The sequence below is a fragment of the Mycena indigotica genome (assembly GCF_014461135.1).
Source record: "Mycena indigotica strain 171206Taipei chromosome Unknown Mind.scaff0010, whole genome shotgun sequence".
In the NCBI taxonomy this organism is placed as follows: Eukaryota; Fungi; Basidiomycota; class Agaricomycetes; order Agaricales; family Mycenaceae; genus Mycena; species Mycena indigotica.
Genome location: NW_023503009.1, coordinates 2,900,301 through 2,969,877, shown reverse-complemented (window position 1 = coordinate 2,969,877; position 69,577 = coordinate 2,900,301). Strand labels below are relative to the sequence as shown.

General features: G+C 52.0%; 9 protein-coding genes across 9 annotated transcripts; 6 read left to right on the top strand and 3 right to left on the bottom strand.

Moving 5' to 3' along the window:
- Window positions 1-713: 713 nt before the first annotated feature.
- Window positions 714-2,794, bottom strand: MIND_01141600 (Cytochrome P450; the record flags this gene model as incomplete). The annotated part of the gene is made up of 12 exons (XM_037367954.1): window positions 714-1,018; window positions 1,072-1,194; window positions 1,245-1,311; window positions 1,361-1,473; window positions 1,518-1,554; window positions 1,611-1,794; window positions 1,839-2,008; window positions 2,056-2,158; window positions 2,211-2,297; window positions 2,345-2,498; window positions 2,554-2,674; window positions 2,720-2,794. The coding sequence occupies 12 exons, from the start codon at window positions 2,792-2,794 to the stop codon at window positions 714-716; spliced, it is 1,539 nt and encodes a 512-aa protein (XP_037215786.1).
- A 16,625-nt stretch (window positions 2,795-19,419) lies between these two features.
- On the top strand, window positions 19,420-21,775 carry MIND_01141500 (uncharacterized protein; the record flags this gene model as incomplete). Its single annotated transcript, XM_037367953.1, has 4 exons — window positions 19,420-19,572; window positions 19,623-20,329; window positions 21,073-21,468; window positions 21,520-21,775. The coding sequence occupies 4 exons, from the start codon at window positions 19,420-19,422 to the stop codon at window positions 21,773-21,775; spliced, it is 1,512 nt and encodes a 503-aa protein (XP_037215785.1).
- Window positions 21,776-42,056: 20,281 nt separating this feature from the next.
- On the top strand, window positions 42,057-46,531 carry MIND_01141300 (SPX domain-containing protein; the record flags this gene model as incomplete). The annotated part of the gene is made up of 16 exons (XM_037367951.1): window positions 42,057-42,612; window positions 42,657-42,742; window positions 42,787-42,990; window positions 43,032-43,134; window positions 43,341-43,353; window positions 43,400-43,542; window positions 43,597-43,698; window positions 43,755-44,484; window positions 44,530-44,687; window positions 44,731-44,965; window positions 45,015-45,216; window positions 45,264-45,371; window positions 45,438-45,508; window positions 45,555-45,629; window positions 45,685-46,181; window positions 46,232-46,531. The coding sequence occupies exons 1-16, from the start codon at window positions 42,580-42,582 to the stop codon at window positions 46,529-46,531; spliced, it is 3,060 nt and encodes a 1,019-aa protein (XP_037215783.1). The 5' UTR covers window positions 42,057-42,579.
- On the bottom strand, window positions 45,011-45,450 carry MIND_01141400 (uncharacterized protein; the record flags this gene model as incomplete). The annotated part of the gene is made up of 2 exons (XM_037367952.1): window positions 45,011-45,248; window positions 45,296-45,450. 2 exons carry the CDS (start codon window positions 45,448-45,450, stop codon window positions 45,011-45,013), a joined length of 393 nt encoding a protein of 130 aa, XP_037215784.1.
- Window positions 46,532-46,845: 314 nt separating the features above from the next.
- On the top strand, window positions 46,846-49,293 carry MIND_01141200 (AAA-ATPase-like domain-containing protein; the record flags this gene model as incomplete). Its single annotated transcript, XM_037367950.1, has 11 exons — window positions 46,846-46,879; window positions 46,933-46,940; window positions 46,993-47,178; window positions 47,225-47,686; window positions 47,744-48,282; window positions 48,323-48,410; window positions 48,467-48,478; window positions 48,535-48,640; window positions 48,710-48,743; window positions 48,792-49,119; window positions 49,168-49,293. 11 exons carry the CDS (start codon window positions 46,846-46,848, stop codon window positions 49,291-49,293), a joined length of 1,923 nt encoding a protein of 640 aa, XP_037215782.1.
- Window positions 49,294-50,975: 1,682 nt separating this feature from the next.
- Window positions 50,976-53,722, top strand: MIND_01141100 (Copper P-type ATPase; the record flags this gene model as incomplete). Its single annotated transcript, XM_037367949.1, has 13 exons — window positions 50,976-51,257; window positions 51,315-51,456; window positions 51,503-51,540; window positions 51,594-51,798; window positions 51,843-51,999; window positions 52,052-52,140; window positions 52,400-52,597; window positions 52,648-52,759; window positions 52,815-52,877; window positions 52,928-53,006; window positions 53,057-53,131; window positions 53,414-53,646; window positions 53,698-53,722. The coding sequence occupies 13 exons, from the start codon at window positions 50,976-50,978 to the stop codon at window positions 53,720-53,722; spliced, it is 1,698 nt and encodes a 565-aa protein (XP_037215781.1).
- A 5,754-nt stretch (window positions 53,723-59,476) lies between these two features.
- On the top strand, window positions 59,477-61,697 carry MIND_01141000 (uncharacterized protein; the record flags this gene model as incomplete). Its single annotated transcript, XM_037367948.1, has 4 exons — window positions 59,477-59,956; window positions 60,010-60,351; window positions 60,392-61,527; window positions 61,577-61,697. The coding sequence occupies 4 exons, from the start codon at window positions 59,477-59,479 to the stop codon at window positions 61,695-61,697; spliced, it is 2,079 nt and encodes a 692-aa protein (XP_037215780.1).
- Window positions 61,698-62,582: 885 nt separating this feature from the next.
- On the bottom strand, window positions 62,583-64,727 carry MIND_01140900 (ATP-dependent DNA helicase RecQ; the record flags this gene model as incomplete). Its single annotated transcript, XM_037367947.1, has 4 exons — window positions 62,583-63,175; window positions 63,223-63,673; window positions 63,717-64,355; window positions 64,407-64,727. The coding sequence occupies 4 exons, from the start codon at window positions 64,725-64,727 to the stop codon at window positions 62,583-62,585; spliced, it is 2,004 nt and encodes a 667-aa protein (XP_037215779.1).
- Window positions 64,728-66,921: 2,194 nt separating this feature from the next.
- MIND_01140800 (Alpha-type protein kinase domain-containing protein) lies at window positions 66,922-67,849 on the top strand (the record flags this gene model as incomplete). Its single annotated transcript, XM_037367946.1, has 4 exons — window positions 66,922-66,945; window positions 66,994-67,198; window positions 67,249-67,591; window positions 67,639-67,849. The coding sequence occupies 4 exons, from the start codon at window positions 66,922-66,924 to the stop codon at window positions 67,847-67,849; spliced, it is 783 nt and encodes a 260-aa protein (XP_037215778.1).
- Between the last annotated feature and the right edge of the window lie 1,728 nt (window positions 67,850-69,577).

Sequence of the window (69,577 nt, the reverse complement as noted above, 5' to 3'; positions counted from 1 at the left end):
TAATATGGAAATGGCTGATATATAAGTTGATAACAGCAATCTTCTTTTTGATGACTATTGCAACACTCTTTCGCAATGCTAGCTTCCAACTTGCTGACTTCAAGTCACTTAAACGAATTTCTCCTCTTTTTATTTCATTCATCAGAGATGGACTGATCTTCTACTTTTTGTAAGTTGCCATATCAAGGTTGTTTGATGACTCATCATGATTTAATTATCATAGCATTTTTGGTAATTTTTTTTCTGTCAATAGGAAAACAAAATGATGGCAACTTTAGCAATTCTGCTCACTGACATGTTCATGAACCTGCTCTACAAAAATTCTTTTGCTAACTTCCTTGGAGGGTAAGACAAATGCCACAGATCCAGGGATAACTTGAGAATACTGACCCAAATGTTAGATGGCTTATTGCTATTTACTCAATTGCGGTGGGTCTCTTCTCTCACTCAAATTGCAAAATCCTTCTCAACGAGTGGCTATAGGCCACGCGCCTCATTCTCAACTTGCGCAAGACCTCGCAGCTTCCACTCGAAGAGTCTGTTATGTTGCACACTCTCAGCCACAGCAATGATCGTGAACGTGAACATCATATCCCTGCGAGTGTGGGCTCCATTGTCTTCGCAGAGTTCTAATATATATACGAACAAATTTTGAAGCGACACGTATACAGCTACAAGTACGAGCGATGTACTTATTTCTATGTTTTAGTAGTTCAGTCCCGTTTCGTGATTTTGACTGGGACTTCTCCCACCCCGAACGCGGTACCAAACATGCTCGCGCCGCTTAGAATACGATCCAGAGCAGTTTGATGCGTCTCCCCCGCGTGCAAGACTGTTTCAACTTGCCAGTCTCGAAGAAAGTGGGCGAGAAATGTCACTGCCTCGGTCTGAGCAAAACGACGTCCCACGCATGAGCGCGGGCCCGCTCCAAACATAATGACATCTTCCTTCAAGTCGGGGGAGAGCCAGCGCGCAGGGTTGAATGATTCTGGTGCGGGGAAGTCGTGTGGGTTATGACCTGAACAAAGTGAGTCAGCCAGGACGTCGCAATAAGAAGGTAACGAGACGGACAGACTGCCATGATATCGATCATGACGCGGGAGCCTTTGCGAATGATGATATCTTGTTCGGTTGGAAGCATGGTGCGCAAAACGATATCTTCGGGTACATCGCGAGGCAGATTGATTGTCGCGGCTACGTTCCATGTCAGACCACCACCAGCTGGAACAAACGTGGTCACTTACGAACAAGGCGATGGGCTTCGTGCATACAAGCAAGCAGATATTTGAGGCCAGAAACATTCCGCAAGGTCTACAAAAGATAAGGCTTGGTAAGTCATATGTGGAATATCTGTAAGCACTATTTCTTCTCTCGAGGGAACTTCTCTCAAGATTTCTTCGTATGCAGTCTGTTGCTGGTCTGGGTGAAGACCCAGAAACACCAAGGTCGACATCAACGCGCTGCTTGTGGTTTCTGTGTCTGTCAATCGAGGAAATGTAGACGATAATGCACTGCACCATTGCCCGCGAAGAGAAGCGACATCATGTCCCCCGTCTGCAGACAGTTTAGTGGTAGGAAAGACCACGACGTAGTTAGTATCATGTGCTCACCACTTCGGCCGGCGTCAGTGTGTACCGCGAAGCTTCCTCGGTGGACGACACTAGCTTCGTGAAGAGATCTGTGATTTCGCTGTCTCCGAGCTCCTTGAGCGTCGAATACTGAACCTGCCTTCCTGCGGCGAGGGATGCTATCAGCGTGAGCACTGTCGTCCAAGACTCGTCAATTTCTCTGAGCCTGATCGAAGTCAGCCATATTGAATAGCCAGGGAAACATCCAACCGTTGTACAGGCAGCCGCCAGACCCAGTTCGGAAAGATAAGACGATGAATAAGGGTCGTGGAAGCAATTGAGAGAGCACGGTCGAAAATTGCTACTTCATCGTTCGCTGTGCTCGGCTTCCAATCGACAGACATTCCAAACCCACAGCGACAGATCATAACGAGGGTGAACTACACATCGATAAGATAACCCGTAAATGTCGATAGGAAAAACCTACCCTCAACAATAAGGAATGTAAATCTGTGACAACTCCGTTCGGTGTCAGGTCTTTACACATTTTCTGATAGACTAAAGCAGACTCATCCACAACACGCGAGAGCCTGCCGAGATGAACATCACCGCGTTGAAAGTCAAGAATAAACCGAGGCGCACATATTGGATGAGATGGCGGGAGCAACCACACGACGATGTCGTTTCCAGTCCTCACCGTTGGCCGAAGCAATGCTACTGCCCCAGACTCTGTAAATGGAGCGTGAGTTGAAGAAAATCTTAATATAAATACTGACGCCTCCGTGGTAAAATCGCTGGGTTTGACGAGATGGGTCTTGCCCTCATTGCCCCATATCTGCCTAGCCATACCCACTGATGCCGCAATATACATGCTATTACCCGCCAAGATGGGTATGATGGTAGTGAGATCATAGGTATGGTTGAAATGAGCTTCAAGTTGAAATTATCAGCATCACGAGGTCTTTTTTAGGCCGGACGGACTGACCATGTTTTCGTTGAATCCATGGCCACATGAAACCCATGTGCCACCAATTTGCTGGAATCGCATTTCCGGGAAGCGAATGAGGGTCGAGTAGTGGACGGTATCCTTTCACATAACCATGGAACTGAGATGGTATTAGCAAACAGAGGTGGTAAGATGACGAACTTACGCTGAGCTGCTTCAGGAAACGTACGAGACGGTAGGCAAAAAACAACGTGCCAATGCAAAGAGGCAAAGGCAACATGGTGTGTAGAGGTGGTGGTTCGATGTTAACAGCAGTTCCGCGTTTGTTCGTGTGAATGGAATGGAAGCGGTGATGCGCAGGTCGAAGGTTATTTTGGTCGCAGATCACTAGGAAAGCGAACACACAATGCTACACAATGCCAGTGAACAAAGTTCAAGTATATCATCATGATGATTGCAAGGTTACCATTGTACAAACCTCGTCAAACTCCGAATCATTCAAACAACATCGCCGGATACCGCGACGGGCCATTGTTCAAAGGAAAGTCGCTTAATTCTTTATTGCGCAAATAGACGTCTAGTTCTTGAAGATGTCAAATTTGAAGATTAATGCTATTTTCTGCGTAAGCCAGCATCTCCGATTCATTTGAAGTTTGAACTGTCGACAGCGGAATGCGCTAGGACGGCCACAGCTTCGGTGGACGGTCAGAGAAGAAAACACGAGGATGGAAACAGCTACACACGATGCATGCAGCTTGGATGCAGTCTTGACAGACAGACATTGGCTATGGGCTACGCAAGGGGCCAACACGTCGGGGCGTGACTAGTTTCAGAAATTTCTGTGACCGCCGTTAAGGACCCGTGCGAGTCCCTATTGAGGTAGGATACCGAAATCCGGACAAATTTTTGAAATCTTTGATGGAGGTCTGACCAAAATCCGGACAGAATTTCAGCCAAAACCGGACATCTTTGATCTAAAATCCGGACAAGACCATAGACAATGTCTGAGGTTGAGACCCATGCCAATGTTGTGCAATGCCCGTGGGCATATGCCCGTGGGCATATACCCGTGGGCATATCCTGCAGGATAAACCATCCTGCAGGACAGGTCAAGGATCCTGTAGGATAGGTTAGGTATCCTGTAGGATAGGTTCCTACAGGATACCTAACCTATCCTACAGGATCCACCATTCTGCGGGACAGGTTAGGTATCCTGTAGGATATGATACCTGACATATCCTATAGGATAACAACTTACAGGACAACTTATTTATCCTACAGGATCAAGAGTCCTACAGGAGACATTTTATCATTCTATAGGATGGGTTATTCTGTAGGAGAAATCAAGTAAAATATTCTACAGGGTATCAAGGCTGATCACGCTTATCAAATCTCCCTCCTCAGCCCTTCAGGACTCTTTCTACTATCCTGTAGTAATTCCCAAGAGTGATGAGTTACTGTAACGCATACTGAGTTTCCTCTTATGAGTATGGAACCCAGTACCCAACTCCCACAACTTGGTTCCACCTGTCCCTTATGCTCTCGAGGCACTATTCTATTCAGCCAAAGGTCATCAGGAAGAAGCCATCCGGATAATAAAAACCATTACTACGTTAAAGTAGGTGTTCTACTATTATACAAAGGAGCATGATTTATACAACATAGTGCTCGAACAACTACTATAATTATGGAGGTGGCAAACTACCCAATTGGCTTAACCCAACTGCTCTGGCATCCAAATGTGAAGGCTTTTGGTGGGTATCTCCTGACCAACATTCAAAAGTGCGTAATACTATAAGTACAATTCCTTTTCTCATTTAGATCTCTAGCCTATTGGTGTTGTCCGCTGTCAGGGTCCTCACTGTGAAGCCAAGTCAGATAGGAATGGCACTTGCACACATTGGCTGTGCAAGATATGTTGTGTTGGCTACGCAAAAGCTTATGGAGTTGCCCACTGCTGTTCTCTGGCAGGCCACCGTTCTTTCTTCTCATATACTGAGACTGTGTCTGGTATGTGATTATCTTCTTTCTTTGTTATCTGACATAGTAGAAGCGACACCATCACCTTCTTATACTTCTGGTCCATCAAACATGCTTCCTACCCCTATAGCTTCTATTTCTAGAGCTGAAACTCAACTCTCCTCTCCTATAATAGCTCAACCTACCAGGCCCTCATCTATATCTGCCCCTACCCCGGATGCCCACACTATACCCCGAACCCTACCAATGCACAGTCATAATCTCTCACCATATTGGCGCAGCAGTCTACCTCCTGGTTTTCTTGCAAATTCTCTAATACCAACTAAGGGCAAGATGGAGCTGGAGCATGATTTTAACAAGAGGATAGAAGTTGCATGGTGCAAGGTCTATATCTGATGTTACACTACAAATTCGTTCTCAACATTTTACAGGAAATAAATGATGCACCTATCTTCTGTACAACTGCTGCTCCAAAGCTACCATTATTCATACCAGCTGATTCAGACTCCATTCGACGGCTCTCTGGTTTTGACTCAGCCCAACTTGCTGCTTATTGTGTTGTCACACGTGACGTCTGGGCAGGACGTGATATCCCCCTGACTGGAATATCTGCAGGACAGAAGGTTATTCTAGGTCCCTTTGAATTTGCCGGAAAACCCTATAATATGGGGGCCAAGCTTCTAGATTTCCAGACCACCCCAACAATCAGTCGTCGACCCCGCTCGGAATCTATAGCAAATGACCTACCTTTACCAAGGAAAAAGATTAAAACTGAACCGTCCATATTATGTTTCTTCAGTATTACTTGAGCTGCTCATTAAGCTTGAAATTCTAGGGAGGTTATTAATCTTATAAGCTCAGATGAAGAAGATCAGGATGTTTTTGGCAAGAAATCAGTTCCTCGCTCTGCTTCCCATAGGTAAATATTTCCATTTCTTTTTGATGCTCTTGCTGAAAGCATACATATAGTTCATTTCCTGCACGTTACACCATTGATGTTCATACCAATTTCCTGCTCTACATGGAGAAGAGCAAGACCATGAAGCGGGCAAAAGCTATGAAAGAGGTCTTTGGAGCTGTCATACCTGATACCTCTTGGTATCGACACTTTAATCTTTGGAGTGTGAGAGACAGTGTCCCAGAGGTAAAGGCACTCTTTGACAGTAGCATGGGAGCAGGGCAAACTATGAGAGGAGTGTGGCAGTCTAATGTTTATTCTGCTGGAAAGAGTTATGTACCGAAACCCCGTCATTAGTCAGCAGATACTCTTCCTGTAGGATAATTTTAGAATCCTATAGGATTGATTTAAGCTACAGGAGATTTTCACGTCTCCCTGTTACTTGGTCACTACTGTGACTTCACAAACCAACCACCAGCATGTCTCTGCCTACAAATGCTACAATAACTCTGAGCAAGGATGTCCTGTGAGTACTAAATCATAGCGTATATCCTTCTACTTACTACCTGACAGTATGGCTATGCCTTTAGAATACCTTATAACTCTCTCTATTGAGAGTGGCGCCAAACCTTCAAGAAAACGTGAAGACAAGGATACCAAAAAACTCCGCCTTGCACAAGAACTGGCTGACAAGACTATAACTTACAACTATAGTCTTCTGATAGCCCACGAATATCATAAGATGGGGGAGGTTGAAAAGATTCTATCACAGTCGGTGGGCCGTGGCATCATTGCAATGCCTCAGGCTCCAGTGAGTTCCTTTGTTATTTTTATTTAAGCCACCATTCTCAACGCCTCTCCAGATAGCCCAGGAGGAGGAGGAAGATAAGAAAGACGAAACTATGGTGAGGGTGTATTTAATTCTATTATTATTTTCTCTTATAACTGCTTCAGAATCCACTCAAGCGGCACCATACAGTAGGAAATTACACATGGTTTTTTGGTTTTGGAAAGAAAAAAATTAATATTGGAATAGGCCACCTCTCAAGACTCAACGAACTCTAGCTCACCTCCCCATCAGCGGCCATTCAGGCCAGAGAACAGTATTCATGGAGATGAGAAACTGGATGAGGAGGTATGTGTTGAAAAGGTTTATACTCAAAATCTTATTAGCGTTTCAGCCCAAGAAATTAGTTTTTCTGGGAGGTAAACAATTTTATTATTTCAACTTTTACTTTGTTGAAGTTTCTGTAGTCGACATTCATTACCAGATAGCTGAAAAAGATGGCATTGGTCGGACTATTGTATTTCAGCTGCCGCCCCGCAAAATGGAGCCCAACTGGGTTCCAACCAATGCCGACGTCATTCATATAACCTGGGAGTTTGCACTTGCAGGATTCAAGAATATTATGAGTCAGGAAAAGGGTGAATTCGTGGGTCAGTCCCTAGGTTTTGCATTAGTGTGTCTAGTCTCTGATGTTTATATAGGAACTATCACGCTTTACGAGGCGTATATAATGGGTGAATTACTCCAGAATGATACTCAAAACCTTGCTTCAAATCTAGGCCGCATTCAAGGGTTTGCGGACAAGTATAGTGTTCTCTGCCCTCCTACTTGTACTAGGCGTGAAACTCCAGAGGATCCACTTGCAACATTTGATCCGGTTTCCAAGGTTGCCTCCCTGGCCCGTTATGGAGATCAGAGCTGGCATGTTGTCGAAAACTATCCCCGCGTTATAGCTAGCATCAGTGCCGACCCCTCCGTGACTCATGACAATGTCTACACCTATTCCGCCACTGTCGAGCTGCTTGTTATGCCCAACATTCAAAGCCTCCTTCCTCTCCAATCCTACCACTCGACATATCTATTGAAGAAGAAGAAGAGACTACGCCTGCCGCTGCCTCCTCTCGTAAACGCGGACGCGGATGCTATGATTTGCCCACTCGGGAGAAAGATGCACAGACCTATCTATATGCAGAAGGTCTTATTAATCTCCATTTTGGGGATAATCTGCTATGGAAGAAGATGAAGGGAAAGGGTGATGTGCCGGGCGAAAAGGACAAGGCTCCATCAGCAACTCTGTCTGAATGCCTTTACTTGGGACATATGTTATATGTTGCCCAACTTCTGGTTCAAGATAATAGGCCCGGTCAACGATGTTTGTTATTTATTCTTCTGATACCCTTTAGGCTAACTATCAATACAGACAAGAGTTTTGCTGGAGCAATCTGGCAATATGTAATGAAGCGTCAATCCGAGTGGCAAAAAACCCTGCGAGATGTGGGCTTGATTGTTGAAAAGGAGATTCAAAAATAACTGGCAAAACAGCTTGAAGACGCAGAAGAAAATGGCACCCTAGACATCCAATCCCCCTACGACATTGACGAGTTTGTGTTGGACCATGAGGAGACGCTGAGGGAGATTCTCAATGCAGGTGATGGTGACCAAGCCGCACGCTCCAAGCAGGCACTCAAGGCAGATGGTAAGGCCACCATCTCTGCAGAGAACGTGAAGAATGCCTTGATTAAGGAGTTTCACAAGCCTACAGAGGAGGAAGCCAACGAGGTTGCAAAAAAAGTTTTAGATGGTGACGATTCAGAATAAAGTATTGATTGTCTAGGTAGTATGATTCAACTCATTCTGCTTTTTACTCGTCTACATAGTCACTATCATAAGGGTCATCAACTGGTAGGTAGCCATAAACCATAACCTGGTAGTAACGTTCTTTAGCTAGCACTAAATCCTCCTCCCAAGTTCTTGTGCATTCTGAACATATATCTTGGCCAAGTGCAGCAACCACAGCAGACAGTCGACGGTCTGGAGGCCCAAGTTGCAACAGTTCCGACTGCTCCTTGCATAAGGGACAAGTGAACATCACATATGTATGATGTGTGTCACCCAAACGCATTGCCTTCCGGTATGAGCTCTGTAGATACTCGGACAGGCAGGGGGTACACAATAGACAGTTGCGACATTCAGGACTAAGAAATATTGAGTTAGATATCCAGTGATATATAGCCATGCACCAAGCTGAGATAGGCATTCTTGCAGCCTCATAACAGATACAGCATTCCATTGCCTCCCGCACTAGGTATTGTTAAAAACTTATGTTAATCCAAGTGTCAACTAACCTGCAGCCAATATTGTTTGATCTTTTGAGGTTGTGAGTGAGCCTTTCTCTTTAGACTGGCTAGAAAGCTCTGAGGAAACCACTGGCTGGGGCAAAAGTTCAGGTGAAATCGACGGTGAATCGTCGGTGATGGTGGAGATGCCTCATTATCTGGCCAAAAGTCTTCCCAGTTGATTTGTATAGTATTTTGGGAAGCCTTAGCCTGGCGGATCCTCTCTTGAGCAGCTTTACTGAACATCTGAGGGGTAGCCATGCAAGCAGAGGTAGAGTCGACAGAAATTTGGTGGCACTTGTGACAACCAAGTGACACTTCACTGATCCTACAGGATCAGTCACGTCACCTGAGAGTAACATCAGTCACACCTCACTTCTCAAATGAACCTACCTCTGGGCGAGCACCGTGCTGAGCTTATGGAACCTGGTCCTAAAGCCAAGAAGGAGGAGCCTAGGTGTGTATACTACCTATTCTTGCCCCTCCACCCTGCTCACAAACATTTAGCGAGCCCGTGCTTCTGTTGCGGAGGAGCCTTAGAAAAAGGACACTCCCTCAAAAGCCTGCCCCCCACCCACCAAAACCTAAGAAGGTCAAGAAGCCAGCCCTCGCCCCTTATAAGCAGCCTTTACCCCCAAAGAAATCTCCGGCTTTCAGAGCATTGTGCCGAGCTTTGGCCCACAGAGGCTATTCCCAAACCGCCATTGGTCAGACCCTCAGCATTGACCAGGGGGATGTGTCCCGTGCTGTCAACAATGTGGCAGGATACAGTAAGGTAGTGATAAATGGCAAGCGCAAACCCAGATACCATCTGCCCATGAGGGATTACCGAGCACTAGATTTTGAATTGTTGGAAAATGTTTTGGGTATGTGGTGCTTTTTTAGGATTTATAATACTGACTACTATACAGGAGTGTCGCCAGGCCACGCAAGAATGTCGCCGGAAGCATAGAGGATTCACAACATAGAGGATTCACAAACATCATATTATATAGCTTTGAATAATTGTCCAGCTTGCTTTGAAAATCATTAGAGCTCTTATTTGCTTAAGATATGCTTAAGATATGCGTGTCTATTAAGGGAAAATCCATTGTACATTTGCCTATCTACATACATGCAAAGTACACAAGCATCAACCAGCGGGCAAGGGGATGAGGGCGCGTTGGGGCGGGGCGTTGGAGGCGCGCAGCAGGGCCGGGCAGCGGGCGGGTTGGGGGTGGGGGGTAGGCAGCGGCGGGGGGGCGACTGTGGTCGCGTGATCAGCGCGATGGCAGCCGCGCCGTCGGCGGGCGGGTAGCGGCAGGTTGGAGGCGGGTAGCGGGGCAATGGGCAACGGGCAACGGGTAGCGGGAGGCGGGTTGGAGGCGGGAGCGGGGCAACGGGCAACGGGTAGCGGGTAGCGGGAGGCGGGTTGGCGGCGGGGGGCGACTGTGGTCGCGTGATCAGCGCGATGGCAGCCACGGTCCTCGCGGTCGCCGTCGGCGGGTAGCGGCGGGTTGGAGGCGGGTAGCGGGGCAACGGGCAATGGGCAACGGGCAACGGGTAGCGGGTAGCGGGTAGCGGGTAGCGGGTTGGAGGCGGGGCAGCGGGCAGCGGGCAACAGAGGGCGGCCGTGGTGGCTTGATTAGCGCGTTGGGCGGGGCGTTGGGGCGTTGGGGCGTTGAGGCGGGCAGCGGGCAACGCGGGCAGCGACGGGTTGGAGGCGGGCAGCGGGTAGCGGGCAGGAGGGGCGAGGGGTGAGGGAACGCCGCCGGGCGAGCGTAGCGTGGCGGGCGAGCGTAGTCCTGGCCTGCGGTTGGGTGGCAATTGGGTGGTGGGAGTGGCTCGCCACGTCACGCGAGCCACGTGTGTGATCGGGAGCTATCGGGTCACACACCCGAGTCACTCGTCACACGCACTCTCTCTCCTCTCCCACTCGTTTCTTGGCCCCTCCCCGGAGGACTCAACAACGCGTCGCGTGGAGCACGAGCTCGACGTGATGTGACCGGGAGCCACCGGGTCACGCGCCCGGCACGCGCCCGGTTTACTTGCCCTTCCTGTTTGCCTGCCCATACTGTCAACAAACGCGTCGCGCTGAGCACGCGCTCCTCAACAAACGCGTTACAAATGCATTACACTGCCTGTGGCTATTTAAAGGGTGAGTTTTGTATTCTTTCAACTTGCTTTCCGTCGCCTCCTACTGCGTGGTACAGGGCTAGGAAAGCAGCGTGTGGACGTCGTCACCGCCTCCCCTGTTCTTTATCCCACAACCAACCCCTCCCTCCCCACCAACCTGGCCTTATCCGCGGCCACTTCGCCCACCATCGCCCACCACTCCCCGCGCTCGCCACTACCGCGCCACGCCCGCTTAACGCGCCGACCACGCGACCACACCCGCCCTCGTTCCCTCACCCTCGCTACTTGTCCGCGACCCGGGACCCGCGCCGACCCTCCACCGCTGCCCGCTGCCCGCTGCCCGCTGCCCGCTGCCCGCCACCCGCTGCCCGCCGCCCGCTGCCCGCCGCCCGCTGCCTGGTCGCCGCTTGCCTGGTCGCCGCTTGCCCGGTCGCCGCTTGCCCGGTCGCCGCTTGCCCGGTCGCCGCTGCACGCTGCACGCGTTGGGCGACCGGGCAAGCGGCACGCCCGCCCAACGCGCTCTGCTGCCCGGTCGTGTCACGCCCGCCACTACCGCGCTTGCGGCGCTTGCCAGCCCCACCAATAATAACACCACATGGAAGAGTAGCCAATTGGTCATGATGTGTATTATTTCTAGTGAGATCCAGTTTAAGTGCTGCTGGTGCTGCTGGTTTTCTATTGGCCCTATGCTCTGTTGAGAGAGAAGTTGGATTGTGGCGGGGTGTATGAGTTGGAACACCATCTTTAACTAGTCTTCTCTGAAGATCCATTAATGCAGGTTCAGAAGCCTTTCTATGCTCTTCCTCCTTTGCCCGGTGAGAGGGTTCAGTACAGGTAATATGACCCTCCTCCACCTGTGAGTTACAGTTATGGACCAGACATTTATTGTGCAGATGATAATGCTCTGAGCAAAACTGATCTTGCATTGAGCTTAATGGAATCTGACACTTGACAACCCTGCAGCAAGGATGACCAATAGTCACTCCATCTGTCACTACACCGCGAATAAACTCTATTGATCATCAACACTAATAAATGATGATGAGATAGGCTTACTCAGCTCCTGTGATTCCTCTTTCAGAATTTTAAAACAGCCATGACAAGCATGACTGTATTGTGGTTGTCCCGTTCCCGCCATCAGAATATTAAAAGTATGAAGAGAATCATCAAAGCGATGACTATGGTCCCCAGTGTGTGTCAGAGTAAGAGTCCTCTCTAGACGCTTGGCACGTCTCAGCAGAGCATAAAGCCAGAATGCATCTAGGACAGCACTCTGTAAAATATCTGTTGATAGTGTAGTGCTCATCATAACAGATGTTTGACCTAGATTGTCAGGGGAACCCCCGCTTCGGCCTCCTTCGGACCCTCCGAACGCATCCGAGGCGCATCCGACCGGCGCCCCCTCGGACGCTCCGACCCACCCCGACCATCGTCCACGGCCTCCTTCGCCCGCACAATCACCGATCCGTCAAGACCCTCCCAACGATCACCTTGGGACAGAGCCTGCGACGCCGCTCAGGCCTTCTGCGCTCTACGTCGGCAGTTACGGACGACCAGTATATAGTTGGCGCCCTAGCAGGCGGACCCTTAGAGTTTCTTCTCTTTGGATCCTCCCCTGCTAGGTCGGTCCCTCCGTGTATTTCCCGTAGCTTTTATTCACACTTTGGATCCTCCCCTGCTAGGCTTTCGTCGGAGTCTCCAGGGTTGCCCTTACAGCAGAAGAAACTCTCTACGGAATTAACCGGTCAAGATTGCCAGGTTTGGCGCTGATTCAGGCTCGGAGTACGAGTCCGTACCCCCCTCGTCACCGCCCCTGCCACCTGACCCCTCCTCCTCTGCTCTTGTCGTCTTTACGCCCGCTATGCCCACCGGAGCTGCTCCGGGACGCTGACGCGCGCATGGACGCACCTTGAGGCGAAACTAGACAACCTCACCAATATCCTCACCCACCTTGCTTCCCAGGCTTCCGCTGCCGCACCACCTCTGGCAGCTCCCGAACCGCCCTGGCATCTCCGGATGCCCCCGACGCGGATGCGTTATTTGGTGATATTACTGTCGCCTCAAAACTGGTCTTACGACCAAACCCTCCGTTTGCGTTTAACGGAGATCGCAAACGCGGCCGCGCCTTCCTATACGCGGTCAAGACTTACGCTCGGCTTGCCCCGGAGGCCTTTGTGGTCAACGGAGAGCCGAGCGAAGAAAAGGCCGTCCGCTACGCCATGTCCTATATGGCGGAGGGGCCTGCTCAGCAGTGGGCAGAGCGTCATGGGAGCAAAAACCCCTTCCCCTTCCCTCGGTGGAGCCAGTTCCTCTCCGAGTTTCGCCTTCGGTTCGTTGAGGAGAACGAGCAGGACCTTGCGCTTGCCAAATTGGAGAGCGCGGGTTATCACATGGGAACACGGGATGTCTACGGATACACCGACGACTTCGAGGACCTAATGGACCTCGCCGGATTCGAAGACGCGTTGGTTAAGGTGACCAAGTACCGCCACGGACTTGACCCCCTGATCAACAACGGCATCACGTCTTCGAACGACCCCCCAGACCTCCGTGACTATCTGGGCTGGCGCACTCGGGCTTTCCGCCAATACGAAGCCTTGGTGCGGGCGAAGCTCATCAAAGGGACCACCCCGCGGACGCCTTTGGGGGCTCCGCGTGGCGCATTCCCTATCGCCCGTTCGGCAACTCCGTTCCCCATCCGCCCGGTGGCCGCACCTGCGCCACCCGCGGCCCGCGCCCCGTCCCGGCACCTCCGGCTCCCGTCCCCTATGGAGTTGGATCGTACTAGGGCTCGGGGGCCCCTCGTCGAGCCTGCTTCAGATGTGGCGACCCCAATCACTTGGCTCGGGACTGTCCGCTCCCCGCCGATGTTCGCCATATGGACATCCTCGACGAGGTAATCCAGCAACTTGGCGATGAGATGCTGGGAGAGCTACTTGCGCGGTTGTCCGACACCGCGGCCTTAGCAGAGGCGCATTCGGAGGCTCCGGCAGAGGATTTTGTCCCCCGCGACGAGTGACTGGTGTGCCCTCGTTCACGTCCATAAATCGTTTCACTTGTTTGTATGATGAATCAACTCCCTTGCCCTACAACGAGCCTGAAACGAAAGACGCACCCCCTGCCCCCTCCGAAGCCCCCGTTTGGATTCGCCGACTTGCCTGGGAGAAAAAGCTACCTGGCAGCTATACCATCTCTGCCGCTCCTGGGGTTAACTCGCTCCACCTTCCTCTTGAGCTTGAGTCCACTGCGAACGCACTCAAGCTCTCCCTCTCAGGTCTGGTCGACTGCGGAGCCACCTGGACTTTATCGACACAGAATACGTCAATCGAAACAACGTGCCGGTCCGAAATCTCTCAGTACCCATACCGGTCTACAATGTCGACGGCACCCCCAATGATGCTGGGTCTATTCGCCAAATCGCGGACCTGGTCCTACGGTACAACGGACACTCGAACGCGCGTTCAGCTGGCTGTAACCCACCTTGGGAAACAGGACTTGATACTCGGGTACTCCTGGCTCAAAAAGCATAACCCCGAGATCAACTGGGAAACAAAGGAGGTGAAAATGAGCCGCTGCCCCCAAAGCTGCTCCACCTGCCGCGACGAGGAACGGACCGAGCGCTGAGGTTCGCCGCCTCCGACTCCTTAAATCGCGCTTGCTTGCGGGCGCCTTCCCCACCGTTTGCGCTATCGATATCGCTGGCCCAGACGATGCCGACGACGAACTCGGAGCTCCTTCGGACCCTCCGGAGTGCTCACCAGATCTTGACGACGACGAGCATCTTGAAGACGGCGACCGCATCTTCTACACCTCCTTTCGCCCAATCGAGGAGATTTGCGCTGGGAGCACCGTGTCCCCAACGCCTTGCAGAGGCCTTCGCCCGTAACTCGGCCCCCCCCTCGGAGATTCCGGACTGGGCCAAGGAGTTCCAAGACGTCTTTGACAAGGAGTCCTTCGACACGTTACCAGAGCGGAGGGCTTGGGACCACGCTATCGAACTCGTTCCCGGCCGAAGCCCGCTAATTGCAAGGTGTATCCGATCTCCCCCTTGAACAGCGCAACTTGATGAGTTCATCGAGGAGGGACTTGCCACAGGCCGTATCCGCCCTTCGAAATCTCCGACATGGCTTCCCCCGTCTTCTTCGTTAAGAAAAAGGACGGAGGACTTCGGTTTGTCCAGGACTACCGCGCCCTCAACGCAATGACGATTAAGAACCGGTACCCCCTCCCGTTGATTAATGACCTTATCAACAGGCTTAAGGGCGCCCGTTACTTCACCAAACTCGACGTTCGCTGGGGGTTTAATAACGTCCGGATTAAAGAAGGAGACGAGTGGAAGGCGGCCTTCGGACCAACCGAGGGTTGTTCGAACCTTTGGTGATGTATTTTGGCCTGACGAACTCCCCCGCGACCTTCCAAACGATGATGAATGACATTTTCCAGGATCTCATTCTCTCAGGAGACGTTATGATCTACCTTGACGATATCCTTATCGCACATTCGGACCTCCGCAAGCACCGCGAGATCGTCCGGGAGGTCCTTCGGCGGCTCCGAATGCACAAGTTGTACCTTCGCAAGGAAAAGTGCGACTTGAGAAATCGTCAATCGAGTACTTGGGGGTCATTATCTCGCACAACCATGTCGAAATGGACCCCGTTAAGGTCGCCGGAGTCTCCGCATGGCCTCCGCCCGAAAACAAGAAGGACGTTCAGCAGTTCCTGGGGTTTGCTAATTTCTACCGCAGGTTCATTCGGGATTTCTCGGCCCTAGCACAACCTCTCTTTGCGCTTACCAAGAAAGACCAGAAATGGACCTGGGGAGACGCCGAAGCCGCCGCCTTTCAAGCCATCAAGGACGCGGTCGTATCAGAACCTGTCTTAGCGATCCCGGACGACTCTCGGCCTTTCCGACTTGAAGCAGACAGCTCAGATTATGCGACGGGGCGGTTCTTTCACAACAATCCACCCCGGACGGGAAGTGGCACCCTGTAGCGTTCTATTCCAAAAGCTTAAATGATGTCCAGCGCAACTACGAGATTCACGACAAGGAGATGCTCGCGATCATCCGTGCACTCGAGGAGTATCGGCATTTCCTCGAGGGGGCCGCGCATCCGGTCGAGATCTGGACTGACCATAAGAATTTGGAGTATTTCCGAAAGGCACAGCACCTTAACCGTCGGCAAGCCCGATGGTCGTTGTACCTTTCTAGGTTTGACTTCACGCTGCACCACGTCCCAGGTCGCCAGATGGGCCGCCCCGACGCCCTCTCCCGTCGGCCTGACCACGGCATCTCCGAGGACAACTCGGATGTTACCCTCTTACGCCCCGAACTGTTCCATGTTCGCGCGCTTGAGGCCGTCACCGTCTCTGGGCCTGGCTCCGAACTTGTCCGCGACATCAGGGAAGCACTATCCGGTGAGCCTGACCTAGAGGAGCCCGTCGCGCTTGCGGCCCGGCAACTCTTGAAGGTCCGAGGTCAAGTTCGGGGCCCCCGCTCATCACGTTCGGACGAGTGGGCCGTCTCCGGCGACCTCCTGTACTTCCGCGGGCAAGGTTGTAGTCCCTAAAGACAAGGACCTAAGGAGGCGCATCATCGAGCTCTGCCACGATACGCGAGTCGCCGGACACGCCGGGCGGTTCAAGACCTTAGAGTTGGTTTCGCGCAACTACTGGTGGCCGCAGATGTCTCGCCATATCGGACGCTACGTCGCGACCTGCGACTTATGCTGCCGCACGAAGGCCCTCCGAAGGCTTCCGCATGGAGAGCTGCATCCGACCGAAGTCCCGCCCGAACGTTGGCACACTGTCACTGTAGACTTCATCGTCGAGCTGCCCGAGGCCCATGGGTATGACGCGGTTATGGTAGTGGTCGACGCCCTCGGAAAGCGTGCCCACTTCACTGAGTGCCATACGACAATAGACGCAGTCGGAGCTGCCCGCTTGTACTATCGGAACGTCTGGAGGCACCACGGAACCCCCGAGAAGTACATTTCGGACCGTGGCTCGCAGTTCATCGCTGACTTCACGCGCGAAACTCTGGCGCTTAATTGGCGTCAAACCGGCTACCTCCACGGCTTACCACCCGCAAACCGACGGACAAACCGAGCGCGTTAACCAAGAGCTCGAGCAGTACATCCGGATCTTCACCAACTACCAACAAGACGACTGGGACAAGCTTATCCCTGCCGCTGAGTTCGCCTATAACAACCACGTTCACTCCTCCACTCAACAGGTACCCTTTATGACTGACACTGGTCGGCTCCCCCGAATGGGTTTCGAGCCAGGCGCCCGCTCAGAGTTGGAGTCGGTGAACGAAGTTTCGTGATCGGATAGCAAACGGCGTCTCCGAGGCAAAGGCCGCGCTCGTTAAAGCCAAAGACGAGTATAAACGGTACTACGATCGGAAACGTTCGGACGCTCCGAATATTCAAGTTGGTGATAAGGTTTGGTTAGATGCCTCTGACATTAGAACGACTCGGCCCTCCGAGAAGTTCTCCCACAAGCGCCTTGGACCGTTCAAGGTGCTCGCAGAGGTTAGCAAAGGTGCCTACAAGCTCGACCTCCCCCCCGTTACTCCAAGCTCCACCCCGTCTTCCCCGTTGTTAAGCTCGAGCCCGCTCAGGACGACCCCCTTCGATGGACGACCCGGCTACGACGAACCGCCCCCGAACTAGAGGACGGAGTTCCCGAATGGGAAGTCGAGGAAATCTTGGATGCCAGGATAAGGTATAAGCGTCTTAACTATTTCGTCAGGTGGAAAGGCTACGATGCTTCACACGACTCGTGGGTTCGGTTCGACCGTGTCTTTGCGCCAGACAAGATTGCGGACTTCTATCGGAGATACCCGGGTAAACCACGGCACATCGCCTCAGCAACCTTCGACTCGCTGCCCTTCCGTATTATGCGTCGGGACGCCGCATTCAAAGGGGGGTGATGTCAGGGGAACCCCCGCTTCGGCCTCCTTCGGACCCTCCGAACGCATCCGAGGCGCATCCGACCGGCGCCCCCTCGGACGCTCCGACCCACCCCGACCATCGTCCACGGCCTCCTTCGCCCGCACAATCACCGATCCGTCAAGACCCTCCCAACGATCACCTTGGGACAGAGCCTGCGACGCCGCTCAGGCCTTCTGCGCTCTACGTCGGCAGTTACGGACGACCAGTATATAGTTGGCGCCCCAGCAGGCGGACCCTTAGAGTTTCTTCTCTTTGGATCCTCCCCTGCTAGGTCGGTCCCTCCGTGTATTTCCCGTAGCTTTTATTCACGCTTTGGATCCTCCCCTGCTAGGCTTTCGTCGGAGTCTCCAGGGTTGCCCTTACATAGATCTGAATTGTAAGATCTAGCTAAGTTAGAGGTTGAGACACTAAGTTGCAAAAGTCACTCAGAAGAGCCAGAAAAAATGATACTCACTGAGAAGAGCAAATCAAGTTTTCAAAAAAAGCACAGAGTTTATCTTCTATGAATGATGTGGTCTGTGCATGAATATAGGGCAGATATTGATTATAAAAGATGCGCTGGCTATCTGCATCTCTTGCCTCTGTGACTGAATAGGCATACCGATAACGTGTCTTGCAATCTATTTATAAGGTAAGATCCAGTATTTATATGAATATTATTATTACATCGGCAATAAAGTGGCACCTCATAAACCGGAATAACACCTTCACGCAGAGTGTAAAGACGGGCCAAAGTTGCATACGCATTGCCTAGTTTACTGTCTTTGTGTGTGCAGTTCAGATTAACACAATGTCGGTAGGGTGGTAATAGCATATAAGCCCCTTAAACCAGCTAAGATAAGATAGATAATTAGAAATAATTCACACCAAGATTATATGAAGGGCCATTCCCACGTAGACGGTCTGTTGCCTCAGCCTCAAGAAAAGGTCCTTGCCAATTCTGGATTTGATCTCTGAGAATCTTCCAGAGTTCCTGTACTTGCTCTCTTGAATTGTTTTCTCCTGCGGGAAAGAGAGTATCAGCCAGAAAGGCAATTACATTATCTGGAAGCTGCAATGATTGTCCTCGGTAAGGTAGAGGTCGTGGGAACCCCGCACCCTTACTAATCTGATGCAATCACCACTGATGCGCCGTTATGGGCGGGGGGGCGGGAGTGCTGGAGAGTTGTAACTATGTGAAATAGGGACTTAGTAGAGTGTTGAATAGATCTTAGGTCCCAAATATGCCCTATTTGGACCTCTCGATGGTAGTTAGGTGCCCAAATTTTGTCGCCGGGCCGGGTGGACCGGGCCCGGAACGTGACATCCGGTCACGTTTGTCACGTTCCGTCACTCACTGACACGCTGACGCGCCATGCCCAGGGCGAGCAAGAAGGCACGCACCAGCCGTGCCAATGGAACAAAATCTCAGCCCAGAGCTTCCGCGGCATCCCACATGCCTGCCAACGGTGCGTGCTTGTCTTCGCAAATCAGAGATGGCTGCTTGACAGACAACCAGAAGCATCATTCATCTCATGGAATCTCGATCTCGGCGACGAATTTCCCTTTGCGGACGAAGACGCAATCACAGAAGGCAACGCGTCAGACGGTGACTCAGATGTTGAGGTCCTGGTGACGCAAGCAGAAGACGAGAATGCAACGGAGGAGGCGCTGTCGGGCTTCTTTGACTTTTTGGCCACCGCACAAACATCAGCAATGAAGAGGTTAGAGCTTCGGAAGAAGGAGAAACGCGTCAATTGGGCGTCAGCGGCCGGTTGTCTACGCCAAAGACTCGCTGCGACGCCAGCAGCGGATTTTGAAGAAGGAACGGGAAACAAATGAGCGGGTGGAGGAGATGAAATCATTTGGGAATGCATTCGCATTCATGATGCGGAAGCCAAAGCCAAAGCAAACCATTAGAATGTCTCAGCCAACGCCAACAACTCAGATGGAGGTGGATTCAACAACGGATTGTGAAAGAATGGAGGTGGATTCAGACGTTGAAGAGGTGCGTCTCCGAGCATTCATTCCTTGTTGCCTATTCTAACCATTCAATAGATCTTGTCCCCGCCAGTTGTGCCTCCTCCCCAATCCAATGGACACCCTGACTCCCAGCCAAACTCACCCTCCCATTCGACTTCCATCGGCAGCAGCCCTGCCTATCCAGAAGCCTGCATGGATCGGGTCAATTTGGCCCATGTCCGACTTCGGGAAATGCTGGAGGCAATGGACACAGGTCGTGTGCCGACAGACCTGTCGCTGGAAACAGCTGCAGATCGAGCGCTTAACCAGCTGCATCACCGCGACTTCCCTTCCCTTCGACGCGCCGCAGAACTGCTAGAGCTTACAAGCAAGAACAAACACCATGATGTCGTATTTCGGACGCGTCTGGCTGCAATGCTCGGCACTCTCAACCTGTTCCTCAACCCGGGATGCAATTATACTTGGCGGCAAGCATCCACCGTCATTGCCCGTTCACAAGGACATGCAACACACTATGCCAGGCGCATTCGCGACTGGCTCCACTACTTCCTGACCCACCGCAAGCTGCCCGAACACGTTATTGGAGTCAACGACGGCGACTCTCTTCTGGATGACGAGGACTTTTGTGCGGCCATCAAGTTACACCTGCAGCTTGTTTGCGCAAAAAACAAGCACTTCCGAGCGCAGGATATCGTTGACTTTGTGGCGGGGGAGGAGATGCAAGCGAAGCTGGAGGCTGCTGGTGTTCAGAAACGGACAATCTCTGTCCGGACAGCGCGTCGGTGGCTTACAGCTGTTTTCAAAATAGTTGGCCACGGCCCGATTTTTCGTCACGTGACATCAAAATTTTGCGTCCGAGATTGTGGAGGCTCTTTCTCACTTAAAACTAGGTATTCCTGTGTAAATTTTAGCATATTCGGAATCTACTCAATGAGCTGCACCCAATGGTGTGGCCTACACAAGAATATACCGAGACACGACTGATCTCTTGCTTCGCCTGATTTTCAGCATGCTTTCCCCATTGCTCTATAACACAATAGCTTTTGACTTAGAAAAGACAGATATATGGTTTATAAGTGAGTATAAAAATATCTCCAAACAATTGTGAACAGTAGGCTAGCCTTATCCAGTCTCCAAGAACAGCGCTGCTGTCCCTCCTCTTGACCTTGGTCCATTTCAACACCTTTTTCACCTATCCATGGCAGCCAGCATCCTCAGAGCTCTCAATTCACACCCTAGAATCTCCTGATTCATTGTTTTGGCTGCCAGCCACCCTGGTTTTGGAGTGTACAAGTGTTTGGTCCAAGCATCGATATCAGTCGGACCTCCTCAATTTCCGTATAAAATCCTCATGTATGCCGCACCATTGGGTGCAGCTCATCGAGTAGATTCCGAATATACAGAAATTTACACAGGAATACCTAGTTTTGAGTGAGAAAGAGCCTCCACAATCTCGGACGCAAAATTTGTGCAAATTTTGATGTGTGACGAAAAATCGGGCCGTGGCCAACTTTTTTGAAAACAGCTATAAGCGGATGGATTGGCGGTTTGGCAAACGGAAAAACGGCATGTATGTAGATGGGCATGAGCGGGAAGATGTTGTGGCATATCGAACAGCGTTTGTGAAGCGATGGATCGAGGAGTATGAACCAAGGATTATTGTTTACGATAACGAGGGTAACGAGGCCAAGCGACCCGATGCAGACACTTTCAAACTCTCCGGAAAATATGCTGGCCAGCGCTTTCAACTCATCCCTGTCACCCACGACGAATCGACATTTTACAAGAATGATCGACGCAAGTCGGGATGGATTCATGCATCAATCAAGGCTGCCCCGGAGGCCAAGGGAGAAGGGGATTCCATTATGGTTTCTGACTTCCTTGTTGCACACTGGGGGCGTTTGCGAGTTCCGGAACTCAAGTGTGTCTTCATTTGCACTTCAATGTGCTTCTCTCTGACATTCAATCACAGTTGGGACGCTCGTCTGTTCTTCCGTGCTGGGAAGAATCGTGATGGCTACTTCACGTCAATAGAGCTCCTCGAGCATGTTGAAAATGCCATTGATATCTTTGAGCACAAGACACACAAGTTTGCGACAGGCCTTTTCCTCTTCGATAATGCACCAAGCCATCAGAAACGCGCTGCCCGATGCGCTTTCCGCCCGCAAAATGCCCAAAGGCCCCCATGCGACCTGGACTCATATACCAAATGGTCCCAAAATGCGTGATGGTACCATGCCTGATGGTAGCCCACAGCCGCTGTACTGGCCGCCAAATCACCCAACAATGCCGGGTTGGTTTAAAGGCATGGAGCAGATTTTGCGGGAACGGGGGGTTGTTTCGAGATGGTATGAATGCACAGTGTCCAGGCTTCAAGTGTAAGCCTGACACGACCAATTGCTGTTGTCGGCGGACAATGTTTTGTCAGCCTGACTTTGTTGCGCAGAAATCGGCACTTCAGGAGCTTGTTGAGTCGCGCGGCCACATCTGTGACTTTTACCCAAAATACCACTGTGAGCTGAACTTCATAGAAATGTACTGGGGAGCTGCGAAGGCACTGTACCGCAAGACAGACAAGACCAAGACTATTGATGAGATGGAGGAGAATATGCGCAAGGCACTCGATGATGTTCCACAGCTGTCCATCTTGCGGTGAGACTTATTCAATCTCATGGTATTATTGCCGAACCGAAGTTTCGGCTCTATATGTGAAGATGAAAACCAGCCCCCCCAAATTGGGAGTGGCTGTGTTTTGATTACCCTTATTGGGACGGCATCACAAGGATCACATGATGCGTCCAGCAGAGTCACGGTTCGGCTCTCTGCCGCTTGCGGCCTTATCCCCTCTCATATATCTAAGCCAATAACAACAGATATGCTAATCGTGCTGTCCGTTTCATGTCTGCCTATGCAAGTGGTCTCAATGGGGAGGAGCTTGCCTATGTCAATCGAAGGTACAAGGGCCATCGGATGCTTCCTGCAGCCATAATTAAGGAGATTCATGCATCTATTGCTGCTAATTTACCTCAAACCAAGTAATCTGAAGTATTCTAGACTATTATAATTTTTATCTACCTGTTTTTATTTTTATTTTTTTTGCTGAGCCTGAATTTTGTCGCTGATGCCATCAATTGATGGATTAGTAAGGGTGCGGGGTTCCCACGACCTCTACCTTATTCTGGGTGATGGACTAGTTCAATATAGTCCCAAAGGCGCCGGAGGATGGTAATACAGAGCAATGTGGTACGAGTATGACTCGAGGAGGTGATAATCTGCTGAGCAGTATGCAACAGAGACATGGTTGGAAGCAAGGAGATGAACTAAGATAAGACTTTGATCGGACCTGAAAGAAGAGTCCTATAGGATAAATCCATTCTGCAGGATATTTATAATATCTTGTAGGACACTTATCCTACAGGAGACTATACCTAACTATCCTATAGGATACTAGAGCTGTTTATCCTGTAGGATAACTGGTACTTGATCCTGTAGGATACTAAACTTATTTATCCTGTAGGATACTAAACTTATTTATCCTATAGGATCTAGATAGACCTGCAGGATAACTATCCTGTAGGGATGGGTTCCAACTACTCTACAGGATAAACCAGGTCCGGAAAGATACCTGTAGAATAAATAATCCTATAGGCTTCATTCATACTACAGGAGAAATATTATATACTACAGGTTTGATTTGCCTACCCTATAGGATAATGCCCACGGGCATATACCCGTGGGCATATGCCCGCGGGCATTGCACAGGATTGGCATCTTTCTGCTGAGGTTTGAGCGCAAATCTGGACAAAAGCACATATGAAACAGGATTTGGACTCTTGAGTCTTGACTACGAGACTTGAGGTCATTCACTACTTTAAGTACTTTAGTTTCTAATATACCCATGACAACCAACGATCAGGCTGAAAATATCCGGCAGAGACTGTTTTACTTGATTTTCCGCATTTCTACCTACTTAAAGGCTACTTTTAGGGTGATAGGGAAAAAAATTGAGGTTGAAGCAGAATCTGGACAAATTTTGGCCAGGATGATTTTCAGAATCCTACCTCAATAGGGATTCACACGGGTCTTCCGCCGTTGCCAACGACTTCGACAAAAGACAATGATGATGTCCAATGGTCTTCGTACCAGTCATTCGGCTTTAAGGCTGCAAGAGCTGCTTTTATCTGCTAAAACCTGCTCAAGATACTATGACCCACCTACGTCAGTTCTCCAAACCTCTTCGGCTGCCATCCAGAGCTAATAGCTTTAAATGAAGTTTATCTGGACCCGATGTTCAGCCCAGACAACAGTAAACCCACGCGGATGCTGCCATTTGGAGCGAGCTGTGAACCGATCGAGACTGAGACCCCCTCTCCCCACTTTTTCCTCATCCGACCCACAACTCGCATGAGTCCCCCACTGTACACCGTTCTACGGCGTCGCTCTTTGCGGCGTCCCCATTATTTTCTTTCTCATATTCCTTGCCCTCTTCTGGTTCGCCCCCCACATGCGTAATGTCGTCTTCGATGCCCAGCATTCGACCAAGATCGCGTTTAAACTCGCTGCCAGGATGGGCCACAGTAACTCACACGCAAATATATACCCACACCCGCTGGACAACGCGTACCTTCACTCACCGCGAGTATTCGACTGTCTTTCTGGGACCAGCCGAGATCCCCGCCTCAACTCGCTCACCTCCAGCTCGCCCAACCGTGCTCGGCAAGCATAATTTTCGATCTGATGGACTGCTCGAAGTCAATCCCGCCGCCCCACATCCTATTTTCTCCCTCGTCGCGCGAGTGCAACTCGAATGGGACACTAAACTTGCTTCTGCGAGTAAAACTCTCCGGCAAGCTGTTGCAGAATACACACGATGGTACAACAGGCCCCCTCCGCAAGGCTTTGATGTTTAGTGGGGCTACGTGGTAGCAAACAGAGTCCAGCTTCCTGACGAGTGTAAACCCGCTGGTTTATCTGTGTGACACTCACTCATAGTGTCACTCATTGTGTGACCATCAGTAGTCATTCTTGTCCTGTACCTCGTCGTCCTTGGAATCCACAGCCCTGTCCTGTTGACTTGCTGCGTGTCTCCCTCAGTGTTTCCTGTTGGCAGCAGGCTTTCAACGAGTACGACCAAATCGACCGCGACTTTGTCAGGGGAACCCCCGCTTCGGCCTCCTTCGGACCCTCCGAACGCATCCGAGGCGCATCCGACCGGCGCCCCTTCGGACGCTCCGACCTGCCCCGACCATCGTCCCACGGCCTCCTTCGCCCGCACAATCACCGATCCGTCAAGACCCTCCCAACGATCACCTTGCGACACGGCCTGCGACGCCACACAGGCCTTCTGCGCTCTACGTCGGCAGTTACAGACGACTAGTATATAGTTGGCGCCCTAGCAGGCAGACCCTTAGAGTTTCTTCTCTTTGGATCCTTCCCTGCTAGGTTGGTCCCTCCGTGTATTTCCCGTAGCTCTTATTCACACTTTGGATCCTCCCCTGCTAGGCTTTCGTCAGAGTCTCCAGGGTTGCCCTTAAAGCAGAAGAAACTCTCTACGGGATTAACCGGTCAAGATTGCCAGGTTCGGCGCGGACTCAGGCTCGGAGTACAAGTCAGTACCCCCCTCGTCACCGCCCCTGCCACTTGACCCCTCCTCCTCTGCTCTTGCCGTCCCTTACGCCCGCCATGTCTACCGGAGCTGCTTCGGACACTGACGCGCGCATGGACGCACTTGAGGCGAAACTTGACAACCTCACTAATATCCTCACCAATCTTGCTTCCCAGGCTTCCGCTGCCGCACCACCTTCGGCAGCTCCTGCACCGACTTCGGCATCTCCGAATGCCCCCGACGCGGTGATAAGCCGCAGTCTGGGACAGACCAGGAAACGACTATTTTTGTCGATTTTGTTGCTCAGCGCACGTCTCAGAGTTGACATGAGTCCCGAATGGTCAACTAGGGAGTTATTGTAAGGGCAACCCCGGAGGCCTGAAGTCAAGGTCCTAGCAGGGGAGGATCCAAAGAGTGAATAATGGTAAGCAAAATACAAGTGGGGCTGACCTAGCAGGGGAGGATCCAAAGAGAAGAAACTCTGAGGGTCCGCCTGCTAGGCCGCTGACTATATACTGCGCATCTGACGCGCCAAGGATGATCGTTGCTCCGTGCAGTATGCCCGCGCCATGTCGCAGGCCAGGTCCCAGGGGGATCGCCAGGCGGGAGCGGCGATGTGCCTGATGGCGGTGATGTGATCACCGGAGTCGAAACTGGAGTTGGGGCGAGTCCGACGGGCCGAACGAGGGGGTTCCCCTGGCATCACCCCCCCTTTGAATGTGGCGTCCCGACGCATAGACCGGAAAGGGATGGTGTCGAAGGTCGCGGAGGCGATGTGCCGTGGTTTGCCGGGGTACCTACGATAGAACTCCGCGATTTTGTCCGGGGCGAAGACGCGGTCGAAGCGGACCCACTGGTCGTGCGACGCGTCGTAACCTTTCCACCTGACGAAGTAGTTCAGCCGTTTATACCTCACCCTTGCGTCCAAGATTTCCTCTACTTCCCACTCCGGGACTCCGTCCTCGAGGTCCGGAGGGGGCTGGTCGTAGCCGGGGCGTCCGTCGAAGGGGTCGTCTTGGGCGAGCTCGAGTTTGATGACGGGGAAGACCGGGTGGAGCTTCGAGTAGCGCGGAGGGAGGTCGAGCTTGTAGGCACCTTTGCTGATCTCCGCGACTATCTTGAATGGTCCCAGACGGCGGTGGGAGAACTTTTCCGACAGGCGAGTCGTCCTGATGTCAGAGGCATCCAGCCAAACACGGTCGCCAACCTTAAACTCCGGAGACGGAGTGCGTCCCCGGTCGTAGTAGCGCTTGTACTCCTCTTTGGCTTTAGTGAGCGCGGCCTTTGCTTCGGCAACACCAGTGGCAATCCGGTCGCGGAACTCGTTCACTGACTCCATGGCGGAATGGACTCCGGGTTCGAAGCCCATGCACGGGAGTCGTCCCGTGTCCGTCATGAAGGGGACTTGTTGCGTGGAGGAGTGAACGTGGTTGTTGTAGGCGAACTCCGCAGCCGGAATCAGCTCGTCCCAGTCGTCCTGCTGATAGTTGGTGAAGATCCGCAGGTACTGCTCCAACTCCTGATTGACGCGCTCCGTCTGGCCGTCCGTCTGTGGGTGATACGCGGTGGACGTGGCAGGCTTGATGCCAATTAGACACCAGAGTTCTCGGGTGAAGTCCGCGATGAACTGCGAGCCGCGGTCGGAAACGTCCTTTTCCGGAGTCCCGTGGTGCCGCCAGACATTCCGGTAGTAAAGGGTGGTGTGGCACTCCGAGAAGTGGGCTCGCTTTCCGAGGGTGTCCACGACGACCATGATCGCGTCGTACCCATGCGCCTCGGGGAGCTCGACGATGAAGTCGACGGAGACGGTGTGCCAGCGCTCTGGGGGCATTTCCGTGGGGTGCAGCTCTCCGTGGGGCAGTCTCCGCAGTGCCTTGGTGCGACAGCATAAGTCGCAGGTCGCGACGTACCGGCCAATATGGCGAGACATTTGAGGCCACCAGTAGTTCCGGGAGCCCAACTCCAAGGTCTTGAAGCAACCAGCGTGTCCGGCGACGCGAGGGTCGTGGCAGCGCTCGATGATTCGTCTCCGCAGGTCCTTGTCCTTGGGTATGACAATCTTCCCACGAAAGTGAAGAAGACCACCGGAGACGGCCCACTCGTCGGAATGTGAGGAGCGGGGGCCTCGAGCTTGACCTTGGACTTTGAGGAGTTGCCGGGCCGCTAGTGCGACGGTGTGGAAGTAAAGGCTGGGCTTGTGTTCGACAGAATTTGTGGTCGATTGTCCGGGATTGGGGGTGCACGAAGGGAGAGAATTCGGAGGGAAAGGAGTGAAAGAACTCATGTAGAAGTGAAAGGGAAAATGAATGGAAATTTGCAAACACTCACTCCAGTTGTGTAGCTCGGCTCGGGGGCTTCGGGACTCGACTAGTTGTAAGGGCAACCCTGGAGACTCCGACGAAAGCCTAGCAGGGGAGGATCCAAAGCGTGAATAAAAGCTACGGGAAATACACGGAGGGACCGACCTAGCAGGGGAGGATCCAAAGAGAAGAAACTCTAAGGGTCCGCCTGCTAGGGCGCCAACTATATACTGGTCGTCCGTAACTGCCGACGTAGAGCGCAGAAGGCCTGAGCGGCGTCGCAGGCTCTGTCCCAAGGTGATCGTTGGGAGGGTCTTGACGGATCGGTGATTGTGCGGGCGAAGGAGGCCGTGGACGATGGTCGGGGTGGGTCGGAGCGTCCGAGGGGCGCCGGTCGGATGCGCCTCGGATGCGTTCGGAGGGTCCGAAGGAGGCCCAGGCGGGGGTTTCCCTGACATCACCCCCCTTTGAATGCGGCGTCCCGACGCATAATACGGAAGGGCAGCGAGTCGAAGGTTGCTGAGGCGATGTGCCGTGGTTTACCCGGGTATCTCCGATAGAAGTCCGCAATCTTGTCTGGCGCAAAGACACGGTCGAACCGAACCCACGAGTCGTGTGAAGCATCGTAGCCTTTCCACCTGACGAAATAGTTAAGACGCTTATACCTTATCCTGGCATCCAAGATTTCCTCGACTTCCCATTCGGGAACTCCGTCCTCTAGTTCGGGGGCGGTTCGTCGTAGCCGGGTCGTCCCATCGAAGGGGTCGTCCTGAGCGGGCTCGAGCTTAACAACGGGGAAGACGGGGTGGAGCTTGGAGTAACGCGGGGAGGGTCGAGCTTGTAGGCACCTTTGCTAACCTCTGCGAGCACCTTGAACGGTCCAAGGCGCTTGTGGGAGAACTTCTCGGAGGGCCGAGTCGTTCTAATGTCAGAGGCATCTAACCAAACCTTATCACCAACTTGAATATTCGGAGCGTCCGAACGTTTCCGATCGTAGTACCGTTTATACTCGTCTTTGGCTTTAACGAGCGCGGCCTTTGCCTCGGAGACGCCGTTTGCTATCCGATCGCGAAACTCGTTCACCGACTCCAACTCTGAGCGGGCGCCTGGCTCGAAACCCATTCGGGGGAGCCGACCAGTGTCAGTCATAAAGGGTACCTGTTGAGTGGAGGAGTGAACGTGGTTGTTATAGGCGAACTCAGCGGCAGGGATAAGCTTGTCCCAGTCGTCTTGTTGGTAGTTGGTGAAGATCCGGATGTACTGCTCGAGCTCTTGGTTAACGCGCTCGGTTTGTCCGTCGGTTTGCGGGTGGTAAGCCGTGGAGGTAGCCGGTTTGACGCCAATTAAGCGCCAGAGTTCGCGCGTGAAGTCAGCGATGAACTGCGAGCCACGGTCCGAAATGTACTTCTCGGGGGTTCCGTGGTGCCTCCAGACGTTCCGATAGTACAAGCGGGCAGCTCCGACTGCGTCTATTGTCGTATGGCACTCAGTGAAGTGGGCACGCTTTCCGAGGGCGTCGACCACTACCATAACCGCGTCATACCCATGGGCCTCGGGCAGCTCGACGATGAAGTCTACAGTGACAGTGTGCCAACGTTCGGGCGGGACTTCGGTCGGATGCAGCTCTCCATGCGGAAGCCTTCGGAGGGCCTTCGTGCGGCAGCATAAGTCGCAGGTCGCGACGTAGCGTCCGATATGGCGAGACATCTGCGGCCACCAGTAGTTGCGCGAAAACCAACTCTAAGGTCTTGAACCGCCCGGCGTGTCCGGCGACTCGCGTATCGTGGCAGAGCTCGATGATGCGCCTCCTTAGGTCCTTGTCTTTAGGGACTACAACCTTGCCGCGGAAGTACAGGAGGTCGCCGGAGACGGCCCACTCGTCCGAACGTGATGAGCGGGGGCCCCGAACTTGACCTCGGACCTTCAAGAGTTGCCGGGCCGCAAGCGCGACGGGCTCCTCTAGGTCAGGCTCACCGGATAGCGCTTCCTTGATGTCGCGGACAAGTTCGGAGCCAGGCCCAGAGGCGGTGACGGCCTCAAGCGAACGTGGAACAGTTCGGGGCGTAAGAGGGTGACATCCGAGTTGTCGTCGGAGATACCGTGGTCGGGCCGGCGAGAGAGAGCATCGGGACGGCCCATCTGGCGACCTGGGACGTGGTGCAGCGTAAAGTCAAACCTGGAAAGGTACAACGACCATCGGGCTTGCCGACGGTTAAGGTGCTGTGCCTTTCGGAAATACTCCAAATTCTTATGGTCAGTCCAGATCTCGACCGGATGCGCGGCGCCCTCGAGGAAATGCCGATACTCCCGAGTGCGCGGATGATCGCGAGCATCTCCTTGTCGTGAATCTCGTAGTTGCGCTGGACATCATTTAAGCTTTTGGAATAGAACGCTACAGGGTGCCACTTCCCGTCCGGGGCGGATTGTTGTGAAAGAACCGCCCCGTCGCATAATCTGAGCTGTCTGCTTCAAGTCGGAAAGGCCGGGAGTCGTCCGGGATCGCTAAGACGGGCTCTGAGACGACCGCGTCTTTGATAGCTTGAAAGGCGGCGGCGGCCGGCGTCTCCCCAGGTCCATTTCTGGTCTTTCTTGGTGAGCGCGAAGAGGGGGTTGCGCTAGGGCCGAGAAATCCCGAATGAACCTGCGGTAGAAGTTAGCAAACCCCAGGAACTGCTGGACGTCCTTCTTGTTCTCGGGCGGAGGCCATGCGGAGACTCCGGCAACCTTAACGGGATCCATTTCGACGTGGTTGTGAGAGATGATAACCCCCAGGTACTCGATTGACGATTTCTCGAAGTCGCACTTCTCCTTGCGAAGGTACAGCTTGTGCATTCGAGTCGCCGAAGGACTTCAGCGGATGATCTCGCGGTGCTTACGGAGGTCCGAATGCGCGATAAGGATATCGTCGAGGTAGATCATGACGTCTCCTGAGAGAATGAGATCCTGGAAAATGTCATTCATCATCGTTTGGAAAGTCGCGGGGGAGTTCGTCAGGCCAAAATACATCACCAAAGGTTCGAACAACCCTCGGTTGGTCCGAAAGGCCGCCTTCCACTCGTCTCCTTCTTTAATCCGGACGTTATTAAAGCCCCAGCGAACGTCGAGTTTGGTGAAGTAACGGGCGCCCTTAAGCCTGTTGATAAGGTCATTAATCAACGGGAGGGGGTACCGGTTCTTAATCGTCATTGCGTTGAGGGCGCGGTAGTCCTGGACAAACCGAAGTCCTCCGTCCTTTTTCTTAACGAAGAAGACGGGGGAAGCCATCGGAGATTTCGAAGGGCGGATACGGCCTGTGGCAAGTCCCTCCTCGATGAACTCGTCAAGTTCGCGCTGTTCAAGGGGGAGATCGGATACACCTTGCAATTAGCGGGCTTCGCGTCGGGGACGAGTTCGATAGCGTGGTCCCAAGCCCTCCCGCTCTGGTAACGTGTCGAAGGACTCCTTGTCAAAGACGTCTTGGAACTCCTTGGCCCAGTCCGGAATCTCCGAGGCGGGGGGGGCCGAGTTACGGGCGAAGGCCTCTGCAAGGCGTTGAGACACGGTGCTCCCAGCGCGAATCTCCTCGATTGGGCGAAAGGAGGTGTAGAAGATGCGGTCGCCGTCTTCAAGATGCTCGTCGTCGTCAAGGTCTGGTGAGCGCTCCGGAGGGTCCGAAGGAGCTCCGAGTTCGTCGTCGGCATCGTCTGGGCCAGCGATATCGATAGCGCAAACGGTGGGGAAGGCGCCCGCAAGTAAGCGCAATTTAAGGAGTCGGAGGCGGCGAACCTCAGCGCGCTCGGTCCGTTCCTCGTCGCGGCAGGTGGAGCAGCTTCGGGGGCAGCGGCTCATTTTCACCTCCTTTGTTTCCCAGTTGATCTCGGGGTTATGCTTTTTGAGCCAGGAGTACCCGAGTATCAAGTCCTGTTTCCCAAGGTGGGTTACAGCCAGCTGAACGCGTTCGGAGTGTCCGTTGTATCGTAGGACCAGGTCCGCGATTTGGCGAATAGACCCAGCATCATTGGGGGTGCCGTCGACATTGTAGACCGGTATGGGTACTGAGAGATTTCGGACTGGCACGTTGTTTCGGTTGACGTATTCTGTGTCGATAAAGTCCGAAGTGGCTCCGCAGTCGACCAGACCCGAGAGGGAGAGCTTGAGCGCGTTCGCAGTGGACTCAAGTTCAAGGGGGAGGTGCAGCGAGTTAACGCCAGGAGCGGCAGAGATGGTATAACTGCCAGGTAGCTTTTTCTCCCAGGCAAGTCGGCGTATCCGAACGGGGGGCTTCGGAGGGGGCAGGGGGTGCGTCTTTCGTTTCAGGCTCGTTGTAAGGCAAGGGAGTTGATTCATCATACAAACAAGTGAAACGATTTATGGACGCAACGAGGGCACACCAGTCACTCGTCGCGGGGACAAAATCCTCTGCCGGAGCCTCCGAATGCGCTTCTGCTAAGGCCGCGGTGTCGGACAACCGCGCAAGTAGCTCTCCTAGCATCTCATCGCCAAGTTGCTGGATCACCTCGTCGAGGATGTCCATATGGCGAACATCGGCGGGGAGCGGACAGTCCCGAGCCAAGTGATTGGGGTCGCCGCATCTGAAGCAGGCTCGACGAGGGGCCCCGAGCCCTAGTACGATCCAACTCCATAGGGACGGGAGCCGGAGGTACCGGGACGGGGCGCGGGCCGCGGGTGGCGCAGGTGCGGCCACCGGGCGGATGGGGAACGGAGTTGCCGAACGAGTGATGGGGAAGGCGCCGCGGGAGCTCCCGGCGGTCCGCGGGGTAGCCGTTCCCTTAATGAGCTTCGCTCGCACCAGGGCTTCATATTGTCGGAAAGCCCGAGTGCGCCAGCCTAGATAGTCACGGAGGTCTGGGGGTCGTTCGAAGAGGTGATGCCGTTGTTGATCAAGGGGTCAAGTCCGTGGCGGTACTTGGTTACCTTAACCAACGCGTCTTGAAGCCAGCGAGGTCCATCAAGTCCTCGAAGTCGTCGGTATATCCGTAGACATCCCGCGTTCCCATGTGATAACCCGCGCTTTCCAACTTAGCGAGCGAGGTCCTGTTCGTTCTCCTCGACGAACCGAAGGCGAAACTCGGAGAGGAACTGGCTCCACCGAGGGAAGGGGAAGGGGTTTTTGCTCCCATGACGCTCTGCCCATTGCTGAGCAGGTCCCTCCGCCATATAGGACATGGCGTAGCGGACGGCCTTTTCTTCGCTCGGCTCTCCGTTAACTACGAAGGCCTCCGGGGCAAGCCGAGCGTAGGTTTTGACCGCGTATAGGAAGGCGCGGCCGCGTTTGCGATCTCCGTTAAACGCAAACGGGGGGTTTGGTCGTAAGACCAGTTTTGAGGCGACAGTAATGTCACCAAATAACGCGTCCGCGTCGGGGGGCATTCGGAGATGCCGGGCGGTTCGGGAGCTGCCGGAGGTGGTGCGGCAGCGGAAGCCTGGGAAGCAAGGTGGGTGAGGAGATTGGTGAGGTTGTCTAGTTTCGCCTCAAGTGCGTCCATGCGCGCGTCAGCGTCCGGAGCAGCTCCGGTAGACATAGCGGGCGTAAAGACGACAAGAGCAGAGGAGGAGGGGTCAAGTGGCAGGGGCGGTGACGAGGGGGGGTACGGACTCGTACTCCGAGCCTGAGTCAGCACCAAACCTGGCAATCTTGACCGGTTAATCCCGTAGAGAGTTTCTTCTGCTGTAAGGGCAACCCTGGAGACTCCGACGAAAGCCTAGCAGGGGAGGATCCAAAGCGTGAATAAAAGCTACGGGAAATACACGGAGGGACCGACCTAGCAGGGGAGGATCCAAAGAGAAGAAACTCTAAGGGTCCGCCTGCTAGGGCGCCAACTATATACTGGTCGTCCGTAACTGCCGACGTAGAGCGCAGAAGGCCTGAGCGGCGTCGCAGGCTCTGTCCCAAGGTGATCGTTGGGAGGGTCTTGACGGATCGGTGATTGTGCGGGCGAAGGAGGCCGTGGACGATGGTCGGGGTGGGTCGGAGCGTCCGAGGGGGCGCCGGTCGGATGCGCCTCGGATGCGTTCGGAGGGTCCGAAGGAGGCCGAAGCGGGGGTTCCCCTGACACTAGTGCAAGAATCTGCAGCTCGGGTACTTGGTGTTCACTAGCAACCTGCCCTCGGTGGAGCTATTTCGATACTGGATGCGAACTTGGTGACGGTTCAGGTCAGGAGAAGTTGTTATTAAAATGATGTAAGCTACAAACAAATAGCCACATCAAATATTGATGATGGCGGCCCAAAGCGGTAACTACCATAAAAGGAAAAGCGACCAGTAGGCCACTCTACACTTCCACAACGGGCTCCTCCAAGTCAGGCTCACCAGAGAGGGCATCGCGGATGTCGCGAAGGAGCTCGGAACTGGGGCCGGAGACGGTAACGCCCTCGAGTGCGCGTACGTGGAAGAGTTCGGGCCGCAGAAGGACGACGTCAGAGTTGTCGGAATCGATTCCGTGATTGGGTCTCCGCGAGAGAGCGTCAGGTCGGCCCATGTCGCGACCGGGCTTGTGGTGCAGCGTGAAGTCGAACCGGGAGAGGTAGAGGGACCAGCGGGCCTGTCTCCGGTTGAGGTGCTGCGTCTTCCTGAAGTACTCCAAATTCTTATGGTCAGTCCAAATCTCGACGGGATGCGCGGCGCCCTCGAGGAAGTGTCTATACTCCTCGAGTGCGCGGATGATCGCGAGCATCTCCTTGTCGTGGATTTCGTAGTTGCGCTGGACATCATTTAAGCTTTTGGAATAGAATGCTACAGGGTGCCACTTCCCGTCCGGGGCGGATTGTGAAAGAACCGCCCCCGTCGCATAATCAGAGCTGTCTGCCTCAAGTCGGAAAGGCCGTGCGTTGTCCGGAATCGCCAGTACCGGTTCCGAGGTGACCGCGTCCTTGATCACTTGGGACGCGGAGGTCTCTGCGTCGCCCCAAGTCCACTTCTGGTCCTTCTTGGTGAGCGCGAAGAGCGGTTGCGCCAGGGCTGAGAAGTCCCGAATGAACCTGCGGTAGAAGTTAGCGAACCCAAGGAACTGCTGAATGTCCTTCTTGTTTTCTGGAGTCGGCCAGGCGGAGACGCCTGCGACCTTGACGGGGTCCATTTCGACGTGGTTGTGGGAGATGATGGCTCCGAGGTACTCGATTTGCGATTTTTCGAACTCGCACTTTTCCGCTCGAAGGTACAGTTTGTGCTCTCGGAGTCGCCGCAGGACCTCTTGAACGATTCCGCGATGTTTCCGAAGGTCCGAGTGGGCGATCAGGATGTCGTCGAGGTAGATCATGATGTCGCCAGAAAGAATTAGCTCCTGGAAAATGTCATTCATCATGGTCTGGAACGTCGCGGGGGAGTTTGTCAAGCCGAAATACATCACCAAAGGCTCAAACAGGCCTCGGTTGGTCCGGAAAGCCGCTTTCCACTCGTCACCTTTTTTGATCCGGATGTTGTTGAAGCCCCAACGTACGTCAAGCTTGGTGAAGTAACGAGCGCCTTTGAGCCGGTTGATGAGGTCGTTGATCAGCGGAAGGGGATACTGGTTTTTGACGGTCATCGCATTGAGGGCCCGGTAGTCCTGGACGAAGCGGAGTCCGCCATCCTTCTTTTTGACAAAGAACACCGGAGACGCCATCGGAGACTTAGATGGGCGAATCCGCCCTGTCAACAGCCCTTCCTCGATGAACGCGTCGAGTTCGCGTTGCTCGAGGGGCGAGATGGGGTACACCTTGCAGTTGGTAGGCTTGGCGTCGGGGACGAGTTCGATGGCGTGGTCCCAGGTTCTCCACTCCGGTAACGTGTCGAAGGACTCCTTGTTGAAGACGTCTTCGAATTCCCTAGCCCAGTCCGGGATCTCGGAGGGCGGAGGGGCAGAGTTCCTGGCGAAGGCCTCAGCCAGGCGCTGCGAGACGGTACTGCCAGCGCGTATCTCCTCTGCAGGGCGGAAAGACGTGTAGAAGATGCGGTCACCATCTTCAAGCTGTCCGTCGTCGTCATCGTCGTCGGAGTCCGGCATCAGAGGGGGCAGGTCGGAATCGCCATCGGAAACAGATTCGTCTCCGTCGTCAGGGCCAGACAGATCCATGGCGCAGACCGAGGGGAACGGGGGTGGAACGGGCCGGAGCGGAGTCGCTTCTGGAGTAGCCGGAGTCGGCGTAGCTCGGCCCGTTTGACGTGTTCTTCCTCACGGCAAGTGGAGCAGCCGCGGGGGCACTGTGTCATCTTGACCTCCTTGGTTTCCCAATTGATCTCGGGGTTATGTTTCCGCAGCCAGGAGTACCCCAGAATGAGGTCTTGTTTGCCAAGATGGGTGACGGCGAGTTGGACACGCTCGGAGTGGCCCTTGTAGCGTAGGACCAAGTCTGCGATCTGATTGATGGAGCCAGCATCGTTCGGGGTGCCATCGACGTTGAAGACCAGAATCGGTTGTGCCAAGGTGCGGACTGGAATGCCATTCCGAGCGACATAGTTTGTGTCGATAAAGTCGGAGGTGGCACCACAGCAACCAAGCCGGAGAGCGAGAGCTTGAGCGCACTGGTGGTGGACTCTAGCTCCAGCGGAAGGTGGAGGGAGTTCACTCCAGGGGAGGCAGTGACGGTGTACTGCTTGGGCAATTTCTTTTCCCAGGCAGTGAGGCGGCGAAGGACTATGACCGGAGTTGCGGGCGGAGTCAGAGACGGAGTCGAAACGGGGGCGGGAGAGGGTATGTCTTTCGTTTGGGCTTCGTTGTAGGGCAAAGAACTGCATTCATCATACAAAGAAGCGAAAACGATTTACGGACGCGAACAAGGGCACACCAGTCACTCGTCGCGGGGGACAAAATCCTCTCCGGCAGTCGACTCCGCAGCCGTTTCCGGCAGCGCGGTTGTGTTGGAGTAGTGGGTGATCAACTCCGCTAACATCTCGTCTCCGAGTTGTTGGATCACCTCGTCGAGGATGTCCATTGAGCGGACGTCCGCGGGGAGGGGGCAATCCCGGGCGAGATGGTTTGGGTTGCCGCACCTGAAGCAGGCGCGACGAGGGGCACCCCAAGCCCTAGTGCGATCCAACTCCATGGGGACGGGAGCTGGAGGCGCCGGAGCGGGGCGCGGGCCGCGGGTGGCAGGACAGGAGCCACCGGGCGGAAAGGGGCCGGAGCCGGGACACGGTTGACCGGAAACGGAGTCCGAATCACACCGCCTGGCGTCTTGGGGGCGGCTGACTTGATCAGCTTGGCCCGGACCAGGGCCTTGTATTGACGGAAGGCCCGGGTGCGCCAGCTAAGGTAATCCCGGAGGTCCGGGGGGTCGTGGCGAGGACGTGATTCCGTTGTTGATCAAGGGATCAAGTCCGTGGCGGAACTTGGTCACCTTGACCAACGCGTCTTCGAATCCAGCGAGGTCTATCAGGTCCTCGAAGTCGTCGGTGTACTGGTAGACGTCCCGCGTACCCATGTGATAGGCGGAAGTCTCCAGTTTGGAGAGAGCGTGATCTTGCTTGTTCTCCTCGACGAACCGGAGTCGAAACTCGGAAACGAACGAGCCCCAAGACGGAAACGGAAACGGGACTTTATTTCCATGGCGCTCTGCCCATTGCTGAGCAGGTCCCTCTGCCATGAACGACATGGCATAGCGGACGGCCTTTTCCTTGCACGCCTCTCCGTTGACCACGAAGGCCTCAGGGGCAAGGCGGACATAGGTTTTGACTGCGTATAGGAATGCGCGGCCGCGTTTCCGGTCGCCGTTGAAGACGAACGGGGGGTTTGGTCGCAAGACCAATTTTGAGGCGAGGTCGACGTCTCCAAGCGCCTCGGGATCGCCCTGAACCGAAGTCGGAGTCGGAATCGACGTCTCTAGGGGTGGTGTTGGTTGGGGCCCGCCAGCAGTATTAGCGGCGGCAGTGGCAGCGGAAGCCTGGGTGGTGAGAAAAGCAAGGGTCTCAGTTAGGCTGTCGATTTTCGCCTCGAGTGAGTCCAGCCGAGCGTTTGCGTCAGGAGTAGCTCCGGAAGGCATAACGAGTGCGGGGACCACAGGAGCGGAGGAGGAGGGGACAAGTGGCAGGGGCGGTGGCGAGGGCGGAGTGGACTCGGACTCCGAGCCTGAGTCAGCGCCGAACCTGGCAATCTTGTCCGGTCGATCCCGTAGAGAGTTTCTTCTGCTGTAAGGGCAACCCCGGAGGCCTGAAGTCAAGGTCCTAGCAGGGGAGGATCCAAAGAGTGAATGATGGTAAGCACCGACGGGCCAAATGAGGGGTTCCCCTGACAGTTATCTGCACAAGAACCTATCAAAATCCAGTCAGAATCTATCAAATCGCTCTCAGTGATTCCAAAATCTTGACTAGGAAAAGTTCGCAGAGCCCGTTTCTCGCTAGAATCTATCCAATTCTATGCAAAATACCCAAAGGGAGTGTACTCTAAAAGGCATATTCGGTTTGGCGTTCAGTGGAGACTTGAAGTCGACAACTCCTAGATAAGGGACACCCCTATTTCTGTTGGGATCGACGACTGACATCATTGGAACGTGGTTTCGGATCTTGCTGGAGGATCGAGAGTGCCAAGGGACGGTTAAACGGCGAAAACCTACTCAATTGATTGGGGCCTGGACCTGTGATCAACGGCGACTCTAAAACACTGTCGAGGAACTGATCATCTGGACATTGGAAATGCGCCAGGAGAGTTGGGACAACTACCGCTGAGGCCATATGCACAAGATACGAGTTATAGGTGTCAATCAAAAGCTGGGAAGCAGAGCTATCAACTTATCCTACTCAAGATCGAGGGATTCTTCACAGGCAAAACTAGATGGTCGCGAACACGGAAGATTTACACAGGTCATTGACTCCAACACACGCTATACCAGTCATCTGGACCTGGATTTTCGACTCTGGGCCGTATGGTGAAACGATACCTATACAATTATGCACATGGACGACTTTTCTTACTCGAGATTTTCCTTGATTCTATCATTTTCGTTTTAGTATTTATATCACCGTCTTGTATTTGGGAGATTCACGGATTGCCCCGCTCTACTAGGTGCATCTGGGGATCTAGCTCGTCAATTTATCTTGCTAGCTCTTTCGAAATAGTATCATCGCGTCGAAGGATTATTGGTTGAGGGTTTCGGTTGCCATTTTAAAGAGAGTTCCGGTTGCTGTTTATTGGGTTTCGGTTGCTGGTCGAGAGTTTAAGGCAGTTAGTTCCTGACTCGAGACAACTCAGAGGGTTTAAGGCAGTTAGTCCTGATCTAACGAGTATAAACTCTCCGGGCATCGTATTGGCGCTTCTCTATTGCGGAGTTTCGTCGATAGTACACTTTGGGGCACAACAAATCAACGTTTTTCGCAAGAAACTCGTATCAACCCTACAACCTTACACATTTGTGCCAAGGCTCTGTTCACAGGGGTCTGTTCTCGCACAAGGAGTCGACGATTTTTGGGTTTTGTGACTTTTCCTACTCAACATTATACATCTTTCTCTCTACTTCGAGTGGAGTTTTGGTTGTTTTTGTTGGTTTGGTTAGTTTGAGAGCTCATTTGCTGTCCCCACTCCGCACTCATCAACGGTAGGCCTGAAGGTCGAGGTTGAATTTGAGTTTTTGCTTTTGACATGCGTCTCGGCGGCCTCGGCCGATGGCTGATCGTCTTTGCTGGTAACATTCGTGCGAGCTGCTTGCCTTCATAGTTTAAGACATACTATTGTGTATGTGTAGGTTTAGAACACTTATTTCTTCAAGTAGCCTACTCAATCTACAACAGCTAGGTAGGTCTGGCTATGCTATTTGATCATGTGACCATGCCAGCAGAGCAAAGAGCAATGCTAACCGACCAGCACCATCCAGAGGCGGGCGTTTGAGCCTCGCTCAAACAAGTATTATTCAATGTGTTTTCACAGATAAATGCAAACAAAAAATTGTAAAAATGCTACTAAATATCTAAGGTGTATTTGAGTCATGTTTGGCACTGAGCTGGGGCAAGAACCCTCTTCACGCACCAAGTCTCCGACAGCCTGGGAGTAGGAAGGCAGTGTGTGTCAATCAATGCTGTTGATGTGTACCTCACTTAGCGACGGAAGAAGAGTTCGCCCCGCCCTGGCACGGGCTTTATGACGAGGGGCGGCCAGGAGTCTACAGAATGACACAGTCTTGCCATCAGGAGGGCCTGTGAGACCAAGCACTTGCGAAAAAAGCCTCAGGACGGCAATGATGATGCGGGAAGTGTGGGGAGGACTATCAGTGATGCCAAGACCTCAAGACTTCCGGACTTGAGGAACAAGTTGGAAAATGGGACACATTGGGAGGCTCGAACGCGTGCATCTGGATGGTGCTGGTTGGTTAGCATTTCCCGTGTAGCTTCACGGGCGTAGTCACGTGATCAGATTGCGTAACCACACCTACCTACCTAATTGCTAGCTTTTGTACCTTGAAAAGTGCTCTATACAATACTTAGTATGTCTCAAAGTATACAACTACGAAGGCAAGAAGCTCGAGGGTATCGCCAATGTTACCAGCAAAGACGATCAGCCATCGGCCGAGGCCGCCGAGACGCATGTCAAAAGCAAAAACTCAAATTCAACCTCGACCTTCGGGCCTACCGTATGTAAGAAGTACTTCAACAAGTTAATTAAGTGACATTTTAAGCAAACCCTAAATTTCCATATTTACAGTGTGACTCGCACTACTCAATTTTACGTTGCCGGAGAATGAAGCAGTCCGCTTTGAACTCATCAAAGGCGCATTCCAGATGATCGAGCTTCTCGACGAGGTGGAGCACGAACTGCCTGTGTTCCGAGCTGTTTTCAGCCCACATGATAACCCCAATCTCGTTACTGATGTGGGTGGTCTTTTTTTTGCCTTCTAACCCTTGCTTACCGGCGTTGTAGTGGGAACTGCGCAAACTGGCACTTGACGCCTACCTCTGCTGAAAAGAAAGCTAATCTGATCCAATGCAGATATTGATATAGCAAAACCTCCGTCGGAAAAGCATAGCTGGCTGTCGGCTTGCCCGCCCTTTTCTCCAGCACGCCTCAATTCTCTGCCGTTACCTTTTGACAAATTGCATCCTAATACGGGTCTTCCATCCATTCCTGGGCAGACCTCAACGATGTTTGTCCTTGGGCTTACACATTTGTTTCTACTGACAAAATTTCCAGTCTCATAAACCAGCCATCGTTACAGACGATTCAATCCGAGACAAAACTCAGTTAATATCCCAAAGTGCTCCAAAGATGTCATACTTTACGTCGAAATCAAATAAGTCACATATCAGTCACAATTAAGAGCAGGGAATCGTCTGTAAGACGGCTGGGCTGGAACAGCTAGACCGGTCCGGTCCCGTCACCTTATCCCCGTTTGCTTGCTTCTTACACTCACTCGTCGCCTCTTGCCACTATGGGGCCACTCTCTTTCCTCCACTGCACGGCCATTCTCGACGCCATTGCAGACGTGCAGACGACCCTTCCTCGGCTTTATTCTCACCCACGCTGACACATTTGCGCTCGATTCCCGAGTATCTATCTCCCTTCCTTTCCCATCCGGCCACCCTCACTGGCGCTGACCAAAGACCTCTAGTCCCAGGTTGTCAGACTGCGGGTCGGGCCGTGCAAGGACTTCTCCTAAGAAAGCGCGGCCCGGAACAGAACAGACGGATAGTCGGGCCCGCAAGTATGGCGGGCGGGGTAGATCGTAACCAAAAGGGCCCGTGAACTCGGTCCCTTGCCGTAGTCGGTGGTCGAAGGTTCGAATCGGGTCGTGTCGGGCCCGATGAGTCGATAGCGTCTCCTCGCACGGAGTAAGGTAGTTCTTCAGACGATCTAAGCGATAGAGTACAAGGTACACTATCGCGCATTATATACGCGGGCCCGCAAAGGGGGGTGATCGGACACCCTGGCCTCTCCTCCTCCTCCTCGCTCCCGTTCCTGGCCGCAGAGGGGACGATCGCACATCCCTTGCAGGCCAGGCGCTACTCCTGACCTCCTAGCACTCCTCCCCAGTCCCCTTGTGTCGAGTTGGGCTCGGCGACGGCTCGACGCGTCGTTCTCGGTCACGTGCTTCCCACGTGTGCGTTCCTCCTACTGGGGCGCATGTTCTCCGTCGTCACGTGCTGCGTGCTACGGGCCCGCGATGGCCCGACACCAGCGCCAGAGCGGACGGGCCGGGTCTTATCCGTGACACAGGTCCCGGATTTCCATGGTCCAAACATGTCGAGTGTTCGTAGACGAGGCTCAAGGACATGAGGGAAATATGTGAGGTAGTGGGAAGATAAGTAAGCCGCTGGGCTGACGGATAGCAGTTGGCTGGGAGATGCCATCGTGGCGGAGGGAACCGATCCGAGGTGCAAATGAATGCCAGTGATCTAGTAGGAGGACGTAGGCAGCAGAATATAGTGTTGCTCAACGTTGGAGCTGGAGGACTGCTTAACGGAGATGTCAACAGGGCCGCTGCGGGCCGGTCGAGTTGTTCCAGCCCTCTTACAGAGCGCGCCCCACCCACTAATTTAGCGTAACATCAAATTTCATTGATCACAACACTCTTCTCGGACTTGGCTTGACTAGCGCTCTGTCACCGAGGGCTGGTTCATGAGACTGCAAAATTTCCAGCTTTGATAATGACCGTTTTGACAAGGATTTTCGGGTGAAGACTTTTATCTATAACCACCGCCTCGCTATGGACCCTTGTCTCCACCCGTCGCACTTCTATACCCATGGGGCGTATCTCCCGCATGGTACCGGCCCTGGACCATATCGAAGGCTGATTCCCCAATTCAGCTACAGCACTACGCCTCTGCACAGTGACATCCGCCCAGCGGTTCCGCTGAGCTGGGTAACTGACGATTTCCCTAATGAAGGACGACCGCCACCTTTAGGATTTAGTTGGGAGGAACGGACAGACGAACGATTGCAGTGGCGGGGAAGTAACACGGGAATTTGGCATGCGGCTGACGGGAGGTGGAGAGAAGCACATCGAATTCGGCTCGCTGCATTGGCGGGTGGTTTTGGGGGAGCCAATACAAGCGTGTTGATGCCTCTGAAAGATGAGGAAGAAGTTTCGCCTGTTGGCCCGCCGGAAGAGGTTCCACGTGCTCGTTTTCTGAATGCGTTGCTGGATGTGGCATTTGCGGGCCGCCCTCTGAACTGCGAGCCAAAGGAATGCGCGAAGTTGGAGGAGATGTTCGAATGGAGGGCAGCTCATGATCTCAAGAAGGCTGCCCACTATCCTCGACGTAGGTGTCGTGTTTGTCTTTCTCGTTGAACTCATTCCACATAGGTGGATGGGAATGGCTGGTCTAGTCGCTTCAAGCGTCTCATGAACTCTGGGTCTCTGATATTCAAGGCGAGCGGCTATCCGGAATGGTAACTTTTTTTGCTGATGTTGCCTCTTGCTGATCTACTTCCAGGTTCACCGATCGATTGGCGCCATGGGTACATTTTATTCCAATCCAAAACTCGTTCAGCGACCTGCTCGACGCACTTGTGTTCTTTCGTGGGGATCCAAGCGGTCAAGGTGCCCATGATGTCATGGCCCGACGTATTGCCGAAGCAGGGCGGGAATGGAGTAGGAAGTTTTGGCGGAAGGAAGACTTGGTGGCTTATAACTATAGGTGAGTGAGAGCTGCTTGAGAACTTTGCTGACCAGATCTAGATTGTTCCTGGAGTATGGACGCGTTATGAGTTCAAATCGGGAGGAAATGTCGTTTATAATGTGGGAGGATGACCAAGAAGACGAAACACGGGAGCAAGAGCTAGTAGACAGATGGAAGCGCAAATAATGTTGTACGCTGTATCAATAGTTGTCTTTTTTGTTTGTTGTACATACTAGTAGACCCACAAGCGCCCACAGATTGCTGCCGGACCAAAATTGATCACGCGATCGGGGGCTGTGCATTCAAGTCTTCTCTCAAACTTTGACAGATGAACGTTTGTCGGCTCAGCGGCCTTTTGCTCCTTGCAGTCCCACGGAAATCGTGAGTGTTTATGCGAATATATCCCGACCCTTCTTCCTCCCACTAGGCTATGAAGTTTGGTCGAAAAATCAGCGTAAGGGCTCGGTGTCTTCTTCCGCCACCTGCCTCATCACTATGTCATCGACGGACTTGGACAACGAATGGCGCCCATTCTATCTTGATTACAACCTTTTGAAGCGCGAGCTCAAGGTGAATTCATCTTGCGCAGGCCGTGTTTTCTCGTATGCTTATCCGTATTGATAGGCTCGCACGACAGGGCATGGCTGGAGGTCCAAGGACGAGAAGGAGTTTACTCTACTGCTCGAGAAGGAGCTCGACAAGATCCACGACTTCCAAAAAGCAAAGGTAGCCCTTGCCCGTTTCCATTCACGACCCAATGTTTATTTTGCGCGTGCCTCTAGACCACCGAGCTCGCTCACCGCATTCGCGAAGCAGAGAAGGACGTGAAACGGCTGGTGAACGAGGAGCGCATATTTGAGGAGAATGCGCTGAGGAGTCCGCGACATCACCGGATGCGTTCGCCAAGCAGCCCTGACCCAGAGACCCAGTTGGAGGACAGTCTTGGCCTTGACGGTGGCTCTGATGACGATACTGACTCCGACGAGGATGTCTCCTCAATGGGCGCCGACTCACTCGATGCCCTGGAGGCCCGTTTCCATGGGCTGGAGGAGGAGGTCGCGAATCTCGTTGCAGACGTTCACGACTTGGCGTTATATACCAAGCTCAACATCACGGGGTTCATGAAGATTTTGAAGGTTCGCATTGTCTTGGTTTTCCTACAAGCTCGGTCTCAGTATCTCTTTCTCAGAAACACGACGTTGGTGCTCGCCTGCTTTATTTTTCAGAATAATGACTTTAGAGGACAGAAACTAACGGGATTATCTCTCAAGTCCACCTTCGTCCAGGACTACCTCGAAAAGCGAGCGTTTTACAAGTACAACTGGGACGCGCTTATCGTCAAGCTCTCCAAGTTGTATGATTTAGTGAGGACAAGAGGCCATCCTGTCCAGGGCGACTCGAGTGCTGGCGGGAGCCAGAGTGCTTTTGTGCGACAGACGACGAAATATTGGGTGCATCCAGACAACCTCGTGCCGCTCAAGCTTGCAATTCTGCGTCACCTGCCTGTCCTCGGTTTGTCACAGTCGGAGACCACGAAGGATCACTAACTTTGAACAGTGTTCAATGCCGAGAAGGAGTTCGACCCCAAGGACGCTGCTATTACGTCAATATATTTCGATAACGAGGACCTCGAGCTGTACCTTGGTCGTTTGGAGAAGACTGAAGGTGCAGAAGCTATTCGTTTACGGTGGTATGGCGACATGGGCGTCAGAACGGTGAGTTGTCTTGCCTCCTCTTAGGCTACACTGACTGGTCCAGATATTCGTGGAGCGGAAAACCCATCGAGAGGATTGGACGGGTGAAAAGTCTGTGAAAGCCCGGTTCCCAATCAAGGAGCATCTCGTCAATGCATTCTTGAGAGGCGAGTACACCGTTGACGAAGAGTTTCAACAACTAGTCACCAAGGGCAAAAAGACGCGACAAGAGGTGGATTCCATGATTCAGCTGGCGAACGAGGTCCAGTATGCTGTTCTGTCAAGAAAGTTACAACCTGGTATGTCTTGAGTAAGAATGGGCAAACATCCAACTCACCAACTTGTCAGTCATGCGTTCTTTCTACAACCGGACAGCATTCCAACTTCCTGGTGATGCTCGAGTCCGGATATCGCTCGACACAGAGTTGACGATGGTGCGCGAGGACAATTGGGATGGGCGGAGTCGAGCGGGTGATAACTGGCGGAGAACGGATATTGGAATTGACTATCCATTTGAGCAGTTGCCGGCAGACGACAAAGAACAGTTCAAGTGTGTGACCACAAAGTCTTTTCATTCGTTTTCTGACGTTGGGTTAGATATGGCGTTCTCGAAGTCAAGCTGCAAACACAGTTTGGCCAAGAGCCTCCGGAATGGGTGATGGAGTTGGTGCAGTCGCATCTTGTTGAAGCTGTCCCAAAGTTCAGGTGAGTGGATTTGGCAGAGCTTGGCCAGGCCTCGTGGACTCACGAAGCCTTCACGCACGTTCGTAGCAAGTTTATTCATGGATGTGCTACGCTTTTACCTAACCGCGTCGATCTCGTTCCGTTCTGGCTACCTCAGAGTTTGTTAACTTTTTTTGAGGCACACAAATGACTAACGAATCGCAGTGGACATTGACATCTTGAAACCCGATACGGGTTACCTGAGTGTTATCGAGCGACCACCGCATACACCATCAGCCGGTTCTTCGACGAAGGTCACCGAATAGTGATGATGCCTACCATGAACCGCTGTCAGAGCGAGAAGAGGATGATGATGCTGACCGCCAACCGGCTTATGACGAAGACAAGCGGACGGGGTTGAGTGGGAAAGAGGTTGCCGAGGCGATTGCGTTCAGGGAAGAAATGCTCAAGGCGAAAGGCAAGGCTCCTGCCAACCACGAAACCAACGGTGGCGACATCAAACCTCCCAGTCCACGCAAGGGCCTCGCTATACCGCCTAAACCGCGAGCCTTGTCGATTGACCCACTTGCACCATCATTGGCGTTCGACGAGACATTGCGGGATCGTCTGAAGGGCGAGAGGCGGGCACAGAAACGGAGAGAAGAAGAACAGTCGACTGAGACATTGCGGGAGGACCAGGAAGAGCGAGATGAGGATGACCCGCTTCTACCGCGACCACGGGATGACGAGCGACGAGTGTCACGGGATGTCCATGCCCCACCAGGCAAACGAATATCTGTCCCAATACGCATCGAACCCAAGGTATACTTTGCTGCCGAGCGGACGTTCTTGGTGAGATTCCTTGTTGTTCTTGGAGTTGAGCTAACACGATTCTTGCCTAGAAATGGCTGCATAATGCTGTATTTATTGGCACAATTGCAACTACGCTGCTCAACTTTACCGAACCCAGCGACACGTATGGTCTGATTAGCGCTGCGCTGTTTACTCTTGCAGCCCTCCTGGCCATTGCGTATTCCGCCGCAATATTTGTTTACCGGGCGCACCGTCTACGCGCTCGGAGGGCAGAGGGCTTGTACTATGACAAGTATGGGCCGACCGTTTTGTGTGTTGTTCTGTTTCTGGCTATGGCGGCCAATGTTGGGATGCGTGTGGCGGAGATGGTGGACGATGCTTCAGACTAGGACGTGTTCTATCTTGGACAATCGTGACTGCAGTACGTACACACTGGAATGTATGTCTATCTAGTATGTCTTTCCATGCAATGGGTGATCGCGCTCCGTCACGGTCAGGTGATCGGTGACTTCAAGTAACTCAAACGAGTTTGGAGTTGAGGAAAGTCTACTGGGACCGGTAGCACTATAACAGCTCGAAAGGCCATTTTCATGACTACAAGTCCGAGTCTTTAATTAGTGTCGCACAATCTACTTAAATCAATGAGTAACGCCGTTGTCACGGTGTGACCCACCATGCACTTTTCCATCCCTTCCGATATGCTATGGACGATCATATATCGATCATACTCAATCAACGTCCTCCAACTCGCTGCAACACCTCAACGTACCTGTCTTCACATGCGGAGTAGCTTTCAGCGTCATTTCCAATCCTTCTAGTTCAACATAGGCCGCAACTGAACCCTTTCCAGGTCCAGGAAGTTCCTCATGCAGGAAAAGTTTTCGACAACATTAAATCAAGCTCGAGCGGCACATATGATGGTAGTGGATATGTTCCAAGCTCTCAAGACTCGCCCATCGGTCCCCAGCAAGTCCCTGATTCCAATTGCCTAACCCACATTTGTGGCACGGTGTATACCAGAGGAGCGACCTGTCAAGTGCGTCATTCATAGCCAAATCAACGGCCACTGACCTAGGACCTAGCGTTTGCCCAATCCACATGAGGATTTCGACGACGTGGTTAATACTAAAGGGGTTCCACTCGTATTCAAGCGCCATGTTCTTACGCAACTCGCGCGTTTACTCAGTTCCCATCATGCTCTTGTGTTTCGTCGACCTCCGGGATGGGGAATTGACTTCTTCGCGTCGATGGTATCTGCCACATTCGACAGAGACTATGATCATCAGGACGATCCCTTTGAAGTCTTAATTGGAGAGCAGGGCTTGACCTCAGGACGGGACGATGGCCACCATTGTTTCTTTGTGTTGGACATGGACTTCAGGGACCTTCCTGATGAGGCGGACATCCGTACCAACCTCCACACATATCTCGAGAAGGAGTGTGGGGAGTTCATCTCCCGTTACCGTCTCGAGAAGCGTATGGCTCCGCCTAGCCTCTACAAGGTCTCGAAAGATGAGCCAGAAAGGTTCATCATTCTCCTGGCGGTGTGTATTACTCTTCAATTCCCTCCGTGCTCTCATGTCTACACTCTGAATCTCCAGATGTGCCTCCTACGTGTATCAAGGGCTCCGCTATTGGTGATCATCAGAAACTTTGACAGCCCCATAATCAACTATGGGGAGGGTCGGGCGGTTTTGAATCCATTCCTGAACGCACTAGAAGGAGAAGTGAGGTCTCGAATAGTTGGGTCGCTGCTGCTGCTATCCACCTACGATGATGGCACGGTATACTCTTGCATGGGTCGAAATGCGTTGTCCATGATCCGCAAAGTACCAAGCCTCCCACCTCCCGATCTTCCCCGCACCCTCGACTTGACTCATCACCTTGCATTCCAGACCGCGGTTGGTTTTACGCGCAAGGAGATCGACTCCCTCGATGACGCCTTCAGCCGCCTCGCGGTGCATGATGCCCGGCGTATAGTCGATATGTTGGACGCCGGTTACGCCCGACGTTCTTCATTCGGGGATCGTCTGAATGTGGCAGGGAAGCATCAATGCCCACGCCACCCGCTCGACAGCCCGTTCTTCCAAGAAGAAGACCCATTAGCAGCACTGGACACCACTGGCGGGCTTGAAGGGGTGTATGGAGCACACCTCGTGCTGAGACTGATTGCCCACAAGTATGGCCTTCCCAATAACCATGGACGCTATCTGTGATATTTTACTCGTTTACTCTTACCATCGTGAATACTTAATCGCGCTGTCACATGTCAGTGTGACTTGTGGGTCCCTCAAGCAAAAGGCCAGCCACTTTAACGCAGCCAGGACTCCGATACGGTAAGTCCATAAAGTCGTTGCGAAGACTTCTCATTACCATTGCCCAACCTTGTCAGAACCAAGTAGTCCGAAACGGAGCTCGATTACAAGACTGGGGCCCTCAAGGCTCAAGCGAAACGCCAGCCACCTCAAGGCAGCCAGGACTCCGAAACAGATATCCTGGTCCACGAAGTCGTTGCGAAACGCTTTGACTTATTTATTCTCACCACCTCATCTAGACATGAGTGACAGCAGTTGGCCAGACCGCTGTTTCGTCCAAAACAAGGTGGGGAAGGAAGTTGAATACGAGCTGACTTGAATAACAAAACCACAGGAGTGCTTTGACTGTCCAAGTCCCGAACTCGACACTTGTCCGAAAAGCAGCTCACAAGACCCCTTCTCACCTACCCAAACAACATACTAAACCAATTCCTATCTACAACAAGCCGAATCAGGATGCTATCCGAGAAATGAAAAGACATTGGAAAAGGACAAGATTTCGCCGGGCCAACACTCCAGGTCAACAAGGGTGGCAATTGGCAGATGACGTCCAAATCCGGGATATAGATTTGCCCGGCATTCAAGAGCCAGTTGCGGTTTTGGACGAGAATAATCAACTCTTAGTGGTAGCATTCCCTAAGGGACTGACGAAGAAGTCTGCGGTGCGCAACAAGTTCCGCGTCATCACTTATGTTGATTCAAACCAATAGGATATGCTACTGCATCACATTATCACCCTTGCGCAAGCCACCAATGTACGAAGGCTGGTGCCGATGGCCGAACTCGTGGTTGTGTGGACAGCTACATCATCAAAGAGGGTCATATCGCTGGAATGATGAAGCTGAGTCGGTCCTGACATGGAATCGGGCACTCGGTAAGCCCTTCTTCAAAATTGTGGTCACATTTTTAAAGTCTGCAGCACGCCATGCCCGGGCCAGCAAAAGATGTGACAAAAACCTAGAACACACCTTGCGGTTCTATCGCGATGTGGCTCCTGTCTCTCGCCATGATCAACGTTGTTGACCCTGTGGCATACCGTGGCCTCCAAGAGCTTCGCACCGTCTCTGAACAACAACTCGAACATGTGGCTGCCTTCGGTGTCCACGATCCTCTCCTCATGGAGGGTCGGGAAGTAATGCTCAACCGAGACAGTCCCGAACACTACGATGAGCAAGACCCAAAGGATCTCTATGTTCTTCTCGTTCCCCTAGGCGTCTTTCAAGGCGGCGTCTTGGTTATCCCGGAGCTTCATATTCGTCTACGGTACCTTCACCGCTCAATGGTGATGCCTCGAGGCAAGGCATTGGCACATTACGTCGAGCCTTGGACTGGTGGTCAAAGAGTTTGTCTCGCCCACTTTTCTCATGCGTCTTTTTGGCGTTATCTTAATGTTGAAGTTCCAGAAGCAAAAGGATTAGTAGTGGGCGATGATATTCGGCTTGTCTGGGAGAAGAAGCGGAGAAGAAGGAGTAGGTTGCCAGAGGACATTAAAATTGGAAAGAGGCAGAAGGAGATTCATAGATCTACTGTACGTAGCCGAAAGGCAACCAAGTAGCCAGCGTTGCAATGTAGTTCACTTGCCATAGTCGGTGTTGGATTGGATGGTGGCGATCGTGAGCAATCTCTGTCTGGCCGAAAAAGGAGATCAACGTCTTCTCTTCTTCCTCCATGTCGACTCGGACCACTCCGTCAACAACACGTAGCACGTGGTTTACTCCTCTCTACCGCACTGCTCTTAGACGAGCTCGTGAATGGGCCACGCCAGGGCCTAACCGTTGATGACGATGAGGTGGCAGCAGCTTTTTTGCAGCAGAGATCTCCTCTGCCTTCAGCCTCCTCATACACACCTCTTCGCATATACCACCCCCAAGTACGGCTTTGGCCAGTTGCATGTGCAGATGGTGTGGCCATGCAGTGCCAAAACTAGGCCGTTTTGGCTTGAATAACCACGACCGACTGAAAACAACTCGCGCGTTGGGCGAAAGAAGTCCATACGTCTTCAAACTCGACTTCGGCCTTGGAGCGACTTTCCACCACAGTACGGAGGCTTCAAAGTGCGTTCTTTGGCCAGCTTTCCGAATTGTCAGGCTGATTTCTTGCAGAACCTGTCAAATGCGCCACCAGCGCCGTATTCTCTCCGCTTTCCTCATCTCAAAACGACCTTCTCCTCTGTACTACGACTATATTTGCCCTTGTCGACAATGAAATACCAGCTAGTCACCATTGCCATCGTTTGTCGCCGATAATAGCCCCAATCACCTCTCACACCAAGAACACCAAGAACTGCCCTCGGTGGCCCTTGGCAACCCAATAAATGGCCCCCGCACCTCACCTCCCTTTGGTTAATCACCCGCCGCCGCCCCAAAATGATTCACTGCTCTTGTTTTCGACTTCGCCAATGCCAATCTCGTCCAACATCCTACAATGGCATCTTTGGCTAGACGATGTACGGTTTACAAAGCACTGTCGTTGCTACCTTTTCGTGCAAAGGTAGCTGCTGTAGCCGATACGCTTTATCATGGCTCGCAGCGTTTTGCGGCTCAAACCATGGCTTCCACAGCAACCATTCATCTGTCTTGACCATGGCCATTTGCTCTCCGTCCATTCCTTATGCCAACCAGCCAGGAATTCACTACTCGGCCAAAGGACGATCATTCGCGTCACAACGACACGCTTTCCACATTCGACATGCCAGTTCTTGGACATGTCGCGGACGCGAATTGAGTCTCTACTTGCATCGTTTCCAAAGCTTTTGCCTCCGCCATCTAGCACACAACACACACTGATAGAAACACCAGATGTTCGCTACGTTCACTAGCCATTGGAAGAACTCTACATCCTGCTGATTACCAACAAGGCGTCTAATCTCCTACGAGATATAGACATGCTCTACCTTCTTGTGCGTGTTGCCTCTGACATGTGCCAGAGCGTAGCCGAGAGCCAAGTTGCAACACGAGCCTTGGAGCTACTTGGCGCGTTTGACGAGGTGGTTGGGATAGGTTGGCTCTGTGAACCTTGTTCAAGTCAAGAATGCTCTGGAGATAGAACATTACAAGGAAAAGATTCAAGAGATTATCGCCCGGGTACGTCTTTGGAAAATAAGTTTTCTTGGATTATTTGCTGATAAGTTGTCTAGAATAAGGAAGCAGAAGCTAAAGAGGAGCTCAAATGTCGTGCCAAACAGCTCGAGCTGCAGTGGCGCGAACAACAACGTCGCGCGGCAGGCAACTCTGGCTTTTCTTTGTCTGGATATGGCGGCGGCATCATTGGCTATTCACCCGTACCCACTTCATATACCCCACCGCCTCCCACTGTCTCAACTCCCATCAATCTCAATACTGGTATAGGAGCACGCGCGCCTTCATTCAGAGCTTCTGGAATAAAGTTGGGCAGCAACTTATCGACGCGCTTGGAAGCGACTACATGGCTTCTGGTATCGGTCTGGCTTCTGAACCCCCAACTCCTTCCGTTGCTGCGGCCCCGCAGACTGTTCAATCTACGAACAAAGGCAGAGGTAGCCTGCCCGAAGTTGTACCAGAAAGGTTTGTCCCAAACCTTGTCAGATTCCTTGTCGAAACTCAATGATCCACATAGCATTAACATCAGTATCACCGAGCAAATCACCTGCTCATTACTCCGTGATGGAGGTTTAGAGAAAGACATCGAGCTTAAAGGAGACACAAGTATAATCGTCCGTGCCTGTGGCATGGACTACCAGAATAAAAAAGACTTTTTGCAGCGCCCACACGGCCGCTCGCCTGCGGCTCGCGACCGGCGGGCGGTATCCGAGGGTGGCACGTGAATATCATGTGTTTCACGTGCGTCCGCATGACTTTCTGTCAATGCCGGCACGGTAGTGTTTTCATATATAAGAAGAGAAGATGAACCTTTTAATCTCCGACTCGGCCAACGCTTGCATTTCCCTGACATTGACAACGACAGACGATTCCAACTCACTTGTGGCAGCCTTGCAATTTAAACAACACCCACAAGTCGCCAAGTTCGATGCGAAGGCAAACCGCAATGAGGCCAAGAAGATTGCTCTTCGTGACGCCTCAAAGACCTTCCCCATCAACCAAAACCTGGCAGTTCTGAAATGGCGGTATAAAGGCAACAATAAATCCACCGTTCCGCTTTCCAGTGGGCTATATCTTGCATTTGATGTTATGTTTCAAGCTCACACTACGCAGTAAACTGCTGGCCCACACCTTCGAACGATGGTACATGCGAAGTCAGCATCGAATTTGAGCTCGAGAACGAAAGCGTGATACTTCACGGCCTGGAGATATTCATTCCTTTACCGTGAGTTCATCTTATACCCTTGACCTATCCCACCTCTCAATAGCTTTTAGTGCAGGATCCTACCCGACAGTCTCATCACACACCAATTCACTTGCGTCGACCACTGCCATTGTAGATGGTGGGTACCCCGTTTTTGGGTCCTCTTTGAAGTGCTGAATACTTTCTAAGCATCATCGCGAAGCTGTTTACTGTTGGGGGTGATGATCCCGAGACATTTTTCCCAGTCCGTGTTGCCTTTGTTGGCAAGGTACGTGGTGGCGTGGGCCAAATCTACTTGTTATTCTAAACGAGGAACAGGGTAGTCTCGCGGGTGTGGGCATTGCACAAACGTCGCTTGAGGACGGCGCAGATGCAGTCTTTTCTGTCGACTCGGTACTTAGTCACTGTCGATGGCTATTTCGTTGTCTGAGTTATTTTCGTACTGGGCATGATGTACAAATTCAACAGAAACCATCAGTTATTCATTGTTTCTTGCCTCTTCTTCTGTACTTAGCCCTTGCTCTTCAACCTTTCCACTGCGCAAGCCGCTCTGTTCCTTGATTCCCACCAGGCTCCTAAACCAACCCTCGTTGCAGAGCGCAATCCGAGGGTGTATTTCAGGCTAAATATGTATCAATTTAGTACAAAATCAAAATGTGACATGATGTTACGAAGAGTTTGGGCGAGCGCTCTGCAAGAGGGCTGGCCCAACTAACCCGGACCGACCACCGAATATCTCCGGTTGGGCTGGCATCAATTCATCAATGGCTTCCCTCCCCCAGCGTAGCGGGGGCCCTTCCACTCGTATTTCTCCACCATCCACCCCATCTCATGCCCCCCAAACCCACCAACCGACCTCCAAAGCCCGCTCCGGCGCCACCACACCACCACGATGAACAGTCAAGAAGGTTTGTGCACTTGGACAAGAGGTGTTCAGCCAGCGGCTGTGTCTGTCCCAGATACACCCAGCACTGGCTCAGATGAAGGTCGGGGTTGAGGGGGTAACAAGCAATGGTGGTGCCCAGCAGAACGGCATAGAGCAAGCATAGAGCTGGAGCGGCGGTAACGCCAACCGGAGATAAGTGCACCGCCTCGGCGCTCGGTCCGGGTTATAGCTCTTTGCAAAAATGTAGGTGGTTTGTGGAGCCTACTCGATGCTCCAACCTGTTTATTGTTGTTGTGGCTCCTGTCAAGTTTTAAGCTGGCCTGGGAACGACCCAGTGGAGCCAGAGACCCATTTATGGGAAAAACACGACAACAGATGTAAACAGGTTGGAGCGCTGAGCGCGCTCCACAAACCACCTACACTTCTGCAAAGTGCTGTAGGTTGGGCCAGCCCTCTTGCAGAGCGCTACCCCAACTCTTTTCGTCACATCATGTCACATTTTTGATTTTGAATAAATAAATAGCTTATAATAATCTCTCAGAATTGGCCTGACTAGCTCTGCAACGAGGGCTGGTTTAGGAGCCTGGATTCCCACCAGTCATCGGTCCGTCTGATTCTGTCTGATTAATCACCGAATCTAGACAGTCATTCCTTCATTGGGGAGCTTGCTCCCCAATTCTGCAGCAACCGAAAAACTTAAGGAAAACCTCCCACACGACGTCGAGTGTGGGAGGTTTTCGAGGCATCGCCGAGAAAATCCGAAAAGCCGAATGATTGTCGCAAGCTCCCCATCAGTAAGCTGAGCATCAGTTTACAAGATTCATGTTTTAACCCACCACCCCCACCATGTCAAAGCTGCTCAGCGACCTCTGGGCCAGCACTCCCTCGGCTCTATGTTCCGCTCAAAATGCGTCGAGTTACCCATTGATGCTGAATCAGAATCTCTGACGGTCTGTTCTTCTTTCTCTGCCAATAAGTACTCTGGTGTAGCGTGGTACACCAAGAAGTCGTGATCACACATGTGCGGAGCTGCAATCTCAGTTTGCTGCAGCAACTCTCGTTGGTGGTAAAACAGACTACAAGACGATGAAAACCGATCTTGACAGGATGTAACCAAGTCTCTGACCGGCCTCCTGCGGAGACAAAATCAGCATTCGACATCAGGATATCGGCAATCGACTTCAAGTTCACTCGCAAACCCACTCTCGCTCAATTGGTCCACCCATTCACAGCAATGAACTATCCCAACACTCCCAGCCAGCACAACACTTGGTCGATGGCCAGCTCGCCTACTCCCACGCTCTATGCAGCCTCTGACGCTGGCAGCGATATCACCATTGACAACCTCCCAACTCCAACCAACTTTGCGGACGCGCTTGCCAACTCGTTTGATATCTCAATCCGGACTATCGCGGGGACCTTCACGCGTTTTACCAGGTTCAACTGAGTCAACTCTTCATTTCATATGTCCTTCACTCATTGCTTGGTATAGCTTGGTTTGCAGCCGAACGGACTGTCGTTGCAAATGACCTACCTACTCGCTGCCCAGCTCAAGGTACTTCAGATCGCCGAGCGTGTCTATGCCCACCACGAGGACATCAAGAGCGTGCTCCAGGAAGCTATTCAAGTTGTGGCGCTCGGTCAAAACACGAGCCTGACCAACGAACAGAAGGCTAGTCCACTTGCAACATTATATCCTCTCTCATCATTGCGTGGATACCTCTATATCCTATATGAAGTTAACTCAACCGTGAATCGAAGGCCAACATCATGCGGAGCCACATCGTCGACGACAAGCATAAAAAGCGAGAATCGTCGCTGTGCTCAGCCTTTCCAACCCGACCTGCTTACAACAAGCTTAAGAAACCAAGTTCAACGATGGGAGAAATGTTCGATGCAGGTGAATACTGCAAGAGTCTTGTTGACCTGAAGGAATACAGTGGTGGAAATATACTCACGGACAGCCCAGACCTCATCGTCAAGTGCGCAAAATTTCAAACCGGACACAAGTTGGAAGACATCTCGAATCCGGAGCTCGACGCAGCAAACCGTCCAGCTTGATCGTGGTTGTTGGCGTCATTTCTGACGATAACCAGGCCCTCAAGGCAATTGGAGAATTCGGACCGGAAGTTTGCGAGCGCGAAGTTTTCGATGCAGTCGGCCAAACCACACCAATTGGTATTCAACTGAAAATCTTGGGTATCTGTATGGGCTCCCTTGGAAAAGAAAACCTTCACGCACTTAAAATAAAAATCTCAACAACCTCGAGCCAGCAATACCTGATCACCCCACTTCGTCATTAACCACATCGACAACGTCAATGGTAATGTAATTTCAAGCTGACACCATAATACGTATACTCATTGTGTGTTATATAGGTGTACTCAAACAAGTTGTCGTCTTGAAAGAACCACTGTCACGCTCACTAACCTACTTACACCTCATCTCCAGTTGGCCAAGAGTAGGCTTTGGCCTTGCCGCTGTAAGTTATATAACGACCATGTTGTGATCTCCACCTGACTTGGATGAAACAGAGACATGACTCCTATGAAAGACCAGTTTCCGACCCCAGATAAAACGGCTACGTATACCAGTCAGTGCGAGTCCCCAACCTCACTGAACTGAGGCTCACCTAACGTCCTAGACTTGAAAATTGAGTACAACACGATACACGCCGATCATAATGCACTTCTGCTCCAACATCACGCTCTCAAGTTGGACAACGCTGGGTTGGAAGCCCAACTTGTGAAGATTCGAGCCACTAACACAGCACTCAGAGGTAAAACAGCCGCCAATGTTTATGAAGACGTATTGATTGTGATATTAGCCAAGTTCTCAAGACCAGGGTTTCAGAGTTGGAGGATCTATGCGAGTCTCAGCAGGAAGAGATTGCCGGACTGCAGAAGAAGATTAGTACTGCAACCCATGGACGCGAGCGTTTCTTCGCCACATCTATTGCCATCCAGAAAGAGCTCAAAGTCGAGAAACGAAAACACGAGCAGCATATCTCTACTCTGGATAAAACAAAGCCGATACGATCTTGACGACAACAAGGATGAAGGCGACTCGCCTCGTGGAAGATCTATTACAGAATCTGGTTGTGGCGGTCGACTTGGCACTCAGCAAAGTGGAAGAGGAAGGGACGTCTCAATGCGTGAGATTGATTTGTCGTATACCTCTGATACCGTCTGAAATGTGTGTTGCTTTGGTTTTGCAGTCAAGTTGTCGTAGTCTTTTCATATGACAAAAAACAATATCATTCTTGGTTCTTACTCTCATGGCTCGCGATAAAAGTCCCCGTTTCCTCTGCTTAAGGCTCGTTGAAGTCGGTGCTACCGACGCCTGGCTCGTGGCGCTTGTCATCCTGTGACTCTGCATCCTCTCGCAACTCTGCATCCTCTCGCAGGTCGCAGCACTGTCACTTGTCAGAACCAGCAGAGAGCGAATCCGCCGATATCCCTCCAACCACAACACCGTCTACTTGGAGTGAATCCAGCGAAGACAAGCCTCACCCAATTTGCTGCAAAATTGGCGATAGCGAGCATCTACAATAAGTCCGCGACAATGCAAGAGATTGGATATGGTGAGTGAGACATCAAATGAAAGAAGTGCGGGGTACTCACCCAGTTTGCCAATATTATGAAATATCTGACTTTTACTTCGGTCTGTTTCTTCATTCGAAGATTCACTTCATTTGCTTGTTTGCTTGGAGATGTCCAGGCTATACGAGTTATTGCCAAAGTCCTCGAGGCCCAATATATTTATCGAATCCCAAGTCACGGTGAGGTGGGTTCAGCGAGTTCAGCAAGCCGTTTGTTACTAGGCTCGCTTCGCTTGCAGGTCGTGCACGATCAATCATGCACGATTCACAAAAGCCAAAGAGGCGAGCTGGGAAGATGATTTCAAGCACACAATCTTCGTTAGATCAGTAGTTTCTTGTAAACTTGGGGACATGGCTTGTAATAGGCGGTCCAAGGCAGGAGCTACAGGCCAGATTCAAGTTCGCTAGGATTCGCTTTGGTCATCATCGTCGTCACGGTCACGTCACAGGCGCAGGTTGCGTTAGGTTGCGTTCTGCTCGATCCGACCCACCAACTGAACTTACCCAATCGTCTGATGGTCAATGCTTACAGCTGATTGCAGAAGTTTGGGCGGGTCGTGGAGCTCGTTCAAGCTCCAATTCTGTCAAATTTTTTCCATATATGGTCGAGAGGCTCCACTGAATGCTCTCGCACCAGCGTTAACTCTTACGGCACAAAACACTTGTAAACAACAAACGAGGCTCCACACCCGCCCAAACTTCTGCAATCAGCTATAGCGGGAAATAAGACTCACCTTTACAATCGTCTCAGTCTCATTAACCATCCGTCGTTGCAGAGCTACGCAAGCCAGATCCAAGAGCAAGTGTATAAATTATATTACTAATTTTGATTTCCGAGATGTTCCGAGATTAACGTAAGGATATTTGGGGGGGTGCGCTCTGCAAGACGGCTGGAACAGCTAGACCGGACCGCGGTGGTCCGTTGACTTATCCCCGGATGCACGATCACTGCTTACCGCACTTCTGCCATGCATTCACTGCCGCCTCTCGATATTTTCCGTTGCATGTGGGTCTCCTCAACACTCTCGAGGACGCCCCAAGCTTATTCTCGGCCTGTTCTCAAAGGTAGTACACACACACGATGGGGTACCGGAACGAGAAACCCAGAAAACATGTCATAGAGGTTTTGAGGTGGCGGCTTGGAGATATCATCGTTGATATGACCGCGTGTGTATCATGAATATACAAGGAGTTGAAGTGTAGGGAAAGAATGGAGGGAGGGAAGGGGGAAAAGGAATAAGTGTCGACAAGAAAAGTCTGCTCGGACGTCCCAACCGGGATATGTCAAACGGAGCCTGCGGCCCGGTCTAGTTGCTCCAGCCCTCTTGCAGAGCGCCCGCCCCACAAATCCTCACGTAACATCAATCATTTCGGATCAATTACGCATTTAGCCCCGAAAAACTGCCCTTTGGAATTGGCCTGTGTAGTAGCTCTGCAACGAGGGATGGTTAATCAGCCTCCAACCAGTCACTGCTCCGTCGTAAATCTGCGATATCCTAGAGCAAGTGTCAGTTTGATTGAATATACCTGATTTGGTGTAATTTGATGATATGTGACAATGTGACGCCAGAGTTTTTCGATTTACGACTGCGAGCCTCCAACCAGTCACTGCTCCGTCGTAAATCTGCGATATCCTAGAGCAAGTGTCAGTTTGATTGAATATACCTGATTTGGTGTAATTTGATGATATGTGACAATGTGACGCCAGAGTTTTTCGATTTACGACTGCGAGCGCCTGGCACCAAATGGTGTTGGTCGTGTTTGGCACCACCACTGATGGCCCATCACTCACCACTTGGCGCGTCCTTGCCATGTCTTCGCTCACTGTACGAGCTCCGACACGCTGTGAGCTAACATCCAATGCATGCCGGTCCATCTAATTCTTCTTCACACATGCTCTCCTGCCCGATAATCGATCCCCAACAACATAGCCGACAATTGCCATAATCTAACTTGTATCGTGTTATCTCCTCCCTGAATAAACACCATCGCTGTCCTCTTTCCTCCAACCTCCCTTGCACTGCTTTGCCTGATGACTGAACACGACGGTGAGCTGTCAAACTCTCCAGCTTCCGAGTCCGGGCCATTATGGGCACAAATCTCTAGCTTTATGGTTCGGCATGATCTCTCTATGCTGGGATACCTTTCGCATATCCTCCATAACCAGTTCTTAACAAGGGATGATAAGCAGATATGTGCACAGGTGACAAGAGATGCAAGCAATATCTGCGCGCTTCTGTATACTGCAACGATGTCCACCACCTCAAAAGTCCTTGTCTGGTGCTTTAACAGTGTGAAGGACCACATCTTACGCGAAATAGATGTACTGGCCAGCGTCACCAGTGGATTGCACTTCAATGCAAGCCATGCTGATCTTAGCTTTGCGGGAAATGCATTCATTGACGACACAGCACAAGAAATGCAAAATAACGCGCCCTTTCTGTGGGATTTGCTTCATACTCTGATGTCATACGAGTCTCGCAGTGGACGACGAGTTATATCGAGATATGAGAACCAGCAGAAGATGGCCAAACAAGACCTGGACCTTGGAGAAATCGGAGGAGACATGAACCTTGATTCGGACATAGAGATTCCTTCTTCAAGTTCTCTGCTACCACACTCCGATGCAACAGTGCCTGCAGATCTTAGCCCGGAACAAAGGGCTGCAAACTACAAGCGGCGACGCCAGCGTGAGCGGGCGATTGAGAGGCGAACATCTCTTCGAGTAATAGTGCGTCTCCGTCTATATTAACTATATTTACGTTCTAAGCACCGATATGCTAGCGTGCAGTGATGATCATTAGCATTATTCTCCAGACCGTCAACCAGCAGTGTAACCGAATTCAAGCAATCCTTGGAATCTTCTTCCACTCTCTCAATGTTCCGGAAAAAGTTATCGAAACACTCGCACATGCTGGACTCTCCATCAGCCTCAGCTCTATTCATCGTTCTGTCACCAGTTTAACCGGACAAACTGCTGAACTGATAAAGCAACTTGTCCGTACACTGACGGCGCAATTTGTCTACGACAACTTTGATATCACATTTCCGACCAGCGAACCAACCGTCGAGAACCCGGGCCAATTTGTCAGTGCAACCTCAGCAACAGTTATTCCACTTTCGGGTGTCAGCTCTGTGAATGCATCAGCACTCAAATGCGCAGCAGAACTTTGGGAGCGTGATCCACTCAATCCAGATCCGTCAGCCCGAGCATTGTCGAATGGCTCGGAAGCTGACCTTTTTTATGAATTTCATCTTGGGGACAGCGATGGACGTCGTGGCAGCAGGTGAAACATTTTCGGCGCGTGAAAAACGGTTTTCATGGCATGCACTGGACATTCTGTTGCGGTATGGAGCACCCAATAACACATTTTTCAAAGAGAAACTGAGGGATATTGGATTGGGACCAGAACCCGTTCGCTTAATTCCTCTCCGAAAAACTACTCAAGTTCCTTGTCGTGCAATGAAAATCAAGTGGCAGTCGACCACTGATGGGAACATCCAAGTTATCGACAACCTACATCTACAAGGTGGAATCGGAGAGCCAGCAGAGACAACCTTTGGTGCGGGGGATGTTGATATCACTGGCTCAATCCTTCTCTTTCATGGCGACCTGCTGACAAAGGAGCGAATTGATGGTATCCGAGCTTCCCGAGCAATTGAAGCAACCCAGAAGGCTCGATTTCAGCATATTGTTGTAGTTCCGGGACTATTCCACTTCAAGATGGCTGCAGCAGACACACTGTGGCGAATATTTATCAAGCCCACCGATTCACGCACTGATGTCAACTCTCTCATGCAACATTGTGGAGTGCTACGCCCTAGAGAGACAGGAAAATTTGCTAAAAAGCCTGGATTTCGAGCCACCCATGATCTTATCACTCATGATATCCGAGCTGCTCTACTCGATTGCTTCCGTCAAGAAATTCACTGCCTTGATTCAAAACACATCGGCATGACAATTGAGCAATACGCAGCAACAGAACCGTCCCTCTCTAGCCTAAGAAAATTAGCTGACACTGTTGTTCAGAAGTATGTGGCACGTAGTAGGGACTTGGGTATTATGCGGGATCGAAAGATTGCAGAGCGAGACAAGCGATTCGAGAATCAGACTCTTCGAAACAGAGATGAGCTGATGTATCTCGACTTGTCACATGCAATGAACGTGGGCGATATCGGGGCAATTGAGGCCACAATGGTCTATTGGTGCTATCTATTCAAGGCAACTGGGAAGCATAAGTATTCCTGGCACACCCTGAACTTCTTAAAGGATCTCAAGTCACGATTCTCTCCGGACTTGCGGTAAGTATGCTCCTCTTATCTTATCTTATAAACTGAATACTGTATGCAGCGAAATCATTCGCATCAACTGGTTGGTCAACCCAACGGGAAAGCCTGGCCGTTTTCGTGGAGTGGATTTGGCTCATGGAGCTCAACAACTTATACACCAAGGTGATATACTCGGGCTCTAGCTCAAATCACACAATCGACCATATAGTCAAAGAGTCACCACTCATCGAGTTCTACCGACATAGTCATGCAACGATTGAACACGGGTTTCATCTCAAACATCTTACTCTACGCCATGCTCCGCCAGACATGACACGAACAACAATGAAATTATTAGAAAAATTCCGCCATACAAGGCCCCACCAGTTCACGCCAGGCCGAGAAGCAGATTATGAAATTCCCGATCATGTTGTCCTTGCAATGGGTATCAACCAGCATCTCAAGAAGAGCCATGAGCATGAAGCAGAAATTGCAGAGGATATAGATACACTAGAAACTATTGAGGCGGACGATTTGATCCCGTTAGGGTGCTGTAAGTTGATCTGGTTTACAAACCAGTTAGAAACATGTTTTTAAAAACAGTGTTAGTTTCTAATTCCTGGGGGTGGGGGTGTTTGTAAACAGCCATGTGTGACATTATATCACATCAGTCACACAATCAACACTGCCAAATATGGTAATCTCCTTCTGGATAGTAGATACCTAGTTGCTGAGATGGAAAATACTCTTGCTATCAAGAGGTAGTCTAATGATAGGGTGGTACCAGACTATAGAAGTAGTAGTACTAGATAATTATTATAGACACTAAAGTATATTAAGTAATCCCCCCCCCCTTGTTTCAAAAACTGTTTATAAACACCCCTGTTTTTAAAAACTATTAGAAACACCTGTAAGTATTGGCTGGGGAATTACTTACAGCACCCTAGATCCCGTGATTGACATAGGAATATTTTGCGAGCGTGCCTTCGAGTAGTTTGGACAGTTTCGGTTCGATGCTGCATGTATGTTAGATATTTCACTTTCTACAATTTAAGATCATACCAATATGGTTGGTTGAACCACAATTCTTACAGGTTCGCTTCTGCTTTGTCTTTGGCAATGCGAGATTCACCGGACATATCTGAAGTGGCACTACTGGTGCAGCCACAGTGGATATTGCGGCTGCTGGTACAGGTGCTGGTGGAGGTGGGGGGAGGCGGAGGCGGAGGAGGTGGAGGAGGCGGAGGGAATTGTTGGATTATTTTGATAAGTGTCTCTCCGTGATCGACACTATATCGCCACTGTGTTTGGTGCTGGAAGACCTCTAGTGTCGCTTGGCGTGCAGCAGGCGAGTCAAGATCAAGAGGAAGAAGAGAATAGTGAGCAAGATTGATTATCCGGTCACGAATCTCATTTGAGAGGATGAACTGAGGCCCAAAGAAATCGTTCTCCAGCCCTAAGGAACACACTTTCTCGTATCTCCAGTTATTGAGAGCATCGCGCAGCGCAATATCGGAAGATTTCCAAGTGAATTCGTCGGGTTTCATCTGATTTTTACCACGTTTGTTGGGAGCGATTGGTGGTATACGACGTGGAAGGAAATATGTTGGATCACAGACTGAGCAACAGGAACGAGGGCTTCGTCCACCACAGCGTTGATTTGCACAACCACAGATTGACACTGAGATTAAGTCAGCCGCTGACCTGCAGTTCATTGAATGAGTTTACCAACAACAGGATTCTTGAAGTATGCGTTAGCAATGCGTCGCGGACAGACGATGCGAGACTGGCAGTTGATGATCCAGTCCATCATGAGCGTATCATACTTGATGGGTTCCATACCATGCGGAGACGGAAATTTAGGCATACTGGTGGTCGAATTATTCATGCTCTCCCATCTCTTCTCCTCTGCTCTGTCCATCTCGTCGAGACTGATTTTAACAACCTGCGTACTGCCCACCTTCCGCCTCTTTGGCGGTGGGGCTTCGCCATCCAACTGCTTTCGTTTCTTCTCCTTCTTTTGCTTTGCACCATCGAAATGTGAAGATTCGACAAAATACACGCCTAATGCATCTATTGATGGGTCCCGACCAGCCCGCCCAAGGCGCTGCATCAACGTGCACAATGAGACGGTGTGGCCCCATTGAATAACCATTCTCACGTCTGGAAGATCGAGGCCCTAAGGAAGTAAGTATCAGTTGGTTGAGGGAACGAAGCCGTACCATTCCAGCAGCATCAGTACACACAATGCCAAACATCTCCCCCACTCGAAGCTTCTCCATCGCATCTCGCCGGAACGTATCGGACATCCCAGCATGGAACCACGCCACCTTTGCACGAAAGACTTCTGGAAGCTCGTTCCAAATCTGTTTGACCAGCAGCTCACTCTCGCGGCGCTTATTTGTGAAGATCATGAATTTCGGTGGTCGTGTTATATCATCCGCATTCGCCGGAAAATGTAGAACACGTTTAAGATCGTGAATCTTGCTTGTTGTTGAAACCATCTCTATGACCTTGAGATGGATGTTTGGTCGGTCATTTGAAAGTCGGATCACTGCGAGTTCTTCGGCGCGTATTCCAAAAAGCGTTCGAATTTCCGATGAAACAGGAGCGGTGAAGGTGGCAGACAAAAAGTGGAACCGAACGTGTTTTGGTAGCAACCACTGCAAGGCACTGATGTCCTTATATGCTGGCCGGAAGTCAGCCCCTCCCCAGGCGGTGATACAATGTGCTTCGTCGAATGTCACGTTGAAGAGGTGAGCGAGAAAAGCGGGAAGAGTCCAGAGAGATCGAAATTCAGCATTTTCCATAAAAATCTCGGGGCTAGAAATGACTACACGGTATTTGAGGGCACGAACATCCTAATCATAAGATATAAACGCAGTTAAACGCGGAAAAACGCGTCTACGCACTTTGATCTTCGCACTCAGGTGTCGGTCAGCTACAAGATTGACCGCTGAGATACCCATCTTTTCCAACAGCTCTCCTGCATTCTTTTCTCCCAAAATGTTGAGTGGAGTGACCATAATTTGAACACCGTCATGAAAGAGGAGCGGGAGCCAGAAGGTCATAGTCTTTCCGGAGCCTGTCGGTGCAATAGTGAAGACATGTTTCTGCTCCAGCTGAGAGCGTACGGAGTCGAGCTGAAAGCTGCACGGGGTGCTGAGATGACGATTTTGTGCAGCTGCTAGAATTTCAGTGCGTGTCGGAGCTCGTACAGTGAGCGAAGACATGGCAAGGACGCGCCAAGTGGTGAGTGATGGGCCATCAGTGGTGGTGCCAAACACGACCAACACCATTTGGTGCCAGGCGCTCGCAGTCGTAAGTAAATCGAAAAACTCTGGCGTCACATTGTCACATATCATCAAATTACACCAAATCAGGTATATTCAATCAAACTGACACTTGCTCTAGGATATCGCAGATTTACGACGGAGCAGTGACTGGTTGGAGGCTGGGGTTGGCCTAGAAAATTGTCGCTAGCTGTCAAGACGCGAGTCCTTTTACACCTTCCGCAAATGGGCTAAGGTAAATCAAGAAGCTCGATGGCTGCTGCCAACTCTCCGCGGCCATCTCTCGCTTCCCTTCCGCCAAGATTTGGCGTCCCACCTCTCTGCTCAGCGACCACGACGATGCAGGCCCGGCGTTGCGTCGGCCTGCATCCGGGCTGCCTCACAACTTGGCAACAGAACTGCCCCGGGCTTCCTCCTGCCAACTCTCGCTGCCACGCTGCCACTCGCGGCTCGACACTCCTGCTGCCACAGTGTCCGCTCGACACGACCACTGCCGCCCGCAGCCTACCAGCCCAGTTGTGCCCACGCGCTTCTGTGACTACGACAAGGTGTGTTGCCACTGCTCGCACATTACCCCGCTGACATTGCATCTAGACTGGTGGCCTCTCAGGCTGGACCTCAAGCACGCGTCGCACGCATCCCCTCACGGGCTTCACCTCCCCTCTCACCCTGCTGGAATCTACCCCATCACCCTTCCGCACGCGTGCACAGTGCAAGGACAACAACAACTAACACATATTTTACGTGGCCAACTATCTACACCTCCCAACGGCGCACTCGCGCGCGTCGGCAGCATAGATGGTTGGTGCCGATGCTCAGGTCATTCACCTATTATATTTGGTGCGTGTGAACGTTTCTACATGCCCTGTCTACGCTGTTGACGATGCTGCAGCCATCCTTGCTGCTTCTGCTCGGGCTTTCGCTGCCGCCGCCTCCCGCTTCGCGATATTGGCCATAATCTTGGCCTCTGACTTGCGCCGCTGCGCGCGGCTTCGGATACATGAAGTGGTCGACGTCATGCTCGGTCGCATGATACTTGTCCCGTCAACCGCGTCCTGTGCATGTCCAACGCTGTGCGCAGTCGGCTTTGAATTTGTAGTACAGATGCTAATTAGAGTCTGTTTCAATGCGATTTTGTTTATCGACATCCGAGTTCCAGCTGATGGCAAAGAGGTCGTAGTCGATGTTCTTGTAGACCTCATTCAGCATTTGGGTGATGCTCGTTGAAGCCAAACACGCGCCGTTCCTCGCTGGTTCAGCTTCTGCAGCAGGAGGAACCAGGTCTGCCTCAGAAGCGTGTCCGGCAGGTGTCAGCTCTTGCGGTGCAGACCCACCAGCACGACGTGGCTCGAAAAACGCAGGCACGGGGGCATTCTTCCGGATGAGAGGAACGGGCCCATCGCACACGCGCCGGTGCCGCCGTTGGGTGGTTGGTGGATCGGCCGTGTTTGTGGAGGCAGCAATTCCTTTTCGGATGTCGTCCGGCGTTTGGCCGCGAGCCTCCCCAGTTTGGGTTGGCGTGCCGTTTGCCAGTCAGAGTGACGAGCGAGCGGCTGCGTGGATCATCAGGCTCCACGTCGGAGTCGTTGAGCATGGCCGTCCCTGGTCAAGGGTAGTCCCCACCCCATAATCTCCGCCCTCACAGCTGTCCCAGTCAACGCGGAGGTGTACAGAAACATCTCTCAGATTCTCTCTATTGCATCTAATAAGGATACAGTTGCAACCCCAGTCTGTGCAAACCCCAGCGCCGCATGCGCACTCTCCGCCCGCTGCTTGGCGCAACCCTAGCCGGTCCGAGTCGAGCCGATGACTCATGAGGCTGACTTGAATGTGTCAGCGACCCAAGTCCCAATTAGGGACTTGGGTCCAACAGGCGTGGGTGATGAGCCGGAATAAATGTGTCAGCGACCTGGGTGATGAGCCGGAATAGCCGGAATATGGATACGGTAAGCGAGACGGTTGAGGTTCGATTTCGATTTCGACTTGACAGATCTCATCTGTCATGGGCTCGGCAAGATAAGAACCATCAATTGTGATTGTTTCTTGACCCCCGCCTTCACCAGTTTTTCCAGCTGTCTATCCCGGGGTTAGGGAGTGTTAACGGAGTAGTAGGAAGGTGTCTAACAGCGCCGCCATGTGGGGCAAGAGGGAGGTTAATGTGGGGAAGTGTTGATGTGACGGGCTTTACCAGATGACAATCATTCAGGATGGCAAGGAGGACCGACGAGTTGTTGTCAAGCGTGTTTATCGGGCCTCGGACGACGACGACAGACTCTCGACATCGAGCAATGTCACTGCGGTTCAAAACCGGGCGCTGCTTGAAGCCGACTGTGTTCGTATTTCCCTTGGACGCAAATTACTTGCCGACTTCTTCTCGTACGCCAAGGAAATGGATGTTGCCATCTTTACTGGTGTGTTTCCTGTCTCATGCAGATAGATCTATACTGATAAGACTACTTAGCCATTGAATTTACTCCTGCCTATCTCGCTACCGAGAAGTCTATCCAAGTCACCCGTGCCCCAAGTGTGGCATCAGACCTGGAAAGCTTCGACAGTAGCGGCGACGGCATCACTTGGCTGGTAGAGGACAAACGCGCCGCTGCTGTCATCCAGTTCACCTCCACTCTCAATCACAAGGCACGCGGCACTGACCTCCAGACGCTCACGATCCATAGCTTTGCGCATTACGTCTTTGGAGCTACCAATGGGACGCTCGTTATGGCGGACATTCAAGGAACTCCGGCCACGGTCCGAGGCAACGATGGACTTATCCTCTTCGACATCATGACTCACACTCCCGACGGGTTTGCTGCCTGCCACTTTTTTCAATGGTACTGACTTAATTTGTTAGTGGGTCTGGCCTTGGCGACTTTGGGATGGACGGTATTGAGTCCTTCGTCAACTCTCATCAGTGCAACCAGCTCTGCAAGCGTCTTGAGTTCGACGAGGTCTTTCCGCTTGAGCTGGCAGCGGATGTTCTCGGACCGGATGTGACAGACGGATCAGAGGGAGGGATTACCGGAGATGACAACTCGGCCTTTTCGGGCGATGATCAAGCGTAGTCTGTCCCTCAAATTACTACCTGTAAAGCTACGATAACAACTGTGCGATATCACTGCTATGATGCGTCCATGGATGGTGTCTGTAGCACTTAAGTGATCTCGATCGGCCTATAGTCCGATATCGGACATCTTTCCGATCTTGGCATCTTCGATCTGTCAAATCGAAATCGAACCTCAACCGTCTCGCTTACCGTATATGGAGCTTCGGATCTTGAGGGAGAGGGAGATGAAGAGGAAACTCCGATCCAAGTGCGATTGCCGTCCGCCGTCCCAGCGCGCTAAGTCGTATGATTCAGTTGCTCATCTGAATATCCCGCAGTCGCATTATAAAAGAGAAACTATAGTGCCATTGTGGGTACATCGTTCTGGATTGGCCTCGCTCGCTGTCCAGATGGGGCGGATACTAGATCTGTGTAAATTGGCGGGAGGGCTATACTATGGGCCCCGCAGTGCTCCTACAAGAGGGAGGGCCTCGGTAGCCGACCATGTAGCTAAGACTAACTAATCCTAACTAACACAAGCACGCAAAAAGGGTAGTAAGCTGGGGATGGTGGGCGGGACAAAAGAAACTAGTAGGTGACGAAGGCGATGGCGCTGGGGCCAGGAATGGGAGAGCAGAGATGGGGGCGAAGGAAGAAAAATCTCTGAGTGTGACGGAGTGTGATGTCATGTGCTCACTGCCAATCCCGACGGTCTCACCAGACCACCCATCTTCCTTGACCATCATGCCTCCAGACCGTCGTCGTGAGTGGATACCTGATTTGAACCGTTTGAGCTGGTTTAATGGGCCTAGGCTCCCGTGAACCAAGAAAATCAGTTTCTGTTCGTTGTCCTTGACATCGACACTAACATTCTACTGAGTCATATTCAAGGGTGGAGCAGCGTTTGCTGAGGCTCTTGGACTTGCAAATGACCCAGCGTTATTTACCTTCTACAAAGTGCGTGCCCCTGTAAGTCCCTCGACTGTGACCTGTCTGACAATCCGTACAGAAAGAATTCCGTCAAGCCGCCGACCAGTGCTTCGACTTCTCCCTGCCTCTTTTTCAACAACAATCAGCAATGACGGTTTTTGTTCATACGGTATGCAGTCCTCTTTTCGTTTCTCATCGTTAGAATTTCTTCGCAGGTGACGTCTTGGTACCCTCCATTGTTTGACAGCCTTGTGCATCCCAACCATGCAGAGCGGGTCCAGGGCCTCCAAATATACGCCATAGATTACTTGGGCAAGTCGGGCAAACTCTCGAATTCCATCAAAGGAGTTGGTTGTTTATTCTATGCCTTATCATTGGTTGAACGTCGATTAGGCCAAGAAAGCACTCATTACAGCTTCTGATAGCAACCGTGGCATGCAGGTTGAGCGTGATAAAAGTGAGAGCGAAGAACTCCCACCAAGAGCAAGAGAAAGTTCGGAGTCGATTGTTACAACAAAAGTGTCGTCGTTGTCAGGTGGTAGAAGGGGTGCAGGGACTCGGAAGAAAGGGAAGGGGAAGCCTGGCAACTCGTCTAATGCTTCGACGACAACGCAAACGACTGGGATTCTGGAACCGTCATACTTGGGTGCTAATAGCTATGCGAGCTCCTCTCGGTCTATGCCATCTCCCTTATTTTGGCAGCGTAGAAATGCATTGGCGGATCATACGAGCGACGATTCGATCGCACCTCAGACTGGCAGTATTGAAGCCTTTCTCGCGGGCTGCACGCCTGTGATGACGCATCTTACCGAGCAGA